The 51,718-nt window shown below is 30.5% G+C and overlaps 2 protein-coding genes across 2 annotated transcripts; both read right to left on the bottom strand.

Annotated features, from left to right (window-relative positions):
- Positions 1 to 860: 860 nt before the first annotated feature.
- LOC111614778 (phosphatidylinositol phosphatase PTPRQ-like) lies at positions 861 to 30,969 on the bottom strand. The gene is made up of 21 exons (XM_023356143.1): positions 30,766 to 30,969; positions 26,960 to 27,035; positions 25,606 to 25,672; positions 25,397 to 25,536; positions 24,059 to 24,120; positions 21,231 to 21,392; positions 19,952 to 20,059; positions 18,992 to 19,249; positions 17,098 to 17,229; positions 16,432 to 16,584; positions 16,215 to 16,352; positions 14,664 to 14,797; positions 13,746 to 13,944; positions 12,964 to 13,034; positions 9,691 to 9,904; positions 4,367 to 4,669; positions 4,000 to 4,296; positions 3,648 to 3,904; positions 1,523 to 1,595; positions 1,300 to 1,406; positions 861 to 1,112 (listed from the first exon to the last, which is right to left on the bottom strand). Exons 1-21 carry the CDS (start codon positions 30,827 to 30,829, stop codon positions 861 to 863), a joined length of 3,267 nt encoding a protein of 1,088 aa, XP_023211911.1. The 5' UTR covers positions 30,830 to 30,969.
- A 1,924-nt stretch (positions 30,970 to 32,893) lies between these two features.
- On the bottom strand, positions 32,894 to 51,701 carry LOC111614777 (receptor-type tyrosine-protein phosphatase T-like). The gene is made up of 22 exons (XM_023356141.1): positions 50,683 to 51,701; positions 50,460 to 50,566; positions 50,077 to 50,272; positions 49,850 to 49,946; positions 49,086 to 49,335; positions 47,730 to 47,772; positions 43,286 to 43,404; positions 43,174 to 43,210; positions 43,001 to 43,098; positions 42,768 to 42,884; positions 42,450 to 42,598; positions 41,846 to 41,981; positions 41,613 to 41,762; positions 40,735 to 40,834; positions 39,653 to 39,726; positions 38,813 to 38,912; positions 37,856 to 37,929; positions 36,304 to 36,438; positions 35,951 to 36,088; positions 33,500 to 33,657; positions 33,237 to 33,372; positions 32,894 to 33,164 (listed from the first exon to the last, which is right to left on the bottom strand). The coding sequence occupies exons 1-22, from the start codon at positions 50,777 to 50,779 to the stop codon at positions 33,090 to 33,092; spliced, it is 2,586 nt and encodes an 861-aa protein (XP_023211909.1). The 5' UTR covers positions 50,780 to 51,701; the 3' UTR covers positions 32,894 to 33,089.
- Positions 51,702 to 51,718: the final 17 nt, after the last annotated feature.

Here is a 51,718-nt window from a genome sequence, read left to right as displayed (position 1 = left end):
GCATGAGCTTCCAGGCTATATTGCCTCGTGGTAAAGTGTGACGTTATTCTCATGTAATAGTAGTTGTATGCGTTTATGATAGTCGTAACGTGTGGAATAATGCTTTCCGGGAGGCATTTTTAAAAGTAACTGGCCCCAATTTAGATGCTACAGACGTGGAGAAAACGCGGAAAACTCCACATGGCCAGTCCGTCCTGGCGAAGCACGAACCCAGAACACTGGGGAATTCTCAGTGTTCAGGGAATAAAACCGCTCGGCCACTGGTGGGTGTGAAAACCCTTTCTGTACGTGTGATCCCCAAGCATTATCTAATTAGTTCTAACGAGATACAGGCAGTTTACTTACTTTCTTCTTTCTATGGAAAAAAGTGTCTATGCTACTATTGTATATTTATATTTGTTATATTATGTATTATGCATTTGATAAAAAATGTATCCTTCAGGAAAATAGTGTATATTGCGTTTGAAGNTACTTTCTTCTTTCTATGGAAAAAAGTGTCTATGCTACTATTGTATATTTATATTTGTTATATTATGTATTATGCATTTGATAAAAAATGTATCCTTCAGGAAAATAGTGTATATTGCGTTTGAAGAAATACAAAATATACAGTACAATTTACAATTTTTCATTATTGCATATGTATTAGGTGAGTACGTGCCCAATTAAATTTCCTTTATTTTAGCAAATAGAGAGATATGACAGATGAATTACAATAAAAAATTATATATATATATTCCCGAACATGCGGAATACAATATTAAAATAATGTATTAATAAATGAAACTGTGAGAACGTATGCGAACGGGAACAAGAACCCGGATTTGATTCATTACTATTAAAATAAATTTTGCAATTATTTAAATCAAATTCGGTAGTTTGTAATTTGGATTAATATCTCGTACTGGCGACATACCAGAAACTTTTGTTGTAAACTGAAAATAAAGAGGTTTCCCGTAACCAATTTTGGTACTAGCTTCTATGGTACCATTATACTTAGTAGCTGGGTGCAAATTAATAAATGTACAGCTTCTAGTGTTAGGATTTGTTAACTTCTCTTGTGTGCTTCCTATAATACTATTATTGAAGGACTCTGCTACAGTGATGTTTATCTATAAATAATAAAATAAAATTTACTGTTTTTATTAGAATTTTTAAAAATAAATAAGAATTATTTCTCAAAGAAGAAAATAAAACAATTTAATTCCAAACGTGAAGTTTTAGGTTGTTATATTTTTAACATGTTACATACGGCAAGAATTATTGATTTAAATATATTAATAATATGAAAAAATATACCCTGTATCCAGTCAATTGTCCATTTGATCTTACGGGTAAAGACCAGATAATATCCACCGAATGTTCCGTAATATTAGCTATTTCTGTCTCTTTAGGTGGATCTGGTACTAAAATTATGAAAATAAATCTGAAAATCAACTTATTTCATAGATATTTAAGTTATATTTATATAAATAGCAAGAATTAAAGAAAAGACATAAAACAAATAATAATTTCTGTTTACCATATTCTTTTGTTTCACCACTTGTAGTGACTGTTTCACTTCCGCCATAAATGTGTTCGTTATATGCTGTGATCTTAATTATAAATATGATGAACATATAAGTAATAATGGAAAATGGTATAGATTAAAATTATATGGAAAGCTAAAGTTAGTTAAATAAGGTTGGAAACAGGAAATAAGTTATATAGACCATAGAGTTCTTTAGAATTTTGCGTGTTATTGTTATTGCTATTTTGCTTTTATCTAAGGGTTTGTTATTGGGGGCAGCTCTTTCTTGTCTGCTGGACAATACCTGCATTAATTAAAAAACATATATATATATATATATTCACACTAAAAATACCTCAGTATTTAAAATACTAAAGAATTTTTATTTCAAATGTACGGTAGTTGCCTAGTAAAGATTATTCCTAAATTTCTGGATGAAATCATTTTTCACATTTAATCGAATCTCGACTCTTATAGTAGTTTTTAAAACACAGATATAAAAATCCTCGAGAAAAGTTAAGTAAGTTATATATTTGAAATGTGAAAACCCTTGTCTTATAGTAGCTACTTGGACATGAGCTTCTAGGCTATATGGCCTCGTGGTAAAGTGTGACGTTATTCTCGTGTAATAGTAGTTGTATGCGTTTATGATAGTCGTAACGTGGGGAGTAATGCTTTCCGGGAGGTATATTTAAAAATAACTGGCCTCTGTTCAGAGATACAGACGTGGAGAAAACCCGGAAAACTCCACGTGGGCAGTCCGTCCTGGCGAGGCGCGAACCCAGAACACTGGGGAATTCTGAGTGTTTAGGGAATAAAACCGCTTGGCCACTGATGGGTGTGAAAACCTTTCGTGTACAGTACGTGTGATCCCCAGGCATTATCTAATTAGTTCTAACGAGATACAGGCAGTTTACTTACCGTGTTTCCCCGAAAATAAGACATCCGCAGAAAATAACACCTAGCACAGATTTTGCTGAATTGCGAAATATAAGACCTCCCCCTGAAAGTAAGACCTAGCGAAGTTTTTTTTAGTCGTAACGGTCATCGACAGATGGTTGACAGTTGCCGTTGGCTTTTTGAAAGTACAGCCACTGATTGGTCAGCAGATAATTACGCCACACGGCATGATTTGCATAAGACTATGGCTTGGGAATCATAGATTTCCATAACATTACGGCTGGTGATGGCTAATTGGTCGGCCGGGAATCACGCCACATGACATTTGCATAGTGCTACGGTTCAGTAAGCACTAATTGGTCATCGAGTCCGATGTTGACGCTATAAAAAGGCGACAGTTCGACACACCGAATATACGTCACTTTCGTCTGAGTTCGACTTGGGAATTTTTTTGTTCAATAATAAATGTGAATTCTTCTTCCTGGAAAAAATAAGACCTAGCGCATTTTTCAGAGCAAAAATTAATATAAGACACTGTCTTATTTTCGGGGAAACACGGTACTTTCTTGTTTCTATGAAAAAAAGTGTCCATGCTACTATTGTATATTTATATTTGTTATATTTTGTATTATGCATTTGATAAAAAATGTATCCTTCAGGAAAATAGTGTATATTGTGTTTGAAGAAATACAAAATATCCAGTACAATTTACAATTATTCATTATTGCATATGTATTAGGTGAGTACGTGCCCAATTAAATTTCCTTTATTTTAGCAAATAGAGAGATATGACAGATGAATTACAATAAAAAATTATATATATATATTCCCGAACATGCGGAATACAATATTAAAATAATGTATTAATAAATGAAACTGTGAGAACGTATGCGAACAGGAACAAGAACCCGGATTTGATTCATTACTCTGACGAGGTAGGGTAGTAGAGCTGGCTAATTTGGTATGTTATGAAGAATGTTTCACCTTTAATAAAGCAGTTGATGTTTATCTCTAAAATCAGGAATGTTGGCTTCAATATTATAGTACCAAATTAATGTTTAATTTACATTATAATTTTATTTAATAAATAATAAATACGAACGTTTATATTTAAAATTTAGACGTTTCATTCTATTTGAAATTAAAATTGAAAATTATGAATTCAATAAGAATAATATTTTTTTACTTTTCATAATAATGATCTAAATATGTTTATATAATATAATAATTACAATACCTCGATTTTATATTTTTGATTTCCTTTTAGATCAGTTAAAGTGTAGCAATGTCGACTTTTTCTGATATCGTCTAAGCACTTAACTTCATTAGTATTAACTACTTTTTGTGTTTTCCGACAATAAGAACTTTCAAGTGAGCAGTACTCTATAACATATTTCTGAAGTACTCCATTTGGAGGATAAGGAGGAATCCAAGACATTGATAAAATGCTTTCCGTGCTGAGAAAAATCGTGAAATTTGTAGGTGCCGGTGGTTCTTCGTGCATAAAAAATAATTTTTTATATATTAGTTCAGATGTAAAAAAATAACTAAAAATGTCTATCGGATTTAATCGTTAATAAAATACTTACTGTCACTTTTTGTTGTAAAATCAATTTCAGCAGAGTATTTGCTAAATCCGATTTTCGTTCCCGCATAAACTCGTGCCGTATAAACAGTGAATGGAACAAGATTATAAACATATTCGTAAATCTGTGTTGTTTTTCCACTTCTCTTCCTTTTTTCCCAAGGATCCTTTGAATTCAAAACGTATTGATATTCTATTATTTTTCCATAAGAGAGAGAACACAGAGGCGGTTTCCATTCTATTCCCACGCGATCCTTTTCAATATTGAAGTGTCTTAGGTTCTGAGGAGGTCCATCGGGAACTGTATTCGAAAACTTTCGCCTTATATATTTTGAATTTTTGATATTTGTGTTTAAAGCTACAGGACTTACCACTTTCTTTGGTCATAACATTTACAGAAGCTTCTTTCCCTTCTTTTACTGTTAGTGCAGAAACACTAATCGTGTATTTAGAATTTGGATAAGTTTCAATGATAATTGAATTTTCGTTTGCGTCAACATCTTTCGTTAAAGCAGAATTATTAACTGATGTGCAAGAATGAAGCCATTTTTCTTGTCGATAACGAACGATGTATTTGACGATGATTCCGTTTTCTTTGTTAGGCTTGTCCCAGGTGAGATAAACCCGACTATCGGTAACATTGTGTGCATTTAAATTTTCCACCTTTGAAGGAGCTAAAATAAAATGAATTTAATCTTGAAAATTAAAATAACAAAACATCTTATTTAATAATAATTTTTAAATTATAGAGGAGAAGGTGGTATTATGGAACACTGCGGGTATTATGGAACCACCTCATTTCGAACTGATAATAAAGGCGAACTGTAGCGGAATGTGGCTGAACTGAACTAGGCAGACATCCATAGCAAGGGGAAAACCCGTTTTACTTCAGTTAAACGGTTGTCCGTATTTAATCAGCAAATTTGTTTTTTTCAAAATTCACAAGTTTTGAATGCTAAGTGAATTTAATTATTTTTAAAATATAAATCGTGTAGTTGTAGGTTCACTGGTGCATGTATTCCGTTCCAGAGACTTAGGGGTACATATTAATCTGTGTGATGTTCACGTTTTTTAAATTTTGGATCTCGACAGACATAAGTTAATTCGAGATGGCGATGCGTGAAATACGGACCCCTTTGGTGCTTTTACAGTAATATGGAACTCAACTCCTCCGAACTCTCTCTTTGCAATCAGACATTCGTCCTGAACAATTTGGGAAAAAGACACTAGGTAGAAAGTCTGAAAATATCGAAAAAGAGCTGCTGGAATAGATATTGTTGATGGAGGTCATATTTTTCTATTATAAAAGCATTTTTGCGATAAAATACATTGGTGTAAATAATTTTGTAATTATTTAACAATTTTTGTCCTTTCCTATTTGTTTTTGGCTACATTAAAGCATTTTTTTGAAAATATACAGTAAGGTTCCATATTACCACCCGATTTTCTTTAAGCCTACTTTCGGACTTTTTGTACAAAAGCCTTCAAAAACCATACTTATAATTACACTAGCGAAAAATCCAATTAGAAACATTTAGTTTACTAGTTACCAGTACTTTTCGCACAAAAAATGTGGGTGTAGTTATGATACCTTGTTTACAATTCACTAAAATGTAATTGGGGTTCCATAATACCACCTTCTCCTCTATTATAAATTATTTTTAATAAGCTAAAATTTTGCAAAGTGTTGTTAGAGTAACATATTGTAATAAAGTAATTTATGAAGTATAAAGGAATTTTAATCAATTGGGTTATTTATTTAATCTAGTTTTACCCAAATATTTGTAGACCCTTAACTGAAAAGTATAAGCATAAATTTATAATAACTACATGTAAAATAAATTCATAACGAGTATAAATAGAGAATAGTGTTTTAAAACAGTGATAAATGTAAGATATCACAGATTTCTTTGAAAGAATAGCATCAGAAGAATGAAAACGATGAAATATCCAAATTCGAAATAATATTACATGAAAATTAAAGAAAATTTACATCAAAGTCTTAAGCTACAGTACTCTAAATTCCAGTGATTTTGAATCAGGTGTCGCAACGACACTTCAAGGATGCCTCGAAATATAATGCTGAGTAACGAAATAATACTTCTTTCGTGTATTATGAAAAGTATGAAAAATACAATAAGTAAAGTTATATAAAATTAGAGTGCCACAGGAAAATATTTACCAAGTTGGTTTGTCACTATTGAAAATCGGATGAGAAACATCGATATATGTTTGTTTTATATTAGCATTTATAGACACAATTGTTTATTTTAATATAAATTAGTTTATTAAAAGAAATGTTGAATTTACCAAAGCTGCTGATGTTGTTAAGACAGTTATTATTACATTTAGTTTAGTAATTATAAATTTTATTGTAAATTTTATGTTAAAACGTAGCGATTCGCCTCTTTGTTTACTGTTGATAATTTTGGCACTAGTAGATGGCCAAAGGAGTGGAAACAATCCATTTTTATACCAATCCCAAAAAATGGCAATGCAAGAGAATGTTCCAACTATAGAACAATCGCACTAATTCGCCATGCAAGTAAGATTCTGTTTAAAACAATACAGAAGAGAATTGGGCCATATTTAGAAAGAGTATTACCACTGGAACAGGCTGGATTTAGAAAGGGAAGAGGAACTCGCGATCAAATTAGCAACATCACATGGATTCTATTGATAGAAAAGGCAAAAGAGTACCAGAAGGACGCCTTCTTTTGTTTTATAGACTATACTAAAGCCTTCGATTGTGTGGATCACTCCAAGCTATGGAAAGTACTCAGGAACATGGGAATTCCTGAACACCTTATATCTTTATTGATGAGTCCTTACAATGAACAAGAAGCAAAAGTAAGAACTCTATATGGAGAAACTGAATGCTTTAATATTGATAAAGGGGTGCGACGAGGCTGCATTTTGTCTCCATATCTGTTTAACTTATATACTGAATATATCATGAGAATGGTTACTACAAATGAAGAGTCCATTGGTATCAAGATTGGAGGCGAAACTATTAATAATATAAGATATGCAGATGATACCACCCTTTTGACAGAAAGCAAAGCAAATTTAGAAAAACTTATCATAACGGTAAAAGAAGAAAGTGCTAAATTTGGTTTGAAGCTAAATGTAAAGAAAACTAAAGTAATGTCAACTAAAGAGTTAAAAGATTTCATTGTAGATGGTGAAAGAATTGAAGTGGTAGAAAGTTGCATACTTTTGGGCTCAAAGATAGAAAGGAATGGAAGTTGTGAAGGAGAAATCAGAAGGAGAATTAACCTTGACAGAACAGCCATGGCAAATCTCACCAAGATAATGAAAGATAAAGACATTTCCATTCATACTAAGAAAAGAATTGTAGAAGCAATGGTTTTCCCTGTAACATTATATGGCTGTGAAAGCTGGACTCTAAGGAAAAAGGAAAGAAAACTGATAGATGCATTCGAATTATGGGTATGGAGAAGATTACTTAGAGTTCCATGGACAAAAAGAAAACAAATATCTCAATTTTAGAAAAATTAAGCCAAGCTTCTTCTTAGAGTCAAGAATCTTAAAACAAAAATTGACCTACTTTGGACATGTGATGCGTAAAGAAGTTTCCCTAGAGAAGACTATTATGCTGGGTAAAGTGGAAGGTAGAAGGAAGAGGGGAAGGCAACGGATAAGATGGATGGAAGAAATTGAGAAAGTCACAGAAATGAAGCTGGAGGAGCTACGAGAGACAACAAGGGAAAGATCAAGATGGAGAAGACTTGTCCATGAAGTCACCAGGAGTCGACGACGACTCGATGGAACTTAACAACAAAGATGGGTGTTAGATTACAAACAAAGTAATACGCGTTCTTCGACTTCACTAAAACTCGATACAAGAACGATAGTGACATTTATCGACTATAAAAGTGATGTCAAGGATACGAAGTATGTAGAGACCAAGTTCGAGAGTTCTTCTAGTACTGTGTGAGAACAAGTCGCAAACATGCCGTAAACGGGTGAAGGAAGTGTGATGCGTTAACCGTTCGATTAAGCTTTAACGTAGCTTTAAAATAAGATTTGAGAAATCTACGTTAGTAGACTTCTCAAATCTTATTTTACGTTAGTAGATTTCTCAATTTAGAATCAAAATTTACAATAAAACTACCGCAAATCTTATTTTAAAGCTATGTTAAAGCTTAATCGAACGGTTAACGCATCCCACTTCCTTAACCCGTTAATTTTGTTCTAAAAATATATTCGTTTAAAAACTGCTCTCCCTGGGGTTCCAGTAATCGTCAGGTGTTCGAAAACAAGGTTTTTAATGTACCAGCCTCTAGACCGAACTTGCTACAAGTTTGGTCTCGAGGCGGTATGTATGTGCCTATTTTGTATGTGTAAATTAAATGTGTTTAACATATATGAAGGAAGTATAATAATGGATTTACTTATAGCACGTTGTAACAACAGTTGATTAACATTTGTCGATTTTTAATAATTGTAAAATTAAAGATATTCACAACCGTAGCCGTAGCTTAGTTGTCTACCTATTTCAAGATAGGCTATAATTTTAGATCTTGTATGTCACTTCACAGGTATGTCGAAACTATCTCAAAATGAGAGGTGTAAAACGGAAAATTTAATTTGTAGACCAGTGTTTCTCAACCTCTAACGAATCGTCGCCCCTTCAATAAAACCGTTACGTAGTATCACCCCCTTCACTTCAAAATTCCGATGCCGAGGGCCAAGGCTAACGCCAAATTCGTACTGCATTGAATAGACTAGTGACTAGTATAATGTTATTTGTTTAATTATTGTACGATCTAACGAATAAAATATCTAATTATTCCTAATATAATGTTTTACTATATCGCCCAGAAAATTGTTTTTCGCCCCCCAAATATAAATTGTTACTAATCGCCCCCTCAACATGGAAAAACGCCCACAGGGGGGGCGATATCGCCTCCGTTGAGAAACACTGTTGTAGACGAACTGATGAGGAGCAGTAAATGCTCAAAACGTGTCTTAATCAATAAAAAAGATCTTAAACAGTTTAGTGTTTTCTTCTGCATTACATTGTGTTTTAAAAACGTATAGAAATTAAAAACAATTAAAATATAAGCAACTAAACATAGAAAGCAACTTAAATATAATTATGGTAGCCGTGGCAGATAAATAAGGAAAAAATTCAGCGGATGGCGGCTATTTCATTTAATATCTCAGGATAAGGAAAGAATTAAGAAAAGAAATTTAGCACGGCAATTTGTGTATAAGGATCGTTGATGCTATTAAAGTTCGTTATTAAAGATCGGGATGGGGAGATAGGAGGAGGTCATATGCCATATCGCGAGTGGAGTCGGACTGAATAAATTTTTGCTCTTTCTTCACGTTTATAATTTTTTAAAAAATCTCAACTCTACCCTCAACATTAAGCCTTTTGTCTTTTTATAATAATTAATAATATAAAAGTTATTTTTTAAATACAAACTCATAACAGATAAAACCACACATAATATCAAATTTGTGCTCTTATGTCTTGTTAGTGTTTCGTAAACATATATTTTTTTTTTCATCGAAAAAATTATGCAACTCGTTTCTTGATTTATTATTTAAAATTCAAATTGTTGACATGCATTTAAATTCAATTGTATACATTTAAATAACCGAATGATTTTTTAAGTTTCTAATCATAACAATTATAACTAATCGTTATTGAACAACTTACCGTCTTGAGCAGAGATAACGTTAATCAACGATGACCATTCACTAAAAAAATCTTCGTTACCAAGTCTTAATGCTATATTCCATTCTGTAAATGGTTCAGTTGTTATAATAAAACTGTTATCAGTCTTATTCTGGCGGAAACTTTTTCCGTTGGAAGAATTATAAAATATATTAACATAAATATTTCTACAGTTCCAAGTTTCTTCTAAAGGAAGCTGAAATTTTAAAAATCTTGTCTTAAAAAAACTATAATAAAAATACTGTAACATTATTAGAATTTAACATATGTTTTTAATTTAAAAAATGATTAAAAATATATAAGAATATTCTGAATTTATAAATATATTTAATTATTTACCATCAAATTCGCGAAAAGAATGTGACATTGTATACTTTTAATAAAAAATGTATCATCCGTAAAGAGCTTATCGTCAAATTAAACTACTAATTACACTAAAAATCACTTATTAATAATCTATTATTTTTAATAAGTGGATACTTTAAATTACAGTCAAATTCGTTTAATATAAATTACGAATATTGTTATCAGTTGTATAATGTTATGATAATTAGCAGGTCCCAAATCATATAAGTTAACTTATACATGTAAAGCTTTATCTATTCTAATCAGTTTTGATTATAATTATCATCTTTTTTCATCTAATTATCATCTAAGCTTTTTCTCGCTATCAGCCTCAATATATAATGCGTAATCATAATCAATTATGGATATCAGTCATAGCCAGTGCTTGTTAAATGTTTAACGTTAGCGTTTTAATTGTTGTTTATTAGCAGTAAAGTAGTTTAAACTGCTGGCATTTTATTCACTGAATTATGAATTTTCTCAATACATATCTAAAATTATTTAAACACGTTGTATTAATATTAGAATTAATGAAACCGAGTGTCCACTTATTATAGGCTTATTTACTTATTTCGCTTAATATTATCATTCACGATGGCCAAATTATAGAGGAGGTTAAGGAGTCAACATATCTTTCTGCAGAACTGGGTTAGAATCTCGGCGAGCAACCGTAGGATTTTTTCATTAGCAATCTGTCTCAGATATGTTAGGTCCCATCCTTCATTATCCAACCACTCCATTGTGGCCAAATAATTGGGAAAACTAGTCACTATTTAAGCGTTAGGATATATATATAGTGTATATATATACATATACACTATATATAGTCGAAAAGTCTATAGTGTATATATATATATACACTATAGTGTATATATATATATANAGGTAGAGACGTCTAATTAGAGAAAAATCTAGTCGAAAAGTCTATAGTGTATATATATATATATATATACACTATAGACTTTTCGACTAGATTTTTCTCTAATTAGACGTCTCTACCTTATACAGTGTAAACGTTAATAAAAGCTCTAGTGAAACTTTTCAGCTCTTGGCAGAGTACCACTGTTATAACTAGAGGGATAATTTAAAAGATATTGAGAGAGCCAAAAGCGGAACAGCTTTACTTTGAGCAAAATTGACCTCTCACAATTTTCTACTTACAAGAAAACTTACATTAAGATAGTCCAAAATGAGTCATGAGCACAAGATGCTAGTAATATGAACTAATATGAACTCCCATTATTCTTTGAAGTACAAGAAATTAAAACAAACTCACCGAATATTGAACAAGTAGCCTACTTTGTATATTAAAATTTATCGCATTAAATGTAGACCTACACAATAGTTTGTTTTATTAGTAGAATAAAATGATGTTAAAAATTGAGAGTGTTTGTTTTGATTTTTCTTTCGTATATTTGCGAAAGACACATACGCAATCTAATTTTTCTGCAAGCTTGATTTTGTAGAGATGATAAATCTGAATGTAGTTTCTTGCCGCTAATTATGAAGTCATTTTATGTAACGTGGAACCCGCCGATATTACCAGCACCACAGGATTTCTTACACTCATTGCCATAAAAATTAGCTCGTCAATGAGAAGTTGTCGGAGTCTACCGAAATTCTACGTGTTGAGTGTAACGGTGATATAAGTAAGTGATTAATATAGCTATTGGCTGTCGTGGTTCCTTGGATAACTATTAGAAATGACCAGCTGTCGTATGTGATGGCACCCCAGACTATCACACCGGCTGTAGGGAGGTGTCGCTCCAAAGCGTTGGCAGGATTGAGGCATTCACCACGGGGCTTTTAGACACGAATCCGTCCGTCGTCAGTGCCCAAACCGATTCTGGATTTGTCGTTGTAGACAAGCCGATTCTATTCCGTTGTGATCCAATTCCTCAGGAGTGACACCACTTCAAACAGGCAACGGTGAGTGGCTGTCAATGGCATCACACGTAATAGCCGCCACGATACCATACGTTCCTCACCCAGTCGCCTCGAAATGGTACGGACAGACACAGTGGCCTGTAATGTTTGCTCTATCTATGTCCGGATGATGGACAACAATACGATCGGCTGTGTACGTTCCTGTCGGAGGACTAGGTGGACCCCTCGACTAGTGGTCTGCCGAATGTATCCTGAGCCTGAGCGCCGTGTGTGCGAGTTCTCTCTTGTCCACTGATCCCAACATCTACTCACAGCGTTGCCAGAATGGCCTTGGTGATGGGCTATTCGGCGAGATGACCATCCGGTTTTTTTCAATTCGATGATCTTTCCTCTCTCAAACTTGACTAGTTGTTCATATGGTCTTCGATTGTGAAGTAAAGGCATCTCTAGTGATAAGTTAACTACGATAGGTTAACTACAGGATGCCTTTGAGCGCTTTTTATAGATCAAGGGAGATGCAATTTAACGCCCTCTGCTGGCATTACGCAACGAGCCATCACCGTATCACTCTAATCATTTCCATATCTATTTGGGATTTATTTGCATACCGAGTTTCGCAGCGATACAACAACTCCTCGGTGCACTAAGTTTTATGGCAATGAGTAGATAATAAACATCGCCATTTTAAAAAATACTGAAGCCTACAACAAAACGAACAGGACTAAATATGTTTAAACACGCGAAGACGTTAAACGACAATATATAGGTGAGAAGTTCTAGCGCTTCTTCCTCGACCACCATTACAAAACTAGCGACACCAGCCTATCTACGACCATCAGGGAAATCTAATAAAGAAGCTCCAATTGTTAATACTATAGAGCAGATTTTACAGGTTCTACAGATTTTTCAAATGCAGATGTCTTCCATTTTACCACACTTTCCTCTACTATTAATCAATATTGTACAACATAATTATATAACAGACAATAGATTTTAATATAAGTATAAAAATTAAAAATTTACTTTCCAATTCACGACGATTTTTGTCGAGGATGTCGTATTTATCGAAATGTCTTTTGGTGGTTCTTCCGGAACTAAAATGGAAAATATTATTAAAACAATTAAACATTAATGCAAACAAATAAATAATTCGAGTTTAATTCGGAGTTTATTAGAATAATCAGCCCTTATTTTAATGATCTTACCTAAACAAAAAATTATTTTGAAAATTTTTATTTAATTTTTAAATATGAAAAAACTTATTTAATAGTTTTATATTTCATTCATTTTTAAATGTAAATTAATAATATACTAGTTTAAAATGCAATATATATACTATATGAGAATGATTTCATAAAGAAACTTTATGAAATCATTCTTGATCATTAACACATATCTACTACAATGATATTGTAATAAACATCAATACAATATTTTTAATTATATGTAAATGTGTATAGAATATATCGATGTTCTATTAAATGATAATAATCCACGCTTTATGAACGCTATGCTGTTGTGTCAGGTATAAATTTCTACCGTATTATGTAATATATGAAATGCTATATTTAAATAAGTATTTTTGTTGAATATTTTGATGTGTTATTACGCAATTCAAAGTTGATCCTATCCGTTGTTTTTGCAAGAATTTTCTTGTAGAAAATAACGAATAAGACACAGAAATAAGTACAGAAAATAAGCACAGAAATAAAAGTTTATTTCATTAAAAATAAAAGGTGATATCTGATAATAATTCTAATAAGATTAAGCTTTGTATAATTACGAATTTGATTATAAATACTTACTTCCACAGAGTGTTGATGCTTTCAAAATAGGTGCATCGTTCATTTGCGCGTGTCCACTTATGTCTTTAATGATAATTCTTATGATATAAGTTTTATCGGACTGAAGATTTGTCAAACTTACGATATAACTGTTATTAGAACTACTGTTTGCCTTTATTTCTTCGCCGTCCTCCCACTCAGAATTCTCCAAACCATTTTTCTATAATAAAATAAAACGCTTTGTATATTAGCTTTCAATACTGCAAATACACATTTTCTGTAGAAAGAGGGAAAGTTTGGTTTGGTTTAATGAGCTATTGCAGCGCAATGTAATGTGCTTCTGAAATATTTATAAGATTTACATGTTTAGTATGCTAGAATTCTTAACGTAGTATGATTATTTATTTAATTAAATTCAAAATTATTTATGTTATTTTAGTGTTTATTATAGATTAGACTTTTATTCAGAATGTAATGCAATTATACAAAAGCAATAAAAAACGAAAGTATTATTTTAATTATTTTATTAATACAATATAAATAAAAACTGCTTTGTAAATAAAAATCTTATTATTACTGTATATTTGTATGATCAATAATGAATAGCTGAATTAAATATATATGAATTTTTATGTGTTTTATAAATTATAGAATAAATGTAATTAATTAACGTTTTGATTAAAATAAAAATAATTAATTTTCTAAATAAAATATTAGCATATGCATTTTTAAATTCCAGAAATATTAATTGGTTCATTTAATTTATTTTATAATACTAACATTAATGAGAAAGTTTTCTTGTTTTTCTGATATTTAGTGTGCAATATACTTTCCAATTGATATAAATAAAAATCGCGTTCAGAAAGCTTTTTTAATTAATTTGATTTGATAAATAATTTAATTCATAAAATTAAATTATTAAATGAATAATATACATACTTTATATTGAACTGTATAATAATTCGGAGTTCCTGTTCCTTTATCTTTATCTTGTTCCCATTCCTGAAACGTCAATTCAATGCTATTTGATGTTACTGCTTTTACAGTTGGAGTATTTTTGAATACGGGATAACCTTTAATAATAAATTTATGAAAAAATACGACATTTAATTTTATTAGAAAACAAAATTCAAAACGTCAGTAAACATAAAATATTAATTAACACTTGATTAAGTATTTATTAATGCCGAAATAGAAAATAAAGTGTAGAAAGAATTTAATAAGTAGTTGAACTTAACATAGTAAATAATATAAAAAACGTTTCCTAAAATAATAGACCGTTCTACATCAGTATTGTAAATAAACTCATTAATTTCAACTTAAAAATACTTCAAATCTATATTAAAATAGAGCTGATATACAGGATTACCACAATAAGCCGACAAAACGAAATAGGTGGATGAAAGGACTCAATACAAGAATTTTAGTCATATGAACTGGGCCCACCTTACGAAATACAAGCTTCTATATATTTGGGTAGTGGTTGTTATTCTGAGATGCAGGAATATCATGCATTGAGAAGCCAGACATTATTAATTTTTTGTAAGAGCACCTTCGAATGAGCCATACTTCCACTTTATTTCAGAGAGTACTAACGTAAGAGGTCTAGGTTAGATTGTTAGTAAAGTTAAGTTAAACAAGTTCCAGTACTCATAAACTTATATGATTCATATTCTCTAAATAAAACTTTATTCTGTGTGTTACGTACGAGAAGTGCTAGTTTTATATTTACCAGTTAAGCATTTTTAAAGGTTGGTAACAAAGGTAAACCTGTTAGTCCTTAATATTTACTGACTTATCCAAAGCTGCAAAGGAAAAGAATTGTAGCAGTCAGCAAACCACTATAAGATGGCACTAACAATTCGGAATAGATTTTTATTTGTATGGAAATTTGACAAAGCATCACAAGTATGCCAGAAAAGTATCATCCAGGAAGGTTTAAAAGGGAAACTGGCTCCTATTCAAGTGTTAAAACTATCGTGGAATGCTGTTAATTCACACTGACTATCTTTCTACCAGTATTTGACATGCAATTAAACGTGGGTTATCAATCAATAAAGAAATAACAACTAACAAACATTATTGTGATTTTTACTTTTTTCTACATTTTTAAAACTGCTAAACCACGAAACAAGGCGCAAGACAACTGAACAAAGACTGTAGGCTTTCCTACAGTATAATTTTGATATTCACGACAGAGAACATTTAGGTAAGCAAAGAAACTTTAGGAGCCGACCATCTATTCATGAGATCAAAATTGCTTGTAAGACATATCATCACATTGACGAGTCCTAATATTAGTGTTACTTAAGAACTTTTAATTTATATTAAGCATATTTTATGTAAAAGCGCTTATTTTAAGAAAGAAATAAGAATAGTAAAACAAAGTTAATTCCATCCTGATACATTTGTCAGTACAAAATTATTACACACACGAAAGTAATACTGCATTTTCGATATATATATCTATATTCAATACGTCTTACTCACTTAACACACAAGGAGTTCCATGCCATCCTTCTTCACACCCGTCTGCACACTTGCCGGTTTTCGCTTCGCATTCGTTTGAATTTTTGCAATTAGAACATTTCTGAGTACATCCTGCACCATAGAATCCCGTAGCACACGCTGAAAGATAATATTTTCAAGCATCAGACAATATAATTTTGTAACTTTAAATAGCAATTTGAAATTTTGAAAACTTTACATTCATTGCAAAAGACAGAAGTGAAACCGCTGATGCAAGAACATCCATATGGATCTGGTAAGCAGAAGAGGATTTCTGCACAGTTAATTCCCTCGTTCTGGTCATTAAAGCATTGTTGGCTACAATCTTTTCCGAAGAATCCAGGCTCACAGGCTATCAAAAATAAAATTATTTCTTTTAATTTACGTGTAATATTTTTAAGACAAAATATTAACATAACATAAATAATACGAATTTTTTTGAAAATATATTCAATGCTTAATAATAAATTAATTAATCAGATGTTTTGCAAGTATATTGAGAAATTTATAATTAGACTTGGTAAAGTTAGTAAAATAAGTAGTATTTTCAAAAACCGAACGCACTCTAATTGTGTAGCAATCAAACATGATTTCTCTCGATTCATAACATCTAATTAGCTTCTTTACTTGTTGCTTTAATATATCACATTTAGTAATTCATCATTATATGTATTTTATATAATTTAACTCACAGCGGAGATAATCGTCCTTGCGAATGTAATATATTAAGTGTAATGATCACAATTTGTTGTTTACATAAATACTGCCTTATTTAACTTTCAGGTATGTACTAATAATATTTATACTAATAATATACATATAAATTTGTAACATTATAAAACATAAAGAAGAAAGCATATTTTACCATTTTCACAAAGAGTTCCATTGAATCCTGGTGGACAGATGCAGTCGCCAGTCAAATCGTGACATACTCCTCCATTTAGACAATTGGGACATTGGTGTTCACAAAGAGGACCATAAATTCCATCTTTACAAACTGAAATTTATTAGTTTCGAATATTGTCTTAATGATTCATAGAAAATAGTTCATAACAAGATGATAAAATAATAAATTGATATAGGCCTACAGTAAAACCTGTATAAACCAGAGTTATTTTTTCGTTTTGTCAAGTTTTTTATTTAGTATTTCTTCTTCTTTTTTTATGCTTAAACTACATCAGATAAATGTTATTCCGCAATTAAGTTCATTATTTATAGTAAAATTACTTTTACATTTCTGGTTTCACCCAAATTAATCCATTGTCATTCCAACTAGATATGAGAGTATTCGAATGCAATTGTAAACTTTTTGATTGCTAAAAGGCCCAAACTACGGCTGCCGGACCAAACCCGGCCTGCAAACATATTTGACTTATAAATGATAAAAAGAAGCGTACATTTTACATTTATGGAATACTAGCTTATTACACCCGGTTTGACCCAGGTTTATAAAGTACCTAACGCTGTAATTGTTACACCCGATTTATTAAGTCACAGTCGAAAAATTGGGAATTTATGGCTCCTATGACATGCAGCGTACCGTAACTTGGGTAAATTTTGTTTTTGTGGAGTACTTCTAAAACAGAAAGTTTGAAACGGATACCATAATTTTTCATATTTGCAATCCGTTTAAAATATTTGGAAGATTCTTCGGTGAACTTTCAATTTGGCATTTTGGTTCGAATATTCTTAAAAAATTGGAGTTTGTATTTTAAAATAAACTAAAATTTTATAGTAGCTGTAGTATAAAATTAGTTGAGATAAAATTATTACAGTTTCTATTATAATGCCAAATTATGCCGTTTTAGTTGTTCTTGCTACTGCACGTTGCAGTTAATGATATAAATTGTGCTGATAATTTCTAAAACTTTCATACTAATACAAAGAAGCTCTTGTTAGATTTTTACTAATATAGTAACTGCTTTTTGTCGATGGCCGAATGGTCGACAAAAAGCATCAAGACGGTTAAGATATCAAACTACCTCTCTATGGGAGATCCTAGCTCGAATTCGGTCGAACAATTCCGGGTATTTTTCAAGAACGATCTTTCCTAATTAGGGGTCCTCAACTCTTATAACCTAGTAGCGGCAGACTGTAACATGATTTTGAGCTTGGCAACATCAAGATCACCAGACCACTTTACTAGTGTCAAATATTAATATTCAAAAACTTAGATGAACGAAGGTGGTAAAATAAACGAACTGAAAACTATTTGTATAATTAATTGCATTTGAATAAATAAGTATTTTCATTTAAATATAGATAATACTTGGCAATTTCAACCAACTGCACTTTTACGTATACAATTTCTAACTGAACTGGTCAATTGTAGCATCGGTTCTTATGGCATTTGTCAAAACTGCCCTGTGGCCTGTCCGCAGCTATCATTTAGTCATCTCAGTACGGGTCTGACCGAACCTACTATGGGTATGATTAAAAAAGGCCTTATCCACCAGTGACTGAATGGATAAAAACCACTGAACGCTGTAGTTTGTCGTAAATTCGTGATTCCCCAAAAAGAAGATCATAAGTTTTCTGGGTTTTATTGACGTGTCTAAAACGTAAATAGTGATCAGTTTTTTCATAGAAAGTCCTTTGTCTCTCTAGAGACATCTCTTCTTGGTAGATTACTCGTGTACTGCCTTGCCGTATTCCATCAATACAAACCAAAAACCAACATTTTCGTTGTTCACAAGACGAAAAAAATGACAAAATGAAAAAATAAATGGTTATACTGTATTAAGAATCTTTAAACTTACCTCGAACTATTAGTCTTGTAATTCCCCGATTTTCGAAATTGTAATTACCAAGACTGTAAAGACCTCCATCTCCAATTTGCAAGGAATTGAATTTTAAATACAAATCGGCCTTATCGCTACCAAAAAATCTATTCAAATATCCAGTAAACTCCTTTTCGTTCTTTCTCCAATTTCTAGAACGTGTGCTTGAATTCATTTTTATTTCAATTTTATCTTTGATGCTCTTTGTTATCGTAAACGAAGTTGGCAGAAATTCAGCTACAAACGCAATTATTTTGACAAATAAATTTAAGAAAACAAACAAACAAATAAATATATCGAAGGTCGTTCAAAAAGTAATACCCGTTTTAAAATCAAAAAGTAACCAATAAAGATATGTGAAAAAATTTGGATACCATAGGTTACTTTTCAACGTAATGCACGAGAAAAAGATCCACTTCTTGTCGACTTCATGTCCCAAGAAGACATGATAAATACTGATGTATGTCTAGTTACATTGAAGCTTAATACAGAATCGCAGAAGAGGCTTATTGTCTTATAGTGTCAACTCCTTACATTATAATGCGCGACCTCGTGTCGTCGAGAAAGCAAAATAACTCGAAAGTTTTAAATGAAAAATTTTAGATCATCCATCCTATAGCCCGGACTCGTTCTATACAGCCATTTATCTTCTCGCAAAACTAAAAAATATTTTCGAAGGAAAAGACTTTGTGAGTAAGGAATAGTTTCAGGAAGCAGTCACTATGCATTTCTGAATGCCCTGGCGGCGATGTACTGTACATTGCAATACAAAAATCTGCACGTGGATATTCAAGGTGATTACGTGGAAAAGTAGCTTATGGTATGTAAATGTAAAATATAGAAGTGTTTTCGTAAATCTTTATCAATTCGTTTTAATTCTAAAACGGATACTACCCTCCGAACTACCCTCGCATGTTATAATAACGATGAAGTACTCACGATATTTTCTCATCGAGTGCGAAAGTACACCCGAAAGCATACTTCGTTCAGGTTTACACCAAAAGCCACCCGTTTCAGTCCAGGAATGATTATAAGATATATACGATCCTAAAATTATAAATCATTTTTATATATTAACTTTATATACTGTATATATAAAGTTAATTAGAATAAAGAGAATTTTCTTTTGTTGTAGAAAAAATGTTTTTATATCAATTTCAAATATTAAAAATTTATGTAAAACTACAAATGATAAAAAAAACGTATATACGATGTTGAGAATACAAAAGAAATTTATAAAGAACAAGAGTAGAACAACTGTTGATAACTCCTTGTTCAATGTTGATTATTATGATAACCAGTTTCATTTTTTAAATATAACTTATATCAAATTTTATATTAAAATAATTTTATTATAATTATGATAAATACAGGACCGTATACAGTGGCTATCCGAAACTGATATCTGCTATATATAAATATGTAAACTTAATTTTCAAAGTCACCTCGTCTCTTCACTCAAACTTGACAATATTTTAATAACAGTCGACCCCCATATAACACTGTTGATTTTTCCGTTTTATATGAATTCTATGTTGTGCGAGTCACTTAGATTTTAGAAATACGTGTGCCGGGCTGTTAACGGCTCACGTATTTGTAAAATCTAAGTGACTCGTACAATATGGAATTCATATAAAACGGAAAAATCAACAGTGTTATAGGGGGTTGACTCTATAAGGATCTAAAATTGAGATGGAAGAATCGTCTTCTTCTTCGTCAATTGAAAATTTTATAGTTGAAAATGGCTTAAAGATTCTACGAAATATTGTAGTTTATGTTTTGAATTATCCCACGCTAACAAGGTATCATCCACATGTCTTAGATGCAAAATGGAAAACATAAGATTCGAAAGGTCTGTAAAGCACTAGAGCTGGTGGTCAACAGCAGTTATTATCTACAAACACGGGGTATACAAATAAGTATTTTTTTATCTACTAAAATTGTGGGAATGAGAACCTTGGGAGAAAAGGTGTTCAATACATTTTAAAAGATGTGCTGAACAATTTTTGAAAATGTTTAGCCTTAAATATACCAGTTTAGCGAAGAGATGATTTCAGTTTTTTTATAAAATAATTTAAAATTTATTATCGCATCTAGAAGAAAATAAGTTTTAATTTCTGTAATTGTTCACAAATACAAAGCAATAAATATGTTATAATAAGCAGTATAATTTCTAAAATAAAAACGTTTACTTGGAATTAAATTATTATTTTATTACCTCTGCGTTTTGCAGATTCTTCAAACTCTTTGCTGTCTCGGAATTTACTGAAATATATTTTCCTCCCGGAATCGTTTGAAGATATTCGGCATTCCAATGTATGTGTGTCACCATTATTCACGAAATAATTATGATGAAGTGAAATAATGTCTAATATTTCTTCTAAAAAACAAAAAAAGAAATTGTATTTTTAGTACGTTTTTAAACACCCACTAAATATTTTCTATTTAAAGAGTGTGTCAGAACATTTCATTTTCAACATTTATAAAATGTTTGGCCAAATTTTACAGACTTATAGAAAGAAAAAAAAAACCTGAATAAAAGTAGAAAGCCGTTTTTCCATTTGAAGCCACTAAGTAATGACTTCGTTTCCATTTACTGTGTAATGTATCAGTAATTTCGTTTACTAATCACTCACAATTAAAATTTTATGTGTGATTATTTTTCATAAAAACATTCCAACAACGAGTTGCGTAGCTATAACGGTTGTTATAAGATTTTATTTAAAAAATAACTTTTGCATTATTAATCTTAATAAATAAAATTGTGTGTGGCGCCATCTGTTATATTTTATTACAAAAATTTTTTATATTATTAATTATTATATAATAACAAAAATAAAATCTTAATTTCGACAGTGATGAGTTTTATAAAAAACAAAAAATGTAAAGGTTAATAATGAGTAAAATCTATATTAAGTCTAACCCCACTTGAGATATGGCAAGTGACTACCTTGTACGTCTTCGTCCCCCCTCGACCTTTAAATACCAAAATTTAATAGCATTAATGCTACTTATACACAAGCTTACATGACAAAGTTCGTTTCTAAATATTTATCCCATCCTGACATATTAAACGATAATAGATGCTAACATACAGACAAATAAACACATACATGAATACATATCCACGGAATTTCTTCCCGTTTATTTTTCTGACATTTCTGAGTTCAAGGGGCCTTATAACGTCGAGATTTGAAAAAACTATTGAGGTTCAACTTTGACAGGATTCCAATTCAATCTGTTGTCATATATAGACGTATCTATACATAACAACCGGCAAAGGGAATAATGTCCATGATTCATAAGGTTAAAGTATATCATTCCGCAACTCATGTCTATGTCGACTTAGTAATAATGCTATTTGCTGCATATACTGTGTTGCATTTTCTGAAACAACAGTTTTAATGAAATTGGAAAATACAGTATCGGGTTACTAATAGAGATTTAAATATTTTATTGTTAGATGAAATCAAAAATCCTGTATATAAACTGCTTTAATATTTAATATTTATTATAAAATGTTTACAGTATGCATCATTAAAGCGGTTTTAATTAATCCTGTTTAAATTACATTAAAATATGGTTCTCAGATCTTATCTTGCATAAAACATTTGTGCAAACTAGTGCAGAATCATTTTATATAACTTATAAAGCGTTTGAAAGACTTTTCATTTATGCCTATTAACATCTCGGTTTACCTCGATGTAATATGTTAATAGTTGTGCCAAATTTGTCAAACTTATTGTGCCAAAAACATTAAATTATGCAAGGTTTATTAATAGCAGACAGAAATTAGTTAACAAAAACCTAAAAGTAAATTTACTTGAGTAAATAGATTATGAATATAAAGAACAATAAACACGCACAAAGAAATTTCAGGTTCAATAAGTTGAAGATGACTTTATTCAAATACAGAGCGAAAAAAATTGTATATTTTCTTATTAAAACGAATTATCTAAATATTATTTTAAATATTTTTTCGATAAATAAATGATATATAAAAATCGATTAATTCCACTTACATCGCAAAAATACCATATTTTGAGACATCGAGGGTCAAACTTTTATGTATCACAGAACATGAAATATTGATTTTTGAGATTTCATATTTTCTGATTATAAGCTCGATGTCCCTTTTCGAATGCACCATTTTATCTTCCTGTAGGAATTCTGCTTCTACTCAAGCATTTTATTTTGATAAATCAATCACTCAGTGTGCTAAATACAGCTTATTATACAGGTAAACATCATTTTTGTTATCGTTATCATTATCATCATTATTTGTTAGCGTTAATATGTACAGTACAGTCTGTTGCGCATTTTGTAAGACATCTGCAGCAATAAGATAGAATTAGAAGATTTGTTTTTTGAAACCGTGTCCTGTTTTATAATTGTGGCATAGTAAACACTAGTATTGTGTTTTATTCTTTATTCGACTCAACTAATAAAGGAATTTGATGGAAAACTTGCCATGTGTCTTTGGAATAAAACACAATACTATTGTTTACTACGCCACAATAGAATTAGTCCTAATTAAGTAAAATCAACTAAAGTATTAGGAAAAGTTTTTGTTTATAAGTTAAGATAAAATGTTTCCAAAAAAGAAACTAAGTAAGGGAAAAAAACAAGATTCATTTCTATCATAAAAATGGAAAATCAGTTATCAATCAAAGTGATAACAAGCTTGACTGATAGAGCAGAGTATTGTTGCCTGATTTTAAAAAAAACAAGCAAATTCTGATACAGTATTACAAAACAAGACAGTCTTCTTCAGCCATAGCTGTCAGTCTACAGTTTCCTCTGACACGGAGAATATTGTCAAATGCCAAAAAATTGGCCAATTCCTGTCTGGCAATAGAGCACAAGCAAAAGCAAGTCGCATTAAAACTGTCGATGACGTGTTTTTCATATTCACTGGGAGCCGTTACAAGGAGCAAGTTTGGGAGCCGTACAAAATTTTGTAAATTATGTATATATTTGTAATAATTAAAATATTTATTGAATAATTTATACATAAGTTTATTTTTAATTAAAATATTCATTTACCTGTTATCCTTGAACTTTTAAAAACATAGCAACCATTTGAAGGAGTATAAAGACCTCCATAACTAGAATAAATATGATTTATTAATGTTATTATAATCGAAACACTTATTTTTTAAAAATATTTATCGAAATATTTAAACTTTGAAAGTGCTTATTACAAATAAATGAGAAATAAAATATAAAGAAAAATGTGATTATTATCACGGGATTCATATTGAAGGTACCATCAGATTAAGCCAACTTCTAAATTAGGTGTCAGACTACCATTTTGGGGATCCAAAATCGAATTTAGTGGCAAAAAACCACTGTAATTTTTTATTTAAATCCCAGATATGTATGGCTCCGTCCTTCATCAGCCGGTTTTCTATCATGGGCTTAGCCAAAGCAATAATTGGTATAAAGAAAGATCTTCTTAGTGCTCAGAAGACAGAAACAATCAAAAAAATGAAAAAGAAAACTTAACAGGATTTAAGATTTTGGTTAACTTGTGATAATTATCAATAGGTTTGAATTTGTTGATAATTTTAAACTACGAAGTATTGAAACGAAGTAGATCTGCTAACATATTTATTGATAAAGGATAAGAAATTGCTTTAAAAATGTAATCATTTTACAAATCGCTAGCTTAAGAGGCTTTAAATTTACAGTACAAATTTGTTAATCCGGATCCTGGGAGACGAAATTGGTGCCGAATTATCGAAAATGCTGGCTTACTTAACATTTTGTATTTTCGTAAAATTCGATAACCATTCGACAATTTGTACTTTGTCGACATTGTTGTATATTTTGTATCAGTGCCGCTGGTGTAATATGTCTGACTAAACACAAACGAGGTGTTGTAACTTGTTCTCGAATTTTTTGGGGTTTCTGATATATTGAGCCATGTCTCTCACCATCGTCTGCCCCATTGTGAGCGTACACGAACCAATAATGGAATTGCTAAAACAGACCCTTTTGATGCCTAAAGGACGGGAAAGGTTTTTTTGAAAAAAAGCCCTATGCAGTCGAAAAAAGTAAAAAAATAAATAAAGATTAATCTGGATACTGAAATGAATTCACACGAAGAAAAATATTTCAGAAAAACCAGATATACAATTAATGCAGTAATATTTGAAAATAAAACTATAGTCCTGCCGTAGTATAGCCTACTAATGCGTAATTCTGTAAGTTATATTATTCAAAACAGATTTCATGTTTATGCAAAGTTATTGTTATTGTGCAAAAATATTACAGTAAATCTATTTTTTACTTCGTAATACAGGAGCAAACAACTTTTTTGCGTATTTTACATGCAATTATTTCTTAACAGACAAGTTTATAAAATAAATGAGAACTTACTCTGTTGTTTCAATATTCTGTCTTAGAGATCCAACGTATACTTTTACATCACCTAAATACTGAAATTCGACAGTGCGAAGTGAATTATTCCAAGACGAAATGCGTAAATCGTGAAGTGCCGATCTGCAGATTGGAGAATCCTTTAAATAAATGAAAAATAAATAAAAAAAATAGTAAATAATTCAAGGTAACAAAAACTACTAAATTACATAAGTATATGTTTCCGTTCCCCAGATTTGCTTTTCATCGTCTATACAGGAGCTTGTGCAACGTCCTCTAAAAATATATGGTATTTTATAATAAAATGTTAATATATATATTTTTTTTTTTTTATTTATTTACATTATTATTTAGTTACACACACTAATTGCTTCTTTATTATGCTGACTTCAAAGTATAAAATGATTATAAAGTCTAACTATAGCTATAACTCGACTTACAACGGACCTCCATTCTAATATTCCGATCGCAAGTTCATTTAATTTCAAGTTCAGTTCGCTTCTACTTTGAAGCTCCTCCAGAGTAAAAGCAAACGGAAGGGAAAAGGTGAGAGGTCGTGTAATTGCTACAAAAGTAGTGAGACATTTTTATGCTAAGACGGCTGTAAACAGTAATCAACATAGCCTGATCTTCTATTTAAATAGAGAGAATAGAATAGTAATCAACATCACTAATGACAAAAACAAAATGTATATTACGTTTAATAAACACATTTAATAAACGGATGAAGTGTATAATAGAAAATATGTAGTTATGCGTACAGTCATTAGCGATGCATTGGCAATATGGCAAGTGCCAAAGGCACGAAGCATGAAGGACGTTTATGCCTCACAAATATTTATGCACTGTGGATTAAACTACGAATACATTGCCAATGAATGCCAAAAACATTGTACGGTTGTGTTCTGACAGCATAGTTGATTTTGTTTTGTTTCAATCCCATGCACCTTGCGTTTGCCAATATGGCTACTGTAAACATTTCAGGAGACGAAGTCGTAATATCCGAGGAGTTTTAAGTCGAGGTATACGTGTATATGTTTTTCCAGTTTTAATTTACAGTAGAGCGTCGTTTATCCGAATCAATTGGGGACTGGGGTTGTTCGGATAACTTATGTTTCAGATAACCGATCATGTACGAAAAAATTTATTAACCTATCCCATGTTGAAATTTTTCTCCGTTGCGTGTCGCTTCGCGTTGAATTTTCGTCGATGTTAAGCCTAACGTAAACTTTTTAAAATAATAATCGTGGCTATTGTATCGTTAAAAATGACTTCTTTATGTTTTACAAACGAAATAAATATATTGAAAAATATAAAAACAAATAAAAATTATACTTTAGGCCGTCTGGAATTCTTTCGGATAACCGACGTTTCGGATAAACGACGCTCTACTGTATTTTCAATTATTTGTATGTCTGTGAATAATAGATTTATCATTAAAAATATATTTATTATCACTATGTTATAAATATAATTTTATTTGAAAAATAATTTCAATTTCTATAATCATTTTAAATTTAAATTAATAATATGAATCTTTAATATAATCTAAAATAATCCTACCTGCAGCCTATTTTTTTGCACCAATCCTTGAATGAATGAAGGTGTTTCTTACAATCAATATTCCCAACATCTATTTCTATTAAAAAAAAATAATAATAATAATTTGCAAATTTTATTACCTAAATTGTATGCTATTTGTTATAATGATACAGATTAATTTTATTAAATTTAATAATAAAATTTATCAAAATTTTATATTAAGCCAATTAATTTATTTTTTAATTTTCTCTCAAAAAGTTCAAAGTGTAAGCTCAAAATTGTTATATATCCAGGACGATATTCAGATAAGAAAATAAATTTTAATATTTTCATTTACTTACCATCTCAACTTGAAAATTATTATAGATTTAATGCATAATTCTAAGGACTTCTTACGGCTAATATGTAAACATCTAAATTTTACCGGAGCGATCCACATTACAAGTAGATTATATATTATCCTTAAAGCGTAAGTATAGTTTTAACTTAAGTTTTGGTGGTTTCAGATTGTAACTTTATCGTGTAATTAACAGCGCTAAATATACGATCAATTATGAGAAACATCCTCTTCGAAATGCATATTACAGGGGAAAAATATGTCTTAAATTATAACTCCTTTTAAGAGATTTGTGAATTTAATTAAATTGATTTTAATAATAAGAAAGCTTTGTAAATCAAAGTTTTGGTTTCTGAATTGGAAAGTAAAAATACTAATTAACTTTTTTCATTTTTACGAACAGAGCCTTAGGTTTCTGTTGATTGTTCAAGATTAAAAGAGAAGAGAGAGTCGCCAGATATGCTTATACTCCGTAATAATAACAAAATTTGCTTGAAATAGCCAAAAAACGTACAAAAATATTACATATATGTAAATAGCATGTGCCAAGTTTATGGAAAAAAAATTGAATAAGTACATGGATCGCAGTAAGGATTTAGAAGAGCCGCAGTTTGGCTACCGTGAGTATAATATTTATAATATATCGTGAGTAATTGTTTATTTGAATTTTAATTATCTTAAATACAAATAATTTATTTCAAAATATTACAAAATAAAATAATTTTGCGAGTAAACATAAAAAATTATTTATTTTACTTATTTGTAATAATTTTTATTTAGTTAATAAGCCTATTAAAGCCTGCAATTCTATCAGAAAACATGCATGCAGCCAGTCGAAAATCTGGCTGAGTGCTGCAAGTAAGCTTGCAGCTTTTAGCCAGGAAACGTTGCTCATCACTTTTCTAGATTATGTTACTTCACTTTTCGTATTTATCAATCCAATCCTACATCCGATTACGAAGTGGATTATCCAATTCTCGAATTAAAGTGAAAATACATACTACAAGTTCCTTCAATTTGTTTGAATGCGCCATGACGTGCTGCTGTTCGATTTGTCACGCTCAAACTACTCAAATGATTTCAAAATTTAGTAGATAATGAATTTTCGCGATAAAATATACTATACTAACTTCGAGAAAGAAGTATTGTTATAATTGGTAGCAAAATATAAAAATTTATTAGAAAATAAACAAATATAGGTGAAAATATATATATCGTTTTGTTATAAAATGTTAAAAACGAAAGCAAATAAAGATCGAACGGAAAAGAAAACAAAGAATTTATTTAAAACTGGAAATCCTGTAATGATGTAATCGTTTATGTAAATCACCTATATTAATCATAACGATTGCAATTGATTTTGGAAACATCAGAATAAAAAACAATCTATAAATAAAAAACAATAGCTTTCCATTATCTCCCTGAACCACAGACTTTTTCATTTTTTTAAAATAACGCATCCACTATTTATATAACGATAATCGTGGCCCACATCCTACAGCGGGGCCCCAGACCAGGAGCATTGGCGAGCCATCCACCCACTCGAACCGAGACCTTAGTGGTGTGAGGTTAGAGACCCAACCACTCGGCTCCAGCGGCCACTTTGGTAAATGACAAAAAAAAAATATTATTTTCATTCACAAATTAAGCACGCATTTACAAAAGCGTAAATTAGATTTATCAGAGACAATAGAGGAATTACACCGACAAATTTTACAATGACTAACACGACATTAAAAAACAAAAACACAAGAACTGAAAGAACGGCAGAAATTGAAAAACAAAGCACATCAGCGAGACAAAATACAAGAAAATATCGATTAAATTATTTCGCAGTAAATTTTCTGGCTAACTGCAATAATTGTAAACGGAAAAATTCTGATAAAAGTTTTTTCAGCTTTCCTCATGACTCAGAAAGGGAATTTTTATATTTTTATGATTGTTATATTAAGTTAATAATAGTAGTTTAGAATATTAATTAAACTATTTCAAGAATTAAATACTCCAATTAAATTGAACTCAATATTTCACAAGAAAATCAAAATAATTTAGATTTGCAATTCGATTCTAGAAGAAATTGAGAAAAAAAAAATGTATATGCCTAATCCCGAAACTCTTGCAGAGTACTAAAATCAATCTTTCTTGAAATATATACATTTAGCTTATAGGTAAATTCGGTTATTGCAGTTACTGATTTAATACTATAATTCCGATTATTGCTTCAAAAATCGAGTTATTGCGGCTTTCTGCATCAAATGAAAGTTTTCATTCAGTCTTTTTTACATCGAAATGTGTTGGATTCTAGGTTTTTTGTTTTTATTTTACAGTACAATGCATTTTGATAGCAAAGAAGAAATTCACATTAAAAGAACTTTATGAAATGTTTCGTGTCCGTGGATCTATTAAGCAAAAGGAAATGTTGAACATTCAATAAAAATGCGCCGAGGAACAGAAAATACAGTAATCGAGTCATATACCAAAAGAAGGAATTTTTAAAGGAAAAAGTCTCCTACATTCTTTTTCTGAAAAATAACTCTTATGTATTTTGTTTAATAATAATAATGTTTTAAAACTTAAAGCTGCATTTAATTTATTACCTTTTTCCTTAATACATTGAATATTAAAAATTACACTAGTTATTTATTTATGCGTGTATTAAACTACACGCATATATAAATAATTAGTGTAAGTTTTAATATATAATATTTTAATTATAATTTTAGAAAATTCTTGGAATAAATCTCCTATTTCCCATATGTTATTCTTCTCGATTATCGCGGTGTTTTTCCTGGAAACATTAAGGGATTTGTCTGTATTTAGAGACTAAAAGTGATGTCATTTCAATGAATTTGTTTAGTGATGGTTGTGATGATTCATCGATGTGACACGGGCTTTTAATTATATATATTAAATTAGAGAAATGCTTAAAAATTAACAAGAAAATACATTAATATTTTAGAAGATTTTCACGTTGAAATACTTTTAAAATTATGTTTAACGTACATATAAATCACGTAATACAAAAGCATTTATAAACACGTGAATTTCTTTTGTTTAATATCCAGAGACTATTAATTAAAATTGGATCGAATTTTAAAAACAAAATATTGATTTAGAACAAAAATATAGATGTAAAATATTCCATTATTTGTATAAATAAGTTCAATCTTTTAATATTGAAAGTTTCTTTTCGTTGGAAATCATGTTTATAATCATCGCGTAATCTTGATTTAATTCTCAGAAAAAATTATACTAATATGTTACTTGTTCAAATGATTATAATTAAATAAATAATTGCATAATTTTGTTTATTTAAAATAACGTCATTCAAATTCAATTTCTAGTCTCATTTAATATCTATTAAATGCATTTCACAATTACATTGATAACATAAAAAGCAATATTATAATTATACAAAAGAGAAAATAAAATAAAAACAATTATAAAACTGAATAGAATAGCAGATAATTATATGTTATATAATACTTACGTGAAACAGAAACTTGAAAACAGATCATAAGTATCGCAAAATTGAAGAAATTTGCCATTCTCATAGGCAGATTGTTACTAAAATCAGAAATATTTAATTAAACCTTTCAATGTTCTGAATAATTCTAAAAATTCTTTGAAAGATGTCATTTTCCTGCGGAAAAGAAGGTGCAACGAGGAATAAAATGCATGCTAAAACCGGATATATAGATGTAAAGGGAGGAAGTAAATGGAGGAAATACGCAAATGGCATCATCTCGTGAAGTCTGATAAGAATTTTCGTTAAAAAAAAAATATATATATCGTTTACCTTATCTCCACGGTATAAAATTTAAATCTCTTAATTAAATTTAAAACGTTTTCAGTTTTTAATAATTTGAATTCGACTATTTAATCTTTTTAACGTTACAAATAACTAACTTTCTTACAAGAAACAAGATAACTATAACTTTCATTTTTTTAAAAGGAGCAAACCATTCTATACCACACTTTCCATTATTCTAAATATATAAAATTACTTGTCCTGTCTGACTGACTGAGTCAGCGATTCATCATCACCCAGAGCCAACCGCTGCACCTAAAGAGGTGAAATTTGGTACACAGGGTACGTCATGAAAACGCACACTAAGAAGGGATGTTTCGAAATTTCCCCGCGGGGGGAGAGGGAGAGGATTAAGGCTTAACCTGAAGGCTTTTACTGTAATAATTTAGATGCGATTTTTTGTTTTCAATTAAGTTCAGTTTTCATTGAGTACTTTGGTGTATTAAATTGATAACATTTCAGACATTGTTATAGTTTGTTTGATTATCGGCAATTCTCATCATTCTCAGAGGTAGGTATTATATAACAATTACTATGGTTGTTGAAATACTGAATATAAATGGGGTTTGCTTGCAAAACCTCCGCGGGCGAAGTCGAAAGTAAAAATATATCTAAAAATTTCTCTCTCATTAATGTATTGTATTGAATTGAACCACAATAATGATACTTTTATAAATATAATTTATTTTATTAACATATTTTTATATGCATCTAACATCTTAATATACAGTATATTTATACTTTAACTTTCAAGATAGACTCAAAGCTGAGAAATACAAGAAAATTTTGCCAATAAAATGTATTTCGCTTTAGTTTTTAAAAATCTCTCAACACTCGCTTTTTCAACACCAATTTCACCATTGATGACCCGATTTGCAATGGAAAGTATGGTAAAAAGCGTGGAATTTCATTATCTCTGACATAAGCCACGAATGCATATACTTGTACACACATCTTCGAGTACAAAAAACTACTGTAAAACACCCAAATATGAAATCAATTGTTGATAAGTAGCTATAGCGAAACAAAATAAATCGCTTTAACGGTAGTGTCAGTTGTCTGCAACTGACACTACCGTTAAAGCGAACATATATTCGACTTATTCGTCGAATGTATGTTACATTAGTTTGTGACGCAACTAACCTTGTTTAATATGAATAAAATAATTTAATTTAAAAATACAAATTATTTTAAAAATTAAATGAATTATTTAAATATTTAAAACATTCGAGTGAATAGTAATAATATTTTAATTTCGTATTAATATTTTTAGTTTTGTAATTCAGCCATTTTGTCAATTCTTTTGTTCGCAATCAACCAGATTCATAAGAAATATGTTAAATATTAAAAGCATATTTTATTAAGAATTCAATCAGAAAGTAAATAGAAAAAAGTACTTCGATAACTTTTCCTTTATTATATATTGATTTTATTTACATAACAAATATAACATAGTAAAAATGGAGAACAAAAATCTGTGGATTTTTAAAGTAAAAATGCTGCTCTTGGTTATTAAATAAATATTAACAAATGATCTTGTTTATCAATTATTAGCAATAAACATTTTCAAAGATCAAAATTCTAAACATTATATATGTTGCAGTCAAAACCCGTTTTTAGTTAGTACACGTTTTGACAAGTTGAAACTAGTTTATACTGGATGTCTCTGATAAAACTCGTTTTGTCTAGTTAAAAGTAGAATTTACTGTTAGTCAAAAATGAATTTGAGTTAAAACTAGTTTTAACTAGACAAAAGGGGTTTTATCAAAGACATCCAGTTTAAACTAGTTTCAACTTGTTAAAACGCGTTCTAACTAAAAATGGGTTTTGACTGCAATATATATATAACAATTATACACATCTATAATAATGTAAAAATCCTAATAAAATCTTTATTGTATTGTGCATTAGTTTTACTGAGGCAACTTCAACAAGAGACCAAAAATCATTATTTAATTTTAAGTTTCTATTGACTTCAAGTTATTCTGTAACGCTGCTTTACTTTATTGAAAATTTGCATACGTTTCAAAAGAATCTAGATATGTTAACGCAACTTGATGACAGTAAATGTATTGACCCTGAAAAGTAAAAAACACTTTAATATTCATGGAATAATTTAATTATATTTTAAAATAAAAGTTTTTAATTACCACATCTTCAATGAATTGAGGTCGATTAGCACGGATACTTCTAACAGCAAAGAATACGTCCACTTCTTGTTCGTGTTTTATCTTATCGCAAATAAATACAGATCCGCAATATAATCCACAAGCACGTACGCCGTTCCTACATTTTATATAAAATAAATGCTTAACCTAGGATTTCTACAACCTTGTTTTAATGTAAAATGTAACTATTGCTTACGTATTCGTAAATTAAAAGTAATATATTGAAAATAGTGATTTATACTTACAAACATTGAACAATGACGGTGGTGGTTGCAGAATTTTGTTGCCATCTTTCTACTTTTTCGATTAAGCGCAATAATATGTCGGATGACGTGGGCAATGTGTTACTCGACGACCATCCTGTCAAATGAAATTGCTTCATGACTTTTGTATCTGTCTCTTCCTAGCAACAAATAAAGTTCAATATTAGTTTTGCATTCTTAAAATAAGAATTATACTTTCGGTTTATTTTAATAGTTTTAAATAAAACTGAAAGATAATTTTAAGTTAAGCTAGTTAAATTAATTTATGACACAGACCAATTCTTTATTAGATAAAAAAAATTGAGGTAAATGTGTTGCTGGGATTATCAATAATTAATAAAGAATTATTAGAATTATGGTTTTGTGTGTGTTATCAACTTCATCTTTCTCACTTTTGCACCTAGTTCTTCATCAATTAAAACTAATAAAAAATTAGGTAAAACCAGAACTAAGATTAATAACGAAATAAGATGTGAAATAATATAGAAAAATACACGCACAATTATTACTATTGTAGCATATCATTTCAAGTCAATTGGTGCATTCCGTTGGCATGACGGTTAACTGAAACTGACGGACAACAGAAGTTTTACTGCAACATATATTTGAATTTAAAAAATCTATTGCATGACTTTTATATATATGTGACCGTTGGGTCGGTATCTCTTCGATACCACATCAGGATGACACCACTGTATCCTTAGGTCGATACAGAGACCACAAGTTCGCGCGAGCGGTTACGTATGAGTTTTGGACCCGGAATGGAGTGAACGGAGAGAAGAACGGAAGAAACTGCACTCAAAGATGGTTTAACCATAAATAACCGTTTATTTATATTAAATCTAAGTTAGTTATACATCAGAATTTAAGGTTACAAAGTTAGTATTTGCTAAATATAAGTTACGTGAATCGCGTTTATTATTGATGTTTTCCTCAATTCCGTTTTCTAGTTACAATCGAGTTCGCGATTAGATTACGCGGAGAGAGAGAGAGCGTACAATAGTGCGCGGGCAGAATAAATATCTTAACCTATACTGGTGATCGGGTAATAAAGTTCCAAGTCCGTGGTTTTCCGAAGTAGTTCTCTTGACGTTCGTTGATGTTCTAAAGTTCAGTCGGCGAGGAAACATACAGGTACAGTTCTCGGAGTTGATCTCGGCGGGAGATGGACGTGTCGCACACACACAATCAATTCATAACTTCCACGATCTTATTCATCGTGCCTGTCCTTTTTATATTAAGTCCTCTTTTCGGGCCTTTTCCCGATTTCGTCAGGGATGACGATCTCCTTGTACCAATGAGGTGACGGGTGACACAGAGATGTACTCATCTCAACAAGGAACCCAACTCGTGGGAATCGAGGTTTAACCAGATTTTATCGATTTTATTTTTCCCTTTTCTCTTTTATTTTATTTTTTTAATAACTCGTTCCGTCTTTATAGAGTTGCATTTAAAGTTTAAGTAAAATTTATAAAAGTTTAAAGTTTATAACACGAAATTTCTGATCCTCACATATAGATTACAACAAACAGAATAGAAAATTCGTTAAAAATTAATCGTTGAAATGGCAACGTGTTTACTTCAGTCAACTCAAAATAATGATGATGTGAGACTCAGCATAATTTACATACATAATTAAATCACAACATAACCTTCTAACTATACCATCTTGTCGGATAACTGTCAACTTTTGCACCTGAGAGTTAATTAATTGATTGTTAAGTTCTCAGCAGCTAAGTGACGCTTTCTCATAATATCCCAACCTACTGTCTCGAGTTCATCAGTTGAATATAACAAGAAATCGAAAAAGTTATCAGTCGTCGGCTGTTCTTCCGAAAGTGCAGTTGTCACCCGGTTTTACTATACACATCGCTTCCGGTTCTTTCACCTTCTCGTTTACCTAAGTGAACTTTCCTGATCATCTACGGAATTAGTGAGTGCCAATCTTGGATTGACATCGCCGCCGAATATCTCATAGGACTATCTCGTCTCCTCGCCACCGAACTTTCTGACTCCGGCCAACGAAGTTGCTTCAGCCTACGGAAATCCACCGTTATGTCAGGTATCTATCATTCGTTAAGGCATGGATATAATTATATATACCGTTAACACTTAGACCCCAGGGGTCCATGTATTTTTCTTTAAATTTTTCCTCAAATAAACTAGGTCGTTCCGTTATCCTAGTCTCAGCGTGAGTCACTTCCGGTGACCTGCCTCTCACTCCATCCCGCCCGATCGCCTGCACACGCGGCCGCTCGCGTGACCGAATCAACACGACGTCTCGGCTTCCGTGTCAATCGGGACACGGTGGTGTCAGTCCTGACAGGGCACTAAAGAGGTGCTCACCCCCGGTCACAATTTGTACAGGATAGATTATTTTATCAGATGATTTAGAAATTACTTTGAACGTCTACAATAAAATATCAAGCATACCTGATTAGAAATATTTCTTAATTCAAAGGTTCTGACTATAATATCGCCGAGTGTTTCTTCGGAGACTTTTTTAACCTCAACGTCTTCATAAGTTTCTGTACTTTCTGGCCAATATTGCATGCAGGTCTGTAAAGTAAACTACTGTATTTGAATTTTAAAAAATATATTTAATTAAACCTAACAAAATTCAATTTAAATATGAGTAATATAGAACACAATGGGTCTAAATGGCAGTCATATAAGATTTACCTGTTTAAGTACCATCATTTCATTAAATTAAACTGGATATTTTAGGAAATGTCACTTAGACCCCTTGTGCTCTATATTACTCATATATTATATTGATTTAATACCTCGTCAATTGAATCTAATTCGTTTAAAAGTACAATAGTAGAAGTTTTAGAAGAGAAAGCCATCCTCCAGAAATCTGATACGGTTTTCTGCAATGGAATTTGTGTGACTAGAAACGCATGTTTTTCTTTATATCCCTAAATGAAAACAAAAATAACTGTAGACTATAGAAATTTCAGTTAAAATACAAAAAACACTTGAAATTAAAATATAACAAATATTTTTTTTCAACGAAACTTGTCGCAATTTTACAGATACTGTAATCAATAAGAACAATACAAAAAAATATAACACAATGTCCTTACGTTCTTTTCCAATATTTTAAAATGCATAATACCAAAAGTACTGTAAAAATTGGAAAAAAAAATTAGTGTCAGACTTTGCAACTTAATATTAATTAGTTTCAACTGCCCTGGGAGTAATTAGTAGTGGCCCTTCTTGGAAAGATCTGTAATCATCTGGCAATATTACTTCCCACCCCAGTCAGGTGTAAATCTGTTTTTTGGGAAGCCGGCATGGCGCAGGAGGGAACCCAAAAGAAATAGGAAACAGATGAGAAAGAATGAATTAGTAGAATAAACGAGAGAAGAAGGAAGAAAAAGAAAAAGACTCTCGAGCAGTCTGGATACTAAAACTGGAAGTAAATACAGGAATTATAGGGCTTCTGATGAAGTACTGTACAACGCTCTTCAGGATTGCTCATTACAATTGTAAGAAATAAAAAATATTTAATATGTATATAAAGAAACATTTCAAAAGACTACGAGTATATATACTATATATATATATATATCAGGGTTGAGCAAGCAAGAGTTCAGTGGGAGCCGAAATGTAGGTTTTGCAAAATACATGAGAGCCGCAGTTCTGTACTTTTTTATTCTGTACTGCAGTTCTGTACCGTGATTATTGAAACAAATATTAAATTTTTTTAAATAAACATATTTTCACAAAATTGTGGGTATAAAATTGTAAAAATAATAATAAAAAGCAGAAATTAACACTTTCAGCAGGAGTCACATGTAACTCAAAAAGAGCCACATTTGCCCATGGTATGTATATATATATAATTTTAATTCATTTCTTAAATTCAATTAGAAATAATTAAAATATTTAATATAAAAAATGCTTCTTGGCCTTGGTATAATTAAATTAATTAAAAATCTACTAATGTGAGATAGATAATAAGGACCGATAAGTGTGATAAGTCCTTATTATCTTAAACCTCACATTAGTAGATTTTTAATTAATTTAAAATGTTTAATGTTTTACATTTATACAGTAGTAAAATATTTAATTATAAATTATATAAGAGAATAATTTCAAAATTGTTTTACAAAATGGAATTAATGAGAAAGCCATCCGGTAATGAAGGTAGTACATTCAAATTAGAATCTTGTTAAAGATAAAATCAAAATTAAAATGGATACAATTATAGAATTTTTCCGAAAATGGTATTAGTGCATAAATTGTTTAAATCAAAATATAATTACTTTTTAAATACAATATTATTCAACTAGAATTAACATTTCACTATAATGCTTAAAATATACTTACATCGACATAGACGGCATTAATGTATAAAGATTCTGTATTTCCTTTAACTCTCAAGATTGGAAGTGAACGATCAGCTAAAATAAAATTCCACTTGTTACTTATATATTTACAATTTCGTCTATTTTAAATTTATTTTTGTGAAAAAAATCATCAAGATTTTTAAAAATTCGTAATATACGACTATTTTTATTTTATTTTTCCTTTTTTTTCTTGCTATTTTCGCTCTAAGAACACTAAGAGCTTTATTTTTAATCATTTTCATTAAGAATTCAGCAACTTGGTTTTCTATCTAAACCTGCCACGTGTAAAAAAATATTCAACAATTAATAATTTAATAAAATTAATTTAATTAAGGTTATTCACATATTTTCCGTAATAGATACTGCCTACTTAAGGCCAGGTATTCATCAATTTTTGTCACGATGCCGCCTCATTTACAATGTCTAGATTTCTACGCTAGATAATGCCGCTAAAATGTCTTAAGATCACTATATGTACAATATTCTACAAAATGATTCCAAGAGGCTCACCGTGTCCAGAATCTTAACTGTACCCGTGGAGCATAAAAAACTTACCATTGCCAAAAGGAGATATAACATTTTGCAGTTACTTTTATTTCATACAACAATATTTTATATAATAGTGTAGAGTGTATTAAATTTGCATTCTAGCTAAATGATTGTTCAATAACAGTCATAGTGATGTTGTTTGTATTGAAATTAAAATAATAATTAAATTAAAATGTAAAAAACTAATAATCATATCAAAATAACTTTTTGCTTTCCTTATTAATTGTAAACAAGCGTGTGCAACTATGGAGTGAAGTGGTCTTTCCGAAAACTGTACTATAAAATTCAAAGTTTTTATTATGCAGTTTTCGTTATTTCTTATTTATGTTTTATAAAAATATTTAATGGCAAATAAAAACGAAACATTCTTACAATAAATAATACTTACGTGGAATAATCTTATCACTTCTATTTTTCCCAAGATTAGATGGATGTAATGCAGTTAGACAATCGGTTGTTTTCAATAATGGACATATTTTCGACAGTTTCTATAAAAAGTAACCTATTAATCTTTATGAAATTTCTATTTCTATTTATAATTTTTTAAATATAGATAAAAGCTTAGATTTTAAAATATAATGAATTAGCTGAAAATGCAAAGTATTCGTAAATTGTTTACAAAATAGTTTTATTATAAACTGAATGCTCACGTCAAACAACATAATTACCCCCTGAAAACTGTTAGACGGAGGCNGTATTAAAAAAAATATATATAAACATTTTTCATCACTTCAAAAATTCGCTTTTTTTTAGATGAAAAACACAATTCCGAGTAAAATATTAAGAATTACATGCATTATTATATTAATTATTAATCATTTTAATAATATTTTAAAATCAAAATTCATATTCATTAAAATATATAGACCAACAAGCTAATTTTAGAAAAGAATTCTGTACAGCTTTCAAAATAGTATGAAATGTTTTGTAATTACTATGTTAATTAGTGTTGCTAGAAAATCGATTTTCATTAGTAAAAATAACATAAAATATCACATAATAGTTACAGTTTTAAATACAATTTATTCGAAAGGAGTAAAATTCATAATGAAAAATAATTTGTTAAAGTTTAACAAAAACAAACAAAAGTAAAATGGATACAATTATAGAATTTTTCCGAAAATGGTATTAGTGCATAAATAGTTTAAATCAAAATATAATTACTTTTTAAATACAATATTATTCAACTAGAATTAACATTTCACTATAATGCTTAAAATATACTTACATCGATATAGACGGCATTAATGTATAAAGATTCTGTATTTCCTTTAACTCTCAAGATTGGAAGTGAACGATCAGCTAAAATAAAATTCCACTTGTTACTTATATATTTACAATTTAGTCTATTTTAAATTTATTTTTGTGAAAAAAATCATCAAGATTTTTAAAAATTCGTAATATACGACTATTTTTATTTTATTTTTCCTTTGTTTTCTTGCTATTTTCGCTCTAAGAACACTAAGAGCTTTATTTTTAATCATTTCCATTAAGAATTCAGCAGCTTGGTTTTCTATCTAAACCTGCCACGTGTAAAAAAAAAATGTTCAACAATTAATAATTCAATAAAATTAATTTAATTAAGGTTATTCACATATTTTCCGTAATAGCTACTGCCTACTTAATGCCGGGAATTCACCAAATTTTGTCATAATTTCACCTCATTTACAATATCTCGATTTCTGTTTTTGAAATTATGACAAGCTGTTTTAGACTGTACGTAGATTATCACAGTTTTTACGCTAGGTAATGCCACTAGAATGTCTTTAAGCTCACCGTGTCTAAAATCTTAACTGTACCTGTTTTTGGAGGTCTTCGAATGTCAGGCTCTGCCTGTTCGACTCGATCAAAAACATTATGCACAGCTATTTTTTCACACCACTTTATACGGAGATAGTGGCACATAAAAAACTTACCATTGCAGAAAAGAGATAAAATATTTTTCAGTTGCTTTTATTTTATAAAACAATATCTTAATATATTATGTTTAATAGTGTAGAGCGTGTTATATTTATATTCTCGCTAAATGATTGTTCAATAACAAAGTCATAGTGATGTTGTTTGTATTGAAATTAAAATAATAATTAAATTAAAATGTAAAAAACTAATAATCATATCAAAATAACTTTTTGCTTTCCTTATTAATTGTAAACAAGCGTGTGCAACTATGGAGTGAAGTGGTCTTTCCGAAAACTGTACTATAAAATTCAAAGTTTTTATTATGCAGTTTTCGTTATTTCTTATTTATGTTTTATAAAAATATTTAATGGCAAATAAAAACGAAACATTCTTACAATAAATAATACTTACGTGGAATAATCTTATCACTTCTATTTTTCCCAAGATTAGATGGATGTAATGCAGTTAGACAATCGGTTGTTTTCAATAATGGACATATTTTCGACAGTTTCTATAAAAAGTAACCTATTAATCTTTATGAAATTTCTATTTCTATTTATAATTTTTTAAATATAGATAAAAGCTTAGATTTTAAAATATAATGAATTAGCTGAAAATGCAAAGTATTGGTAAATTGTTTATTATAAACTGAATGCTCACGTCAAACAACATAATTACCACCTGAAAACTGTTAGACAGAGGCAATAAAAAAATCCTTATGTAAAAACATTTTAATATTTAATAGCTTAAATACTTTTAAGATGTTTTGAAACGTTTATTACGCATTTTATGGATTATAATAAATATTAATTATTATAACTGTATATTGATGTATCGATTGTATATATTGGTGTACGAACTATAATTAATAATAGAATAGTGTACTAAAGTCGTTATTAAGCTTGTTTTTATACAGGCCGATATATTTTAAATAAAAAATTAAAAACATTTTATAGTAAAACTTTTCAGGATTTATCCATAAAATTTGTTTTAAATAAATTTAATAAAATTAAACATAAAGTAAAAAAAATAATAGCATTTAGAACAACATAAGCTTTGAATTAATGTTTCCGATTTAAAATCAAAATATAATAATTATATTTAGATATTTAGCTTGTTTAATTGCTTGGTGTATCGTTAATAACTCTCATAAACAAAAGTGTATAAGAGTATAGAATTGAGGTCATTTCAAATTAACTTCTCATTAATTCAAATAGGTTCAATAACAGTCTGTGATGTTATTGAACCTATTTGATATTAAAAAATCTGTAAAATATGCACAAAATTACCTCAAATTGTACGTGAAACTGAGTAAGACTAGTTTTGGGATCGACTTTTTTTAAACGATTAAGAGTGGGAATAAACTCTGAACAAGTAATTGACGTTTTTTCTGTACATAACGCTTCGATTAAACACTGACACGCCAGGTAATATTGATCCTATAAATAGAAATTAGTGACCGTGGTTAAAATTTTATAATAAAGAATTCTATTAGAAAACAAACACGATATAGAATAAATACCATCGTTTCCACCATATTAATTCTCTGTTGTCTCATTATATGCAATTGTGAAAGCAGATCTACTTGATTTTCGGCCGCTGCCATATCCAACATGCTATCTATTAAAATTAATGTTCCAGTTCGTCCAATTCCGGCACTAAAAGAATAAGTACGTTTATTAATATAAATGAAGTAAAAAGTTGTTATTCAATTCGTTACCTTGTTTATTATTGTGTGTAAAAAACTGCAAATTTAAAATGCACGATGCACGAAATTCTTTGAAATTCAATTACTTGAACTAGTTTTTGTAAGCTAATTATAATTTTTATGGTCGCGTTGACTTAACAGAGCATCAAATAAGGGAGATTTATAAGGGATTTTTATTACAGAACATCATCATCCAGGGTGCATAGTGACAAGACTCGCTATAACATTCGCTGAGATTTTGTGAAACCTTCCATTGATTTATAATTACTAATTTCGTTAAACATTTTGAACGTTTACTAATATACTATTTGTATATAAGATAAATATTTATTTTAACTCGTTATTATATTTTTATTTATTTTAAATTGTAATTTCTTAATCTACTTAATCAAATTATTATTTCTTATATTTCTCTTACCTGCAATGAAACACAATTGGACTTTTGTCTTTGGGCTTATAAGTTCTTGTTTTTAATATAAAATTACTAACTGCTATTGCATACATTGGAACACCGTGATCTGGCCATGTAGTAAAGTGAAATTGCTTAATTTCTCGAACTTCGTTTTCCTGTGAAATAAATACAGCTTCGTCTTAAATACAATAAACAGCTACTTATAAGTGCATGGCATTCGTTGATGTATATGATTATATTTGAAAATCTGTATAAGATAGGCCAGGTAATAACTATAGATTTAAAGATCATATCAAGATGGATGTAATATTACTTTTTATTTACCTTGCTAACGTGGAATGTTCGAATAACATAATCAGCAAATATCTCGGAATTCAATAATGTCACAGTCACGGAACCAAATGTCCCTCTCGAATCCGCCCAATATTTTTCACACTTTGTCTAATTAAAACATAAAAAAACATCAAATACATTATAAATACCACAAATTTAATTTAAAATAAAAAAATAAAATCAAAAATTAAATAACAGTTTTATAAAGGAAAGAATTGAGCGACCTTTCCATTTTCTACTAAATTCGTTGATATGATTATTTTGCAGACTTTTTCCTGCCAAATCATTCTCCAAAAGTCGTTAACAGTTAAAGGTTTGGGACCTTCGATTTAAATTAAATAAAGATCTTTAGCATTTTATGAATTAATTAAACACTTTATAATCGTAAATTTTTTACCTTGAGTAGCGATGTATCTTTTGGAAGATTTATATCCCTATTAATTAAATTTTAAAAAATGTATGTATACTAGCAAGGTTTCGTTCATAAATACTATTTTGAAGCTACTCACATCTATATAATTTGCATTGATATAATCGGAATACGGGTCGTCTGGTAACTTCTCTAAAATAACTCGCGTGGAATCATCTAAAATTTTTATATTTAGAAATAAAATAAGTTTTGGGGATACTATAGATTACCACCTACGGAATTTCGGGACTTTGAGTATATATCTTTACTAAGGGGACCGAGAGGAGTTCAACGATACCCTACTTTTAGACCGGAGACGAAAAATAAGAAAATTATCATACTTTTTTCCGGCGATCGCGAGATGATTGGGAGTCGAGTCACTCTCTCCGCTAAGCCTATCGCGTGTTTAACAGGCAGTTCGGCAAGTCGGCCATATATACCTTTAACATCTTACCACTGTGATTGCAGTTGGAGTTAAGTCCTTTTCGCCTGATCCGCGCTCCTCGATCTCGAGGTGTACGGTCCCTCAGCCTCCGACACGCTCGCTATCGCTCGCGGTCGGCTAGTACTACGCGCCGCTTTCGCTGCTTGTCCAACAAACCTAACCTACATGACCTTTACCGCTAGATGGCGGCAAAATCTGAAATGGCGTAAAATGCACTGTGAAAGACAAGAAANCACTCTTTTTATCCCTTTCTAATTAAACAAAATGTAGAATATAATAACGTAGACCTTCTATACAACTTTACAACTAGAACTGTAGTTCTATCTGCAATAGAAGCTGAGATAATCCGATTTTTAGGATAGGGAAAAATTTGCTGATGCACCAATGAATAGCCCATCCTGGATAATAGGTCTATATGAAATCAAGCATCGTTTACGCGAATCTGATAGTTCTTTCTGAGCTATTAGCCTGGATCACTGTTTAGTGTCAACCTGTATTTATCCGGATTTTCAAATATACGCATAAATTAGCATTTTAAGCGCTGTAAACTCCAAATATACTGTAAATCAAGTTTAGACGTGCTAAGTTCGAATTATAATTTCACTAGAAATATAAGAAATATTAACAATATAATTTAAAGAATCACTGTATTTAAACAAAAATTATAATTATAATTTCAAAACTATAACATTACGAATTCTGAATGAATGTTAGAACATCAACAATGTGTGGACGGAAGATCATCACTAACGAAGTTACTATTGGAAGAGGTTAACATCCATTTTTCGATGCTCGAATCTGAATTTTGAATCCCGGATTCGGTTTATCCTGCTTCACTGTATTTATAAAATTTTAATGAAAAATTTAGAAGTTTTTAAATATCTTTCTATTTGCCTTAATAGAATTTTTTACACGTCTATCATAGGTTTGGCGAGACTTGCAATAGGAGTGATCAGGGAGAAGCATTTACAAAATTGGCAATTTTGACAACTTCATTTAGGGCAGTTTGCAACTTTGCGAACATTTTCTTGTTGGCCAATGCTACCTGAGCTACCTGAGCTACCTTTGAATATCGTTGAGAAGTCCACCATGTCTTCTTTTCGTGGACTTTGCTCCGTCCGATTGACAAAAGAGGTCTTCCTGAATGGAATAATTTGATATGCGCCTAACAAAAACAAGAACATGCGCCAATCAGCTACACTTGTTGATTTGTCGATTCGCAACATATAGTATAAATCATTCTTAACACGACCCACCAATTGGCACTCAACACTACCTGCCATGTGATGAATACGACGCAAAACAGAGTAATTCGAAGTAGGTATGAAGTCCAATAATTTTTTCTGCTTTGTCACCCAGCATGCATACAATATCTTTTACAGCAAGAATAATTAGAAATTCTTCTAACGTGTGTGGCTTTGCTGATTTAGCAAAACGGTAGCTGAGAAAATATGATGCCTTTGGCATCGCTTTGTGTTGCAAAAAACTGATGCAAACAACTTTCCCTCACTTTAAGTTCTTTGTACTTTCTTTTCAAAAAATTTAGTCGACTTATTCACGACATCCGAATGTTTATTGTGAGCTCTCTACAGAATTGATGGTTTCATGAATGGTTTGACAAAACTTCATAGAAGATAACACATTATGGATGACGGTGTTCACTATAAATCCATGTAAATCCAAATTGCAAATATAAAGCGACACATTAGTCACTCTTATGCCTTGTTTCCCATTTTCACTTCTCTCTGTCGCTTCTGGTGATTTGACTGTGTGAATACTGCGAATTTCTTTGGAATTCTCAGGTGTACCCAGAGATGATACAAGCTCAAAGGTTGGGCCTAAATACAAATATTCAACAAGAAACAAATGAGCATCAACAGAATTCACGAAGGAATGTAACCATGACTAACCAATAAGAGTATTGCAATTCCTGTATGTTACCTGTTTATTCTTTGCATTGCTGTCATCCTTTAAAATTAAGGATCCGGTTTTCAGCATTCTTTCATCTTACGAATTACAGACGTCAAAATTCATGTTTTGTACGAATACGAAATTATTTCACAAATCGTTTCCGATTCGCAAATAACAATTAGAATAAATAAACGAAAATTATCCTCACTTTATAAGTTATAAAAAAAGAGCGACACTTGTCGAAGAACGCGAATGACGGTAGCAGCAGCGAGAATTATTAGTCACAACGGCCTGCTTCAACAACGTGGACTGTACACCTACCGCAACTAACCAAATTCACGACTGAGAGGCTATGCTGCTCCACCGAGTAAAGACAGTGAATGACCGTGGGAAAATACTACAGACATAGGAATGCTCTGGTAAGCTGTCCACAATGCGCCTAATTTTCAGCTGTAATCGAGCAGGCCACACGAGAAGGAAGGGCAAATTGCACTTCCCACCACTCCCCCATACCTGCCAACTTTCCTATTGACACTCTTGTATGCAGTGTAGTTGCATTTCTTACGAGTTGCCTGCGTAGATTCAAAAAGAAATTGTCTCCTGACACAGAAGCAGGATAGACCCACTCGCTCATCATCGATATCGTCATAATTCGGAGACTCCCCTTCAGCGATGATGGCTGATCACCCGTAAAAAAACAGGGACGGTCATTTCACCCTTTGGGTCCTCGAATCCCCAACTTTCCCTTTACGTACCGCCAGAATACGCATAATCGTAGTTTAAGAATCATACATTAGAATAAAAAACCCTTGAAAACGTAGAGGAGAAGGTGGTATTATGGAACCCCATTTTCATTATATTGAATTGTAAACAAGGTATCATAACTACACCCACATTTTTTTTGTGCGAAAAGTACTGGTAACTATTAAACTAGATGTTCCTAATTGGATTTTTCGCTAGTGTAATTGTAAGTATGGTTTTTGAAGGCTTCTGTACAAAAAGTCAGAAAATAGGCTTAGGGAAAACAGGGTGGTAATATGGAACCTTACTGTATGTTTTCAAAAATTGCTTTAATGTATTCGAAAACAAATAGGAAAGTAAAAAAAAAAATGTTAAATAATTACAAAATTATTTACTCCAATGTATTTTATCAAAAGAATGCTTTTATAATAGAAAAATATGACCTCCATCAACAATATATATTCCAGAAGCTCTTTTTCGATATTCTCGGGAAGAATTGGCTTTCTACCTAGTGTCTTTTTCACAAATTGCTCCGAACAAATGACTGCTTGCAAAGAGAGTTCGGAAGAGTTGGGTTCCGTATTAAAAGCACCAATGGGGTTTGTATTTCACGCATCGCCATCTTGAATTAACTTATGTCTGTCAAGATCAAACTTTAAAAAACTTGAACATCACACAGATAAATGTACAGATAATATGTACAGTACATCTAAGTCTCCGGAACGGAATACATGCACTAGTGAACCTACAACTACACGATTTATATTTTACAAATAATTAAATTCACTTAGCATTCAAAACTTTCGAATTTCAAAAAACACAAATATGTTGATTCACTACGGACAACTGTTTAACTGAAGTGAAACGAGTTTTTCCCTTGCTATGGATGTCTGCCTTGTGCACTTCAGCCACATTCCGCTACAGTTCACCTTTATTATCAGTTTGAAATTGAGGGGTTCCATAATACCTGCAGTGGTTCCATAATACCATCTTTTCCTCTATTAATATTTTGCGATGAAGTCAGTCGCATCTTCGGAGCACATCTAATTAGTTAAATGAATCACAGTGATTTTTCCTAAGCACTGTCCATTACATCTCATCGAAACCAATAAAGGCAGCGAAAGTCTGATGTCGGCGGATGAATTCATTAATAAATCATTTAGTGGAAAATTTCTATTCACTAATTCGTTAAAAAAAACATTTCAAAATAAAGTTGTAGAGAAGTGTGAATATGTTCTAAATACCATTGACTAGCTAATATTCAATACATAGATTTAGTAAGCATAGAACAGTTAACAATTGGAAAATAGCAGAATTGAAAAATCTTTATAGCGATTAAAAATTTAAAAAAATATCAAAATGTAAATTAAACAAATAAATTTAAATATAGAATTATTTTTTGTATTATATTTATATATAGCTTATTTAAGTTATATAAATGACAAACCTGTAACTGCTTCTGTTAAGTATTTATATCCTAAGCGTTCTTCCTAAAACATTAATAATTAATATGCTAAATTAGTATTATTTATTAACATGAAGAGAATTAATGTAAAAACTATACATTAATTTAATCAATACATTTCAATTTATTTTAAAAGTTATTGAATATCTTTTTGCAACTATTCGAGTAAGTTAATCTGTGTAAATAAACTTAGTAAATTATCAGTTATAATTTTCGTAAGAAGTAAAAAGTTGTACAATACAAATTTTCTTTATTTTAACCAAATACTAAACAATACTTGTAAAATAGCTTAGTGTTAAATGGCATAAAAAAACATGTGTTAAAGCAAATAATAATAATCTTAAAGATAATATTTCATTGTAAGATTTTCTTCTTTAATTTGAAACTTTAGTTTTATTTCTATTGAAATGTAAATGACACAGAATAGATACTAAGATTTCTTTTATTATCTTCAAAGTAATAGATTCGTGTTCTTGTAAGAATTTATTAAAATGATTAAACTTCCATTACTGAAAATTTATATGACATTTATAAATTAAGTTTGCTATAGTTTCTTTATTTAAAACCAAAGTAATATCAAACAAGTTAGAATCTGCTTTTGAATGTTTGATTTCTTTCTTCAAATAATTAAGGTTATTGGTATGTAACAAATATTTCATAGTACATAAAGAATAATTATTAATTGATATTGACCTTGGGGTATGCTCAAATACCCATTTCATATTGCTTCAAAATTCCCCCGTAATTTTTAAAATTTCTAAATTTCGGGGACTATCAGAGTTTCCTAGCTGCAAGGGCTCTCTGAACTCGCCTGAATCTATTCGAAACCGACATTTTAGCAGCTGAATTTTCGAATCTTTCGTTGGTGCACAGTTTAATAGTTCTATTGTTCAGCCCTTAGGTTAGACCGAAAGTCTCCCAAAATAGTTCAAGTTCGAGGGTACCAAAAATATGGGTCCGCAAATGAGTCGACCTCCAATTCGGAGCCAGTCATTTTAAAATTTCAAGTAATAGGTCGTTTGCCGTCATGATATTCTACCAAATAATAAGATATACTTCGTTTAAATAGTCTAAAGCTTTCCCCATCTGAATCAGAGCTGATCAGCCATCTTGTATTTTTCTTGTTAATTTACAGAATAAATTTTAACTGCGTAAAATCAGCTGGTTAACTTATCTGGCAGTTCATCTCCTAAGTTTCATGCTTGTTCGATTCGCTGATAATAACTCGATAAATTAAAGTGCATTTGAAGTTTAGATTAAAACTCGTATAACTGCCCCTAAATATAAAATTCATACGGCTTAAGTTTATAATAATAATTATGTATGTAGATATCTTACCCCGTTGAATTCACTTAGTACAGCTAATCCGATTTTATATTCTTCTCCGGTAGTAAGAGGAGCGTTGTAATAACCGTTATAATGTTTTCCATCTCCTACAGTAAAGTCTATTCCAGTAGAAGATATCTCATTGGGATAAAATTTGGCAGCGACATAATCTTCTCTGGATTCGTTATAACTAAGCAATTTTTTCTCTTCTACAACTCTCTTTTTTCTTCTATTCTGTTTTTCCACCATCACGAAATATGCACTGAAATTACATATCAATGTAAATGTTATTATAAAAGCCTTTTTTCTTAAATTTTATATACAGTGCATGAATAATGATAAAATATGACATAATTTAGATGCCGGATTCCCGATTAACTGTATAGCGTAATTTTAAAATTATGATTAAAAGATACAGATTGGCATTGTGACGATGTCACAGTAAATAATTATCTTTTATTCTATTTTTGAAGCTTAATATAATATGATAAAAAATAAATGTTTATTTATTTGTCACTATATTTAATAAAATTAGATCGATAAATAAGAAACACCCAAAATATAAAGTTTAAAGCACGAATGAGTGTCGAAAGAAATCAAAATTCAGATGGAAATAATATTTTTTCCTAAACGGGATCCAAATTCATTCTTTCTTTGGATAATGTATATGGCATTTTGGGTTATAATGTCAGTCTCCCCTATTCAGTTAATATATAAAAATATGAAATACAAGTATTTTTATTATTTCAAATTAAATATCAATTAATATTACTCACCTGACAGGCCCTCCATTAAAATGAATTGGTTTTATTAAAATAACTACTGTCGTATCTGTAACATTACTAACTGTAGGTTCGACATCAATAACTGGTACTAGAATGAAAAATACAAGTAAAATTATTGATAACGATATAAACTGCATGAATTAAAATAAATTTTGCAATTATTTAAATCAAATTCGGTAGTTTGTAATTTGGATTAATATCTCGTACTGGCGACATACCAGAAACTTTTGTTGTAAACTGAAAATAAAGAGGTTTCCCGTAACCAATTTTGGTACTAGCTTCTATGGTACCATTATACTTAGTAGCTGGGTGCAAATTAATAAATGTACAGCTTCTAGTGTTAGGATTTGTTAACTTCTCTTGTGTGCTTCCTATAATACTATTATTGAAGGACTCTGCTACAGTGATGTTTATCTATAAATAATAAAATAAAATTTACTGTTTTTATTAGAATTTTTAAAAATAAATAAGAATTATTTCTCAAAGAAGAAAATAAAACAATTTAATTCCAAACGTGAAGTTTTAGGTTGTTATATTTTTAACATGTTACATACGGCAAGAATTATTGATTTAAATATATTAATAATATGAAAAAATATACCCTGTATCCAGTCAATTGTCCATTTGATCTTACGGGTAAAGACCAGATAATATCCACCGAATGTTCCGTAATATTAGCTATTTCTGTCTCTTTAGGTGGATCTGGTACTAAAATTATGAAAATAAATCTGAAAATCAACTTATTTCATAGATATTTAAGTTATATTTATATAAATAGCAAGAATTAAAGAAAAGACATAAAACAAATAATAATTTCTGTTTACCATATTCTTTTGTTTCACCACTTGTAGTGACTGTTTCACTTCCGCCATAAATGTGTTCGTTATATGCTGTGATCTTAATTATAAATATGATGAACATATAAGTAATAATGGAAAATGGTATAGATTAAAATTATATGGAAAGCTAAAGTTAGTTAAATAAGGTTGGAAACAGGAAATAAGTTATATAGACCATAGAGTTCTTTAGAATTTTGCGTGTTATTGTTATTGCTATTTTGCTTTTATCTAAGGGTTTGTTATTGGGGGCAGCTCTTTCTTGTCTGCTGGACAATACCTGCATTAATTAAAAAACATATATATATATATATATTCACACTAAAAATACCTCAGTATTTAAAATACTAAAGAATTTTTATTTCAAATGTACGGTAGTTGCCTAGTAAAGATTATTCTTGAATTTCTGGATGAAATCATTTTTCACATTTAATCGAATCTCGACTCTTATAGTAGTTTTTAAAACACAGATATAAAAATCCTCGAGAAAAGTTAAGTAAGTTATATATTTGAAATGTGAAAACCCTTGTCTTATAGTAGCTACTTGGACATGAGCTTCTAGGCTATATGGCCTCGTGGTAAAGTGTGACGTTATTCTCGTGTAATAGTAGTTGTATGCGTTTATGATAGTCGTAACGTGGGGAGTAATGCTTTCCGGGAGGTATATTTAAAAATAACTGGCCTCTGTTCAGAGATACAGACGTGGAGAAAACCCGGAAAACTCCACGTGGGCAGTCCGTCCTGGCGAGGCGCGAACCCAGAACACTGGGGAATTCTGAGTGTTTAGGGAATAAAACCGCTTGGCCACTGATGGGTGTGAAAACCTTTCGTGTACAGTACGTGTGATCCCCAGGCATTATCTAATTAGTTCTAACGAGATACAGGCAGTTTACTTACCGTGTTTCCCCGAAAATAAGACATCCGCAGAAAATAACACCTAGCACAGATTTTGCTGAATTGCGAAATATAAGACCTCCCCCTGAAAGTAAGACCTAGCGAAGTTTTTTTTAGTCGTAACGGTCAT

The sequence above is a fragment of the Centruroides sculpturatus genome, unplaced genomic scaffold (genome assembly GCF_000671375.1).
Source record: "Centruroides sculpturatus isolate CEXI.00-Female unplaced genomic scaffold, Cexi_2.0 scaffold2298, whole genome shotgun sequence".
NCBI lineage: Eukaryota > Metazoa > Arthropoda > Arachnida > Scorpiones > Buthidae > Centruroides > Centruroides sculpturatus.
Note: the sequence above shows the minus strand (reverse complement) of the source record. Positions and strands in the feature narration are given on the sequence as shown.

Excerpts from the sequence above, each read along its gene's own strand:
- LOC111614778 (XM_023356143.1), bottom strand. The coding sequence starts at position 30,829 with ATGAGAATGGCAAATTTCTTCAATTTTGCGATACTTATGATCTGTTTT. Across the intron at positions 27,036-30,765 it reads TTTTCAAGTTTCTGTTTCAC|AAATAGATGTTGGGAATATT; the intron begins GTAAGTATTATA and ends TTTTTTTAATAG. Across the intron at positions 20,060-21,230 it reads AGAATCTGCAAAACGCAGAG|GATCGTATATATCTTATAAT; the intron begins GTAATAAAATAA and ends TTATAATTTTAG.
- LOC111614777 (XM_023356141.1), bottom strand. The coding sequence starts at position 50,779 with ATGTTCATCATATTTATAATTAAGATCACAGCATATAACGAACACATT. Across the intron at positions 42,885-43,000 it reads ATTTAGTAGAAAATGGAAAG|ACAAAGTGTGAAAAATATTG; the intron begins GTCGCTCAATTC and ends TGTTTTAATTAG. Across the intron at positions 36,439-37,855 it reads TTAATGCCGTCTATGTCGAT|GGATATAAAGAAAAACATGC; the intron begins GTAAGTATATTT and ends GTTTTCATTTAG.